The following is a 67,419-nucleotide window of genomic DNA, read 5'->3' as shown; positions in this document are numbered from 1 at the left end:
TTCAAACACACACACGCACGCACACACACACACACAGACAGACAGACAGACAGACAGACAGACAGACAGACAGACAGACAGACAGACAGACAGACAGACAGACAGACAGACAGACAGACAGACAGACAGACAGACAGACAGACAGACAGACAGACAGACAGACAGACAGACAGACAGACAGACAGACAGACAGACAGACAGACAGACAGACAGACAGTGTGTTTGATAGTCCTGCATTGTCCTGTTTACAAGAGAGTTGTAACAGACTCATAGGACCAGCTACTACAAGCTTTGTCCATTTGCAGGTACTACTTTGCACCAGCTGAGGTGAGAATAGAGGATGGATAGTCTGTTAGAGGAAGAGAAGAAAGGGATGATCAAAAAAGAGAGGGAGTCAGCAGAGACAGTGCAGCTCCCACTCTTGTCACATCATTCTCTCTCTCTCTCTCTCTCTCTCTCTCTCTCTCTCTTTAAGACCTCTGCAGTAACATGTATGCAGTTTGGGGGAAACATGCATCACGCACACAGGCTCATGCACACACACTATCGAATGGAACTGCAATGGGCGTGGCCACCTTTCCTAACCAAATCATATCAGCCCCTTTTTGTTAGATTTTAGTATGTCCTCTGGTTAAAAGTTGGACACTACAATGACAAGGCTTAATTATATTCTGTGTCATCTCATTTAATCATATCTTTCTTGTATTTTATTGTCTCCGATCAGTGCTACAGTTTTGCAGGGAAAGCAGCAGAGAATAGGATTTCTCCATCACCAGTATCAATTCTCAATGGGAAGATATAGGGCGGGTTCCATCATGTGGGTTTCAAACACACTACCCTCCCCCAACACACACACACACACACACACAATCACACACACACACACACACACCACACACACACACACACACACACACACACACATACACACACAAGACAGATAACATGAAAAAACTGCTTCAGACAGCAATGCTTTCATGAGGGGGTAGTAGACTACAAGCCATTTAGAGCAGATCTAGGACTGTACTGTTCTAGTACCTCACTGCATGGTGGTGGTGGTTTAGCATAGTGATAAATAGACACTGTTGTAGGTCATTACCTCTCTGATTTCGAAGGGTTTAGAGACACATTCTCTTTGGTTATTTTCTCCCAACCAGGGAAGAGGAACCAGTGTCTTGCCAAATGTGTTTGACCACCAATTGAAGAGAAAATGAAAGTCTGGTGAAAACAATATATTCTATACCGTTGAACAGGACTACAAACGACTTAAAGGTCCTTTGAAGGTGGTTCATCATTTTCCCACAGAAGCATTTGTCATAAAGTTTCCATTTTCATCACATGGAAGAGTTGTTCAAACATGAATGCAATGCCATTCATCTCTATAATCTTCAAACACACACACGCACGCACACAGACAGACAGACAGACAGACAGACAGACAGACAGACAGACAGACAGACAGACAGACAGACAGACAGACAGACAGACAGACAGACAGACAGACAGACAGACAGACAGACAGACAGACAGACAGACAGACAGACAGTGTGTTTGATAGTCCTGCATTGTCCTGTTTACAAGAGAGTTGTAACAGACTCATAGGACCAGCTACTACAAGCTTTGTCCATTTGCAGGTACTACTTTGCACCAGCTGAGGTGAGAATAGAGGATGGATAGTCTGTTAGAGGAAGAGAAGAAAGGGATGATCAAAAAAGAGAGGGAGTCAGCAGAGACAGTGCAGCTCCCACTCTTGTCACATCATTCTCTCTCTCTCTCTCTCTCTCTCTCTCTCTCTCTCTTTAAGACCTCTGCAGTAACATGTATGCAGTTTGGGGGAAACATGCATCACGCACACAGGCTCATGCACACACACTATCGAATGGAACTGCAATGGGCGTGGCCACCTTTCCTAACCAAATCATATCAGCCCCTTTTTGTTAGATTTTAGTATGTCCTCTGGTTAAAAGTTGGACACTACAATGACAAGGCTTAATTATATTCTGTGTCATCTCATTTAATCATATCTTTCTTGTATTTTATTGTCTCCGATCAGTGCTACAGTTTTGCAGGGAAAGCAGCAGAGAATAGGATTTCTCCATCACCAGTATCAATTCTCAATGGGAAGATATAGGGCGGGTTCCATCATGTGGGTTTCAAACACACTACCCTCCCCCAACACACACACACACACACACACACACACACACACACACACACACACACACACACACACACACACACACACACACATACATACACACACAAGACAGATAACATGAAAAAACTGCTTCAGACAGCAATGCTTTCATGAGGGGGTAGTAGACTACAAGCCATTTAGAGCAGATCTAGGACTGTACTGTTCTAGTACCTCACTGCATGGTGGTGGTGGTTTAGCATAGTGATAAATAGACACTGTTGTAGGTCATTACCTCTCTGATTTCGAAGGGTTTAGAGACACATTCTCTTTGGTTATTTTCTCCCAACCAGGGAAGAGGAACCAGTGTCTTGCCAAATGTGTTTGACCACCAATTGAAGAGAAAATGAAAGTCTGGTGAAAACAATATATTCTATACCGTTGAACAGGACTACAAACGACTTAAAGGTCCTTTGAAGGTGGTTCATCATTTTCCCACAGAAGCATTTGTCATAAAGTTTCCATTTTCATCACATGGAAGAGTTGTTCAAACATGAATGCAATGCCATTCATCTCTATAATCTTCAAACACACACACGCACGCACACAGACAGACAGACAGACAGACAGACAGACAGACAGACAGACAGACAGACAGACAGACAGACAGACAGACAGACAGACAGACAGACAGACAGACAGACAGACAGACAGACAGACAGACAGACAGACAGACAGACAGACAGACAGACAGACAGACAGACAGACAGACAGACAGACAGACAGACAGACAGACAGTGTGTTTGATAGTCCTGCATTGTCCTGTTTACAAGAGAGTTGTAACAGACTCATAGGACCAGCTACTACAAGCTTTGTCCATTTGCAGGTACTACTTTGCACCAGCTGAGGTGAGAATAGAGGATGGATAGTCTGTTAGAGGAAGAGAAGAAAGGGATGATCAAAAAGAGAGGGAGTCAGCAGAGACAGTGCAGCTCCCACTCTTGTCATCATCTTCTCTCTCTCTCTCTCTCTCTCTCTCTCTCTCTTTAAGACCTCTGCAGTAACATGTATGCAGTTTGGGGGAAACATGCATCACGCACACAGGCTCATGCACACACACTATCGAATGGAACTGCAATGGGCGTGGCCACCTTTCCTAACCAAATCATATCAGCCCCTTTTTGTTAGATTTTAGTATGTCCTCTGGTTAAAAGTTGGACACTACAATGACAAGGCTTAATTATATTCTGTGTCATCTCATTTAATCATATCTTTCTTGTATTTTATTGTCTCCGATCAGTGCTACAGTTTTGCAGGGAAAGCAGCAGAGAATAGGATTTCTCCATCACCAGTATCAATTCTCAATGGGAAGATATAGGGCGGGTTCCATCATGTGGGTTTCACACACACTACCCTCCCCAACACACACACACACACACACACACAAACACACACACACACACACACACACACACACACACACACACACACACACACACACACACACACACACACACACACACACACACACACACACACACACACACACACACATACACACACATGCGCACACACACACACACCCACTCACCCACGCAGTGTATGTGCACTGTGCCTAACAGATGCCCTAGGGTGGGACAACACAGTGCTCAGTCAGTGACATTTTGATACGAAAACAGATTTATCTCTCAATTAAACACACCTCTGGTGTAATCGTTATCTCTGCAGCACACCAACCTGCAGTGCAACTCCGTATGGGTGTGTCTCTATCTCTGCCATCACGCCAGCTAGAATCTGACTGTGTGCCATTTGTGGAATCAACACGGGTGTGCTGAAGACTGTAGAGTACAAATAATGTGATTGCTTGTACTGTATAAGGATTTGGAAGCAGGTTAGCTTTTTTTCAATGAATCTTGTTCCAGAGGCAGCTCTGCAGAGTGGTCAGTAGCTACCACAGCCACAAAGTGATAAAATCTGATTTGAAACCCAACCTTAACCTTAAACTAAGTCAAAAAGCAAATGTTTTGTTTTCATGAATTTTTTGCCAATTTTGACTTTGCAGCTGGCCTATCTAAGCAGAAATCGGTCAGTTCTGCCCCCAGGACATGACAATAAACGTCAACCTGCCATTTGGTTGCATGGAAAATAGTCGCTAGCTAGAATTTCAATGTGACAGAGCTACAGTTATTCCCTCCATCCAGTCGTTTAGCTTCATAGAATATACTGTGTGGAGACTAATCGTTCCCAGATTGTGAGGGGAAATGGTTGAATAAAGCATATTCCAAACGCAGGCGATGTTCTTATTCTCTATTTGTATCCTGATGCTCTAAGTGAAAAGCTCACAAACACGGCTTTGAAAAAAATCTCCTCTGATGGAGCAGTGCTATTAATAACCTGAGAGAACCTCTGAGAGCTGCGTGTCCTCTAGTTCAGATACAGCAAGTACTAGGAATGTGGTGCAGTGCCTTGGCACAAACACACATGCTCAAACACACACACACAACCCCCTCTCCAACCCCCTCTTCCCCCTCCCACTCACACCTTGGCTCATACACACACACGCCCTCTGAGAGAGGTCTGGAGAAGGGTAGGGTCCCCCTCCGTCTCCTTCACCTCCTCCACCCTTCCACCTGTTTAACAGCTGGACTACTATACCACTGAGGGGGTGACTGCCTAAGCCGGCCAAAAGTCAGCGGGGCTGATATCATTAAGCTATGAACCAGTTCATTGTAATTAAGACATGAAATGTTGTCGTTGCAGATGTAAGTGTTTTCTGTACATTGATAACTCCACATAGGCCTGCCTACTGAAACTTAGCCATTTTTACATGTAAATCAGCTTTCTTGCTATATTCAGTGCAATTTTTTTTAAGGTAGAAAAAAATTGTTTTGAGAAAATGAGGTTTCTCCTGACAGAGAAATGATAAATGAGATTCTATGAAGAGACAGGAAGTTCAAAATCCGTTCTATTGAGACAAATCATCAAAAAATGATATGAAACAAAAATCCTAAAGGCTTGGAGCTCTTTTGCCTCTTCATCATTAGTTATTCTGTCTGATACACCCACATATCAATCCGTTCCATCTCTGAGGTGTGAAATCAGCCTCCACCACAGTCGAGTCCCCCCCGGAAGTGTTACTGCACTCCACAGAACACCTTGTCACTTCGGGTTATCGTCACCTACTGTGGCGTTTATTTCCAAAGTGTTCTTTTCCCCTGACTGGTGCGGCTTGGTTAGGTCCGTTCATTTTGTAGCTTTTTTTCGTCCCTTCTCTCAAAGTGCCAAGTCACCCTAGGCGGTTGTAGGATTGCTGGAGTGCAACCTTGAGTCATTGTTGATTTAACCTGGCCAGTCGTCGTTGATTTATAATAAATGCTGTACCCTACTTGTAGCGTGATTAGTGAGTGAGATTTTATGGAATATTTAGCTGGGAGTATGAATGACTAGCTTGAGTGAGGTGGCGTAGTCACAACATTTATATTTATTGGAATTGGAGGCCATCCATATTATTGAGCACAAATATCAATATATTGTCAACCTTGAGTTATCAATAATTGTCAGTCACCACCGTTTTGCAATATCATGCTGTCTCTCTCCTCCCTTTAATGTTGGGTTGCCCTGATATTGATTGTACTCTACATTTTCAGCACTGCCATGCAACATAATCTCTCTGATGCCCAGGACTATTTTATGCTCCATTTTGCAATGTCACCGGCGTCAGGATACGTCCCATTGGACGGGGTTGTTTTTCCTGTGATGCGCCCTAAAAAAAAAAATAACGAGTCCCATCTGAATAGAGATTAAACATCTCTCTGTTTCTCCTCCCAGTTTACACTGGAAATCCTGAGCAGTAATTACAACTAGAGTCAAAGACATTTGCTGAGACAAAGAGGCCTAATCGTTAAAGGAAAGCTTTCAAACGTAACTGTTTTATTTGTATGCAGCTCAAGGTCTCTGTGTTGTAGTCTGAGAAGGTTCCTGGAGTTTTGTGGGAATATTCCAATGGTAGAATATAGCCAAACACTGGAGTGGAGGAGCGTTTGTATAGAGTTGTACATTCGAAGGGAGTCAATGGATTGGTTTGCCAAGTGTATTCAGAATGCACCCACAGGGATAGTTAGTATCCAAAAACGTATCCACATCCATATCAAGAGTCCTGCATCTCAAACTCATACTTTCATATGGGCAAAAAAACAGACTCTTAAAAAATGTCTAACTCCTCCGATTTCCTGGAAGGCAAACTGGCATTCGATCTGTTGAAAACTAGTGTTCCCCTTGAAGTGCATCTCAGGAGCATCCTAGAGGAACTAGAGGAACCCTGAAGAGCTCTATCTGCCTCCAGGACTCTGCTGCTGCAGATGGCTTAAAAAAGTTTCCTTGCTGATTGAGGTTGGAGTCCGTCTTTTAAGAGTTGAGTCTTAAAGTGTCTCTCTGTTAACGTCTCGTGAAAACGTTCTTCTGTTCTGCTGTGAGAGGCTGCTTGAGGTACAGTATTGGGAAATTATTCAAGAACATGATTGTTCTCAATTCTCTCTCTCTCTCTGCCAGGCCTGAGGGGAGTTGGGGGCGAAATCTCATTCTTTCACCGTTTCTTTGATCAGCAGCCTTTGAGTGAAGTGGTAGGGATTCTGGTTAAAAGTTTTCCCTGAATATCATTTTGCTCCCACATGAAAAAATACCTGCCGTATTCACTGTAGTGTTTCTGCGGACTGAAGTCTAAAGTCTGCAAAAACTCTACAGTGAATACCGTAGTACTTACTGTAGTGTACTGTTATATTTACAGTTAACTATAGTATAAATACTGCTGTAAAAGAAAAATGTGGTATATACTGTAGTATTTAATGTAGCGTTTTTGCGGATTGAAGTGGCGTAAAATCACTGAGGAAGCCAAAGCCAGTAAAACATCCATATTACAACCAATGTTGTGATAATTGTGTTGTTTGCTCTATAAACCCATTCGTTCATAAAGCACTGTGATATAAAATGGCCGAGACAACAAACAAGACAACAGTCACACAGTGGCGGAATAAATTCAACTACACTGTTTGTTTCATCACAGAACCGGAGCGCAACATCTGTCCGATGACGTCTACAAAGCAAATATTTCATGTAAATCAAATCAAATCAAATCAAATTTCTTTATATAGCCCTTCGTACATCAGCTGATATCTCAAAGTGCTGTACAGAAACCCAGCCTAAAACCCCAAACAGCAAGCAATGCAGGTGTAGAAGCACGGTGGCTAGGAAAAACTCCCTAGAAAGGCCAAAACCTAGGAAGAAACCTAGAGAGGAACCAGGCTATGTGGGGTGGCCAGTCCTCTTCTGGCTGTACCGGTTGGAGATTATAACAGAACATGGCCAAGATGTTCAAATGTTCATAAATGACCAGCATGGTCGTATAATAATAAGGCAGAACAGTTGAAACTGGAGCAGCAGCACGGTCAGATGGACTGGGGACAGCAAGGAGTCATCATGTCAGGTAGTCCTGGGGCATGGTCCTAGAGCTCAGGTCCTCCGAGAGAGAGAAAGAAAGAGAGAATTAGAGAGAGCATATGTGGGGTGGCCAGTCCTCTTCTGGCTGTGCCGGGTGGAGATTATAACAGAACATGGCCAAGATGTTCAAATGTTCATAAATGACCAGCATGGTCGAATAATAATAAGGCAGAACAGTTGAAACTGGAGCAGCAGCACGGCCAGGTGGACTGTGGACAGCAAGGAGTCATCATGTCAGGTAGTCCTGGGGCATGGTCCTAGGGCTCAGGTCCTCCGAGAGAGAGAAAGAAAGAGAGAAGGAGAGAATTAGAGAACGCACACTTAGATTCACACAGGACACCGAATAGGACAGGAGAAGTACTCCAGATATAACAAACTGACCCTATCCCCCGACACAAACTACTGCAGCATAAATACTGGAGGCTGAGACAGGAGGGGTCAGGAGACACTGTGGCCCCATCCGAGGACACCCCGGACAGGGCCAAACAGGAAGGATATAACCCCACCCACTTTGCCAAAGCACAGCCCCCACACCACTAGAGGGATAGCTTCAACCACCAACTTACCATCCTGAGACAAGGCTGAGTATAGCCCACAAAGATCTCCGCCATGGGACAACCCAAGGGGGCGCCAACCCAGACAGGATGACCACATCAGTGAATCAACCCACTCAGGTGACGCACCCCTTCCAGGGACGGCATGAGAGAGCCCCAGTAAGCCAGTGACTCAGCCCCTGTAATAGGGTTAGAGGCAGAGAATCCCAGTGGAAAGAGGGGAACCGGCCAGGCAGAGACAGCAAGGGCGGTTCGTTGCTCCAGAGCCTTTCCGTTCACCTTCCCACTCCTGGGCCAGACTACACTCAATCATATGACCCACTGAAGAGATAAAGTCTTCAGTAAGGACTTAAAGGTTGAGACCGAGTTTGCGTCTCTGACATGGGTAGGCAGACCGTTCCATAAAAATGGAGCTCTATAGGAGAAAGCCCTGCCTCCAGCTGTTTGCTCAGAAATTCTAGGGACAATTAGGAGGCCTGCGTCTTGTGACCGTAGCGTATGTGTAGGTATGTACGGCAGGACCAAATCAGAGAGATAGGTAGGAGCAAGCCCATGTAATGCTTTGTAGGTTAGCAGTAAAACCTTGAAATCAGCCCTTGCTTTGACAGGAAGCCAGTGTAGAGAGGCTAGCACTGGAGTAATATGATCAATTTTTTTGGTTCTAGTCAGGATTCTAGCAGCCGTATTTAGCACCAACTGAAGTTTATTTAGTGCTTTATCCGGGTAGCCGGAAAGTAGAGCATTGCAGTAGTCTAACCTAGAAGTGACAAAAGCATGGATTCATTTTTCTGCATCATTTTTGGACAGAAAGTTTCAGATTTTTGCAATGTTACGTAGATGGAAAAAAGCTGTCCTTGAAATGGTCTTGATATGTTCTTCAAAAGAGAGATCAGGGTCCAGAGTAACGCCGAGGTCCTTCACAGTTTTATTTGAGACGACTGTACAACCATTAAGATTAATTGTCAGATTCAACAGAAGATCTCTTTGTTTCTTGGGACCTAGAACAAGCATCTCTGTTTTGTCCGAGTTTAAAAGTAGAAAGTAACAAACATGTAACAAACAGTTATATGACCGGCAACATGGTAAAGCAAGTTAATGTTTGACAGTTTACTAAACAACTACTCATTTAGAAGCACAGTTACCGCAAATCATCACGAAGACAACAGGAGCATTGCCTCTGCTATTTCAGCACCATTTCAACTTAAACATTTAAACATCATCAAATCAACAAGGCTATATATGTTTAGTTTAATAGATACCAAAAACAACTTGGTCCAATCAATGTTGCTAAATATCATGTGGCTGTCTATGGTACTTATTTCTGTCTGTGCACGTGTCTATGTATGTGTGTGTGTGTGTGTGTGTGTGTGTGTCTATGTGTGTGTGTCTGTGTGCGTGTGCGTGTGTGTGTGTGTGTGTGTCTGTCTGTCTGTGTGTGTGTCTGTGTGTGTGTCTGTGTGTGTGTGTGTGTGTGTGTGTCTATGTGTGTGTCTGTGTGTGTGTGTGTGTCTCTGTCTGTGTGTGTGTCTGTGTGTGTGTCTGTGTGTGTGCACGCGTGCATGGGTGCGCAAGTAAAAACATGTTTTTGACTCTCCCTACTTACAAACTAGCTGAAAACCAATGCATTCCTCCTCTCTTTCATGTTGGCAAAACGGTCTATGGCTCTGTCATGCAGTACGCTTTTAGTTTTTGTTGTCATAGGCTAACAAGCGTTTTAGCTAGGTAGCCTAACTTCCACGCATGGGCAACAATGAACCAGCTAAGTTAGCAAGCTAGTTAACGGCTACATTTTGAATGTCAATTGTCTCAGGCCAGTGGCACAAAATACAACGCATTCGGAAAGAATTCAGACCGCTTGACTTTTTCCATATTTTGTTAAGTTACAGCCTGATTCTAAAATTGATGAAATAGTTTTTCCCCCTCATCAATCGACACACAATACCCCATAATGACAAAGCGAAAACAGGTTTGTAGATATTTTTTCAAATGTGTTTACATAAGTATTCAGACCCTTTGCTATGAGACTCGAAATTGAGCTCAGGTGCATCCTGTTTCTATTGATCATCCATGAGATGTTTCTTCAACTTAATTCAACTTAACTTAACTTAAAATTAAATTCTTTGGACATGATTTGGAAAGGCACACACCTGTCTATATCAGGTCCCACAGTTTACAGTGCATGTCAGAGCAAAAACCAAGCCATGAGGTCGAAGGAATTGTCCGTAGAGCTCCGGGATAGGATTGTGTCGAGGCACATATCTGGGGAAGGGTACCAGAACATTTCTGCAGTATTGAAAGTCCCCAAGAATACAGTGGCCTCCATCATTATTAAATGGAAGAAGTTTGGAACCACCAAGACTCTTCCTAGAGCTGGCCGCCCGGCCAAACTGAGCAATCGGGGGAGAAGGGCCTTGGTCAGGAAGGTGACCAAGAAACCTACGGTTACTCTGACAGAGCTTCAGAATTCCTCGGTGGAGATGGGAGAACCTTCCAGAAGGACAACCATCTCTGCAGCACTCCACCAATCAGGCCTTTATGGTAGAGTGGCCAGACGGAAGCCACTCCTCAGTAAAAGACACATGACGGCCCACTTGGAGTTTGCCAAATGGCACCTAAAGGACTCTCAGACCATGGGAGACTAGTCAGGATCGAGGGAAAGATGAACAGAGCAAGGTAGAGAGATCCTTGATGAAAACCTGCTCCAGAGCACTCAGGATCTCAGACTGGGACGAAGGTTCACCTTCCAATAGGAAGTGGCTTTGGGACAAGTCTCTAAATGTCCTTGAGTGGCCCAGCCAGAGCCTGGACTCAAACCCTATCTAACATCTCTGGAGAGACCTGAAAATAGCTGTCCAGCGATGCTCCCCATCCAACCTGACAGAGCTTGTGAGGATCTGCAGAGATGAATTGGGAGAAACTCCCCAAATACAGATGTGCCAAGCTTGTAGCGTCATACCCAATAACACTCAAGGCTGTAATTGCTGCCAAAGGTGCTTTAACAAAGTAATGAGTAAAGTGTCTGAATACTTGTGTAAATGTTATTTTTCAGTCATTATTTTTAATAAATTAGCAAAAATATTGTTTTTTTTCTGGTTTTGCTTTGTCATTCTGGGGTATTGTGTGTAGAGTGATGAGGGGAAAAAACAATGTAATCTATTTTAGAATAAGGCTGTAATGTAACAACATTTGGAAAAAGGGTCGGAATACCTTCAGAATGCACTGTATTTCCATAGTAAGTACTATAGTATTCCATAGTACAATGTAGTATTTATTTTATGTGGGCTGACTGCTTTTCTCTGCCATGTGATGTACAACAAGGAACATGTTGCTATGCAATTCTAAGATGAATGTGTTATACTGTAAGTCTGCAAAAACAATCACTTGTAATGTAAACTAATGCAAATGAAAACAACTGCTATCCTGCGTTTATGCTTTGATCTACCCACACGGTCTCTTTCCCATTCTCTCTCTGTGTGTGCCATCCTCTGCCGCAGTCAGAACGGCAGTGGCGTGACGTGGCGTTGGGCTCCCCAGGGACAGGAGGAGAAAACGCTTGGCTTTAAGAGGAGTTTTGCAGAGACACACTCCACATCAACACACTGACTCACAACACTAACTATAACATCCATCAATATAGGTATAGCAGTTATATACAGTGGGGAGAACAAGTATTTGATACACAGCCGATTTTGCAGGTTTTCCTACTTACAAAGCATGTAGAGGTCTGTCATTTTTATCATAGGTACACTTCAACTGTGAGAGATGGAATATAAAACAAAAATCCAGAAAATCACATTGTATGATTTTTAAATAATTCATTTGCATTTTATTGCATGACATAAGTATTTGATCACCTACAAACCAATAAGAATTCCGGCTCTCACAGACCTGATAGTTTTTCTTTAAGAAGCCCCCCTGTTCTCCACTCATTACCTGTATTAACTGCACCTGTTTGAACTCATTACCTGTATAAAAGACACCTGTCCACACACTCAATCAAACAGACTCCAACCTCTCTACAATGGCCAAGACCAGAGAGCTGTGTAAGGACATCGGGGATAAAAATGTAGACCTGCACAAGGCTGGGATGGGCTACAGGACAATAGGCAAGCAGCTTGGTGAGAAGCCAACAACTGTTGGCGCAATTATTAGAAAATGGAAGAAGTTCAAGATGACGGTGATTACCCTCGGTCTGGGGCTCCATGCAAGATCTCACCTCGTGGGGCATCAATGATCATGAGGAAGGTGAGGGATCAGCCCAGAACTACACAGCAGGACTATGTATTCCCATTCTAGCTTGCTGTATGCCAGACAGGGGAGAGCTCAGCTGGATTCTCATATTGCACACCAACCCAGTCAGCTGTATAAAGAGACAGAGAATAACAGTCTTCGTCCCCAGGCTGGTCTGTCTATCCATCTGAACAGTTAGGCTGATGGCGTGGGATGTGTGTGTGTGTGTGGGTGCATGTGTGTGTGTGTGTGTGTGTGTGTGTATGTATCTTGTTGAACCGTTACTGAGTCTCTAATGGGGTTAGATATTGTAGGTCTGTTCTGTTTCTTCTGCCTCTGCTGCTGGACCCCTCAGGGTTCAGGGTTCAGGGCTCATGGTTCGGGGGCTCAGGGTTCAGGGCTTAGGGCTCTGGGCTCAGTACAGATAATACCAGGGAATAGACTGTTCTATCTCCTCCAGGGGAGATTATATAAGACTACTGCACGGTGTCCATGGTGACAGCAGCAGCACAGCCAATCCCTTTGTTCAGGGTTTAACTGCTTCTGTCTGTCTCGCTCTGTTGAGTCGGTCTGATCTATAATTAGCACCAGCTGGGGGGAAAACACGCTGTTTTCATAGCAGGGAGAGTCCTGAGTCACTTATCCTTTTGGGTAATGTGACATAGTTTTTTTCTCATTCATGGGGAAGCACTGATTGTAGTAATTGGAGATGTGGTTTGGTGTAGCTGCTAGCTGTATTATAGTATGCTTGGACATACTCCTGGTTTCTGGATTATCCCACTGGGCACAGACGTCAATTCATCATCTATTCCATGTCGGTTCAACGTAATTCCATTCAAATGATGTGGGAACATCATTGATTCAACCAGGTTGTGCTCAGTGGGATTTTCTGTATCAATATGCTATTTTTAGTCCATGCAGTGCTTTTGATATGGTTTTGATGGTCACATGTTTTTGGGGGTTTTATTACCTTATCAATACTCTATTTTTAGGCCTTTATCATGTCAATATCCTGTGTTATTCTTTTAGGCCTTTACCATGTCAATATCCTGTGTTATTCTTTTAGGCCTTTACCATGTCAATATCCTGTGTTATTCTTTTAGGCCTTTACCATGTCAATATCCTGTGTTATTCTTTTAGGCCTTTACCATGTCAATATCCTGTGTTATTCTTTTAGGCCTTTACCATGTCAATATCCTGTGTTATTCTTTTAGGCCTTTACCATGTCAATATCCTGTGTTATTCTTTTAGGCCTTTACCATGTCAATATCCTGTGTTATTCTTTTAGGCCTTTACCATGTCAATATCCTGTGTTATTCTTTTAGGCCTTTACCATGTCAATATCCTGTGTTATTCTTTTAGGCCTTTACCATGTCAATATCCTGTGTTATTCTTTTAGGCCTTTACCATGTCAATATCCTGTGTTATTCTTTTAGGCCTTTACCATGTCAATATCCTGTGTTATTCTTTTAGGCCTTTACCATGTCAATATCCTGTGTTATTCTTTTAGGCCTTTACCATGTCAATATCCTGTGTTATTCTTTCCTTTACCATGTCAATATCCTGTGTTATTCTTTTAGGCCTTTACCATGTCAATATCCTGTGTTATTCTTTTAGGCCTGTGTTATTCTTTTAGGCCCATGTCAATATCCTGTGTTATTCTTTTAGGCCTTTACCATGTCAATATCCTGTGTTATTCTTTTAGGCCTTTACCATGTCAATATCCTGTGTTATTCTTTTAGGCCTTTACCATGTCAATATCCTGTGTTATTCTTTTAGGCCTTTACCATGTCAATATCCTGTGTTATTCTTTTAGGCCTTTACCATGTCAATATCCTGTGTTATTCTTTTAGGCCTTTACCATTATTCTGTGTTATTTTTAGGCCTTTACCATGTCAATATCCTGTGTTATTCTTTTAGGCCTTTACCATGTCAATATCCTGTGTTATTCTTTTAGGCCTTTACCATGTCAATATCCTGTGTTATTCTTTTAGGCCTTTACCATGTCAATATCCTGTGTTATTCTTTTAGGCCTTTACCATGTCAATATCCTTGTGTTATTCTTTTAGGCCTTTACCATGTCAATATCCTGTTTTATTCTTTTAGGCCTTTACCATGTCAATATCTTGTGTTATTCTTTTAGGCCTTTACCATGTCAATATCCTGTGTTATTCTTTTAGGCCTTTACCATGTCAATATCCTGTGTTATTCTTTTAGGCCTTTATACCATGTCAATATCCTGTTTTATTCTTTTAGGCCTTTACCATGTCAATATCCTGTGTTATTCTTTTAGGCCTTTACCATGTCAATATCCTGTGTTATTCTTTTAGGCCTTTACCATGTCAATATCCTGTGTTATTCTTTTAGGCCTTTACCATGTCAATATCCTGTGTTATTCTTTTAGGCCTTTACCATGTCAATAACCTATGTTATTCTTTTAGGCCTTTACCATGTCAATATCCTGTGTTATTCTTTTAGGCCTTTACCATGTCAATATCCTGTGTTATTCTTAGCCCCTGCAGCTCTTCTGTTGAAGACGCCTTTTGTTTTTGATGTTCCCTTTAATCTGCAGTAATAGTGATTGTTGGACTCTGGGCTCCCACATCATTTGACTTATGCTGTTTCTATGATTTCCCAGAGGGGCACCACATATACGCCTGTGTAATGGGCCGGGACATTGGAGACTGTCGGAGTACTGAGATAAAGCCACTGCTGGCAGCAGGCTACTAAAACAACGCTTGCCTATTATTTGCTGGATGTGGGACACTTTCCAATCACAGTAAACTGCCACGAACCTGTAGGCTTGGGATCCTACTGACTGAGAGGTTACTGGTCCCTGACTACTGAACCTGTAGGCTTGGGATCCTACTGACTGAGAGGTTACTGGTCCCTGACTACTGAACCTGTAGGCTTGGGATCCTATCGACTGAGAGGTTCCTGGTCCCTGAGTTTAAACTGTGATGTCTGATCTTCTTTGTCTTTTGGATGCAAGACCAAGCACTGACAGGACTGTGTGTGTAGGTGGGTGTGTTACTGGTCCCTGTGTGTGTGTGTGTGTGGTCCCTGTCTGGGTCTGAGAGGTTACTGGCTGACTCTGAACCTGTAGGCTTGGGATCCGCTAGTTAGCACAGTGGGACTTTGTTGACAGGACTGTGTGTGTGTGTGTGTGTGTGTGTGTGTGTGTGTGTGTGTCTGTGTCTGTGTGTCTGCAGACAGCAACAGTATCCAAGGCAACAGCAGCCGCTAGCGACCCCGAATTAACACTTTGTTTACTGGTAACAAGACCAAGCTATGCAAAGAAGTGTTTTCCTAATAATTGTTGTTTTTACACGTTGATTGTCTATTTCTGCCTAGAAAAAAAGGATTTTGAAACATTACAAAGATTGGATAAATAGATCATAGGTCCTGCACAGCATCTGCATATGCCATCTGCATATTCCAAATACAGTGTGTTTTAATACAACATGCCTATTTACATATTCATGTTCTGGTCAGTTAAGGCTGGTGGGAGGAGCTATTGGGGGATGGGCTCATTGTAATGGCTGGAATGGAATTATTTGGAATTATTTGGAACAATATCAAACACATCAAACCACATGTTAACGATAACCCTCAGGACGCCTACTGATGACATCAACAGCCCTGGACGGTGACCTCTGAAGATGCTCAATCACTTTCTAACGCGACCTTGAGATGGGAGACTGCAGCACGTCCACCATTTTACAACCAATAATTCCTCCCTCCTCCTGTCTGCCATTAGGTGATACATAACATGTGGGTTAAAGCTACAACGTCAGGAATTTTTCAGTAACAGTCGTATTCCTTGCCTTGATTCTGGAATGTGTTTTTTTAAATTTACGGCCCATTGAAGTAGTGGTGGGCGGGAGAGACTGTGTGTGTCTGCTCATCTATGGGTGTGTGTGTGTGTGTGTGTGCGCATCTGCTTATGTGTCCACATGAGTGTGTGTGTGTGTGCTGCGTTTATGGGTCTGTGGGTGGACTAAGTGACAGGTAAGCCTTTGAGAGAGTGTGATGAATGCGTCTACTCCCACCGGGGTAAGGAGCAGCAGAGGTCAGAGCTGTGGGTGATTTCATTTCATTAGAATAGGCTGCAGGCTGACATCATACTGTTGCTATAGGGAATATATATAGAATGCAATGGTAATGTATCGTAACTGTTGTTTTCAGTGGGCCCTTGGGTTCAGGGATTTTGACGTACTGTCCATACTTGTCACAGTAAGTAGTGACTGATGAAGTAATGAGATGATTTATGGAAGTGTGTGTGTGTGGGTGTGTGCGTGCGTGATGTGTGCGTATGTGCATATGTGTGTGTTACTCTGCATCTGTTCGTGCTGTGCTGCAAGCTCTCACAGTCTCACGTCAAAATTACACGTTCATCCATGTTTCTCAAACGTCAGATTTCAAGGCATTAATTCCGAATGGTTAAGATAAGGGTTAAGGTTTGGGATAGGCTTAAAACAAAAAAAACAAAAAATTATATCGCTAAATTCGAACATGCAACGTTTGGTGCCCATCCACCATCCCCATCCACAAAACTGAAACCTACTTTAAAGGTAACAGCGCTCACTGTTGCCCCTAGTGGCAGGTTTCCACATCCTCTCCCAACGTCCTCAGACATGGATGGACGTCAAATACTGACTTGTATCATGGGTGACCTGCCTGGTACCATGATGACTCACTCCTTCTCTTGTTCTCCCACAGAGGAGCATTGATCCGAGGCGCTGATGGCCAGATTCAGTTTATGGCCTCCCTCGTTCCCCCAGCCCCAGTCAACTGTGTGTGTGTGTGTGGTTTATGACGTCCTTCGCTCCGCAGCCACAGTCTCCGGCCTGATTGTCATTGCCCAGTCCCCCGCCAACAGAGAGGAGATTGAGACTCATTGCCATGACCCCGGAAAGATAAAACGGGTTCATTTTACAGAACATCCCTCACAGAGAGAGGGAGGACGAGGAGGGAGGGAGAGGGAGAGAGAGCGAGAGGGAAAAAGATAGAGAGAACAGGGGTGAAACAGGGAGAGCGAGACCCTGAGAGAGATATATAGAGATAGGAATGGAGAAAGAGAGAAGCCATTGCCTGACAAGCTGACTAGTCATGATTGCCTTAGTCATTCCTCTCTCTGTTCACGTAGTTCGTTGTAGAGGTATTTTTGAACATATGTCGCTCTCACGCTATGGAGCTACTGGGGTTATCCAGTGTTTGTCCCTACTGAAGCATATCCAATACACTCCAACTAAGTCATTTAAGTTCATCATTTACACTGTAAGGAAAACATTATGCGTGACACAGTGTGTTAACTGCATGTGCGCAACATCCTGACGCTAGCAGGAAATTAGCCATCATCACGCTACACTGACCTTGAGTGATTGATTGTTTCTTGCATTGGCCTCTGAGCCATCCACTCTTGACAGCATTTGCTTCACTCTCTAAAATACACATCTGGCAACTCTGAATGTTCTGAGCAGGGTTGTTAAGTTGGGACCTGCGTAACAAGGTAAGAAAGGGATAGCTCCGATGCAGGATGGTCTGATCTGGTGCAGGGTTGTTAAGTTGGGACCTGGGTAACAAGGTAAGAAAGGCATAGCTCCGATGCAAGACGGTCTGATCTGATGCAGGGCTGTTTCATAACAGGGCTTTTACATGGCGTGCCACTGTGTGAGCCTCTCGCTAGACCTTCCACTCGGCAGCATTGCAGTGGTATAAATCTTTGAAGGACTGCAGAGTGCGTCACACACACAGAACCGCCCAGCCCAATCCGGCCCGGCCCACAGGCACCGAGGCTGCAGGGAGAGAGGGGCTTACAGGGGGTCCATGGAGGCCCAAGGCCTGGGTGTTGGGAGGATTTTGTGCGGGAGTGTGTGTGTGTGTGCTTGTGTGTGTGTGTGTGTGTGCTTGTGTGTGTGCGCTTGTGTGTGTACACTTGTGTGTGTATATGAGGTAGGTAGAGGAAGAGATACAAAGGTCAACACAGCAGACAATCTATAAAGGTGTCTCTCTACCATGACACTGGAGAGCAGACTACAGCCATAACCAAACGGACAAGGTGGTTGTGCCCTTATTGTCTCAGCATCACTTATTGACACAGAGATGTTCAAACATCTACAACAACTGTCATTCATTTCCCACCTGACAGATGGAGGGGCGGGACATTCAAAATTAAATGAACATCTTTTGTTCTTTATTCATGAGTTTATTTGTGAGTTGTTCAATGATCATTCTTACATTCCTACATTCCTACCTACTCCTTTCATCATTAACAACATGAACAAAAGCGCTCTAACTGGAAAGTGAACTGTGAGAGTGAATGAACTACATTAGTAGGCCATCTATTGCACATTCAACTTCTAATGAACAACCTAGGCTTTGATAGAATCATTAACACATGTAACGCTAGATGAATCACAGAAGATGCTCACTTAAAGCTTTATTCATCTAAAGTGAGATCCTGCATATTTCTTAGATTCATTTACCTAGCATGACCAAGAGTGGAAAACCACTTTCCATCATACCACTGTTAATCTTGTCTGAATAAGATTAGAATCTCATTAGTAAATGGGATTACATGTTTTCTTCATAGATGTACTAAACCTCGCTTGATTGGTCCATTACCACCCTAATGACTGCATTACTGCTTAAAAATGACTACTTTATAGTAGGAGCCACCCATTCGTTGATGTATGATGTCATTTGGCTTGGTTGAGATCTCCCGTGACTGAGTGCACATGGGAAACATTACTGTTAAAGGTTTGAGTTTGGGTCTAATGTGTTTCAGCGCATCGGAAGTCAAATAGTTAGTGCAGTCCGCTGGGCACACACTGGCTGAATCAACGTTGTTTCCACGTCATTTCAATGAAATTACAATGAACCGACGTGGAATAGACGTGGAATTGACGCCTGTGCCCAGTTTGGTATGCTCGCTCACCCCACGAGGCAAGTCCTTTAAAAGCCCATCAGAAAGACACAACAAGCCCAGAGATACGGTCTTAATAACGTCTAGTCTTTATTGGTGTGCGCCATACATCAGCAGTAAGGTACAGAGTCAGAGTGTAGCCCATCAAACTACATTCAGATACTAAGCGTTGACATGTTTTCAGTTATTCAGTTCAGCATGGTAGCTGTTGCTCTTAACGCTAGAGGAAGATGGTTGAGAATAAAACATCCTAAACATAACCACACGTAGACGCACATGAATCCCGACTTCCACTTAAGTCCTATTTCCACTTGCGTTGATATCTATGGGAGGCTAAGTGGAGGTTTAACTTGAAGTGCAAGTCAGGACCCATTCAGTTAGAGAGCGGCTGGTGTTTTAAGGCATTTTGACAACACTCTAGCATTCATTCCATGTTTTGTTTTGTATTATTCTTGTCGGTTTTTGGTTTTGCGTGGCAACGGGTATTCAAAAACAGCTCTATTTTTGTACACGAAAAGTTGTTTTTGCCGCACATGCATTTTAGAAAAGTTTGGCAGTGCAGCAGTAGTAGTAGTGAGGTTTGTTGCAATGGTATTTAGACACCTGTGACCCTCTTGATTACGTTGAAGTCATAGCTATTCTAAACTTATAAATGTGGTTGTGTACAAGGCTACTTGTACTTGTACTCATATTTGTACTTTTACTTGTACTCATTTGTACTTGTACTTATATTTGTACTTGTCGATGTAGCTGTGCTTGTACTTGCAACCAGTTTTCCTTTGTAAATTTCCTTTACATTGGAGCTCAAGAATTAAGGAAACGGTAGGCCAAACTTTCTGATTTTCCCAACCTGATTCCCCACTATGAGTTACCCTAGGAAACTGTCCACATATACAAACACATACAACTCCAGACACTCAGACACTTAGTAACGCAAGCCTCGTGTAAAACAACGGCAACCACATCTCCACCAATCAACAGCTTTCTGTAGTTTGTTGTACAATCAGTGGTTTCCATTCGCAGGGTGAGTGAGAGCAGCCGGTCAGGGCTTAGAGGGCCGTGACAGACAGCCAGACAGACATAGATACAGAGGTAGCCTAGTTCCAGATTTGTTTGTGCTCTCTTGCCAACTCTCTGTCAATGAGAGTCAATGAGCTGGCAACATAGCAGAAATAGACTGGCACTCAAGCTAAGAAACAGAGGTAATAAGACAGAAGTAGTTGTGTTGAATCCTGGACAGTGCACAAGAAGGAAACAAAAGGGCTGCCTAGTGTCCTTACATACAGATTTCTATTGGTGAGATCATTCATGATCATTCACTACAGACATAATAATTCCATCACGGCTGTATTTTTCAGAGGTCATGGTGCTTCAAAAGCATCATGATCCGGTCCATTTTTCTGGACTTTTGGCTTGTTTTTGTTTACTTGTTTGCTTGGCTTGTTAGTTGTGGTGTTTCTAAGGCGTAGTGTTGTGATGTGGTACTGTTCGGAAGGCTGGACGTTGCTGTTAATTCAAACGAGCTTCAGGAGTCCGCAATGGAACGTGGGAAATGGGGTTTATGCATACCATTCTGTCCGTCACACCCTATTGGACCATGTAGAAGCCCATGCATTCGTGCTAAAACATCATTCTCTACCTACGTGTTCTCTATTTGATTGATTGAGCCTGTCGTGAGAAAGAGAATTTAAAGGTAGCTCATCTCCTCTCTCTCTCTCTCTCATTTCCTTTCTCCCTGTTTCTCAGAGTCCCACACCCCCTACTTTTCTTTCTACTTCTCCCATTGCCCCTTTTCTTGTAACCAGTCATGGCCTGCACAAACTGATCGTCATTACAAATGAAATCCCATCTAGATAGATATATAAGTGCCCTGAATATGACTCTGGTCATAACGGACATCCTCATCATTAGCATAATCATCACACAAGAACCAAGCAGCGTGGCTGAGGACAATGTCAGCAGCGTGTGCCAAAGTCACATCCTGTGTAAATGATGGCATTCATCTCAAGTCTAACCTACTGGCCAACGAAGCACGTACAACCTCATGTTCTAAAGCGAGTGTTGTGTACATGGCGATGTAAAGCACTGGCAATGAAGTGTGGAACCTAGCCTCCCATTGATTTCCGACTATACGTTATGAGTGTGTGAATATGAAGTATGGCCCTCTAACAATCTGTCACCATGCAAGCTTGAGATATGCTACATACATCATGCAAATAACAGTTTGACTATTAGCTAGTTTCACTTTCAGGCTGAAATGTCAGGCGGTCTATTCAAACAGCAATCAGCGCTTACACTAAAAGGTCATTATCATCATTTTCACAATTTCACTGAATTATTCCAACCGCGTAGTGTGTAAACATCTATAAAACACCGGAAAATCACGTTTCTGACTGGACTGGACCTTTGTAGAAGTTTGATTCATTGGCATCACGAGCAATCTTGGAGAGTAATTATGCGTTTGATGGAACCGTTGTTGGTTGAGTTCTGGTTCTGGAGCAGTCTAAACAGCTACGCGCTGTTGTCATACAGATTTGAGTGGACCACGATCATAAGGCAGATGCTATTGACAGTGACGAGGCCAGGGTACGAACAAGCCTTTTAGATATAGTCTGATTTTGTTACTCGTGATGTTTTGTCTGAAAAAAATAAAGAGAATTTTATCTGCATTGCGTTGAAACGCAAGAGTTCGCAATATTATCTGCGTTGTAGGTTAAGGCAAAAATGGCTCAGCAAGATCACAGATCTTGTTGGTTGTCTGCTGAGTTTGAATAACTGTGTGCTCCTTTAACAACTTGGTCGATCTCTAGCTCTCACCTCCGTACCATACAGGTGCTTCCCTTCATATTGTAGTATGTGGATGTAGTAGACGTGTTAACAACAGTTAACAAGCTGATATGTTTTGGATTTTTGTTTTCCGTGCACAAATTCAAACTCTCTCTCACACACACACACACCCCTCCCCCTATGGAATGTGTATAGAGAATATTATCATAGGCGGTGGCAGTAGCGCGTGATTATTTCTTGAACTGAATGACATCTATCACAGCTCGGTGCCAAGCTAGCCTGGCGTCCCAGACGGATTTAGCTGTGTTTCACTGTTTCTAGTGAGCGCAGCGTTCAGTCTGGTTGAAACCAGGCTAGTGCCATACAATAGTGCGAGCCCAAAGTGAGAGTAAACTGTTGGGAGTATTGTACTGAACTGTATGTTCCTATCACCACAATAACCTACGTGTCTCCTGATAGGGCCAGAAGTGTGCCTGTAACTACTTTGTTATTGTCATAGTAAGAGAGTAGAGTGGAGAGAAGTACAGTGATTGGTTGTTGGATAGTGGTAGGTTACACAGTAGTAGTAGAGTCTAAACTATAACAGATTCCTCTCTGAGAATACCCCTGTGGAGGGGGATGGGGAGTAGGAGGGAGGGGATGGAAGGTGTAAGGTTAAACCTAAGGGAAGGGGAGAGTCTAGTTTTTCTGGTTGGTGTCGCTGGACTCCTTCTGGTCTCCGTCGTTGGACCCCTTGCCAGACTTGCTCTGCCCATCCTCCTGGTCCTTTCCTTCGTCCTTCTTGGATCCTGCAGAGATGGTGGTGTACCTGGTGGTCTGGTTGTAGCTGCCCATGCTGGGCAAGTCCACGTCGCCGGAGGAGGTCATGTCGGAGGACCTCATGTTGGAGGACCTCATCCCGAAGGACCTCATCTCGGAGGACCTCATGTTCATGCTGGGGCTGGAGTAGGTGATGCCTGTGCCGATGCGAGTCTCTTCCCCTTCCAGGAGTTTCCTGAGGAGAGGGGGGGCGGGGTGTTAGGGAGGGAGTGTGACGGAGGGAGGGAGGGATGGGAGGAGAAGAAAGAAGGGGCAGAGGGAAGAGGGAGAGGGAAAGGAAGGAGAGATGTAGAGATAGCGGGCGGGGAGGAAGGGAGAGAGAGGGGGGTTGGTTAAATACAGGTTAAAATATAAACGAGTCAGGTGACCAGCCCATGCTACCCCAGGAGAGTACTGCTAGGTCACCTCAGGGCGTGTGGCTAATGACTTCTAAATCGATGTCATTGATTGATCAGGATCTTTAAAGTGATGCTGATCATGAGTAGGTCATGCAGGTATTTAGGCATGACATTTTCAAGTTTAATAAATCTACTGTAACTATATGAAAGCTAGGATATCAATTTGTATGTTACAGTAATACATCATTGTGATGTTGTGATTACAAGGATGAGTGTTATGAATACAAGCTATGTAAAATGTTTGCATGACTGTAAGTGTCTTTGGGTAAAAGCATCTGCTAAATTGCATATATTATATTATTATATATGATTATATTAAGTACCTGTACGCAGCAATTTCAATATCCAGCGCCATCTTGACATTCAGCAGGTCCTGGTACTCCCGCAGGTGACGAGCCATCTCGCTCTTAGTGGTTCTCAGGTCATTGTCCATCTCGGCCATGCTGTCCTGGTAACATATTGAAGTAGAAAACACATTTTGGAACAGTGGCAACACTAAAAGTGAATTGTGTTGATATAGGCTATGTTTTAATATAGCCTACCTTTCTTCTGAGTGTTGGTGATGCCTGACTCAAGAGAATAACGATAACAATAAGACGTATAAATTCGATTTTAAATAACCAGAACCGGCCGCTCTCCAAATTAATATTTCATCACTATGTACAGAGACGCACTAACGCCAAATAAAATACGGTTATAAGAGAGCAGTCAATTGGTTTCTCAGTATTTTAAAATTAGAACAATGGTTTTCAACTTCCAAACTCAAAAAGAGCTAAAAGACGCTTTCAACCGCAGCCCGATAACCGGTGACAGAGCGTCTTATCACGCCACCGGAATAGTTTCAGCACCATGGAGAGTGAACAGCTCCTGCTGTCATCTCAACACTTGTATTTTACAGCTCTCGTGTTGTGCATTTTAGTAAAACAATTTAATAGCTCTGAAATAATGTTATAAAGCTAAATTCCCCACTTTTATTAGAACAGAAATTGTGATTTTGTTTTAATCAGAATTATACATTTTTTTTGCACATGGTTAAATGCAACATCTTTCCAAACGAAACAGTTATTTATCTCTTGCTTTATCCTGGACATGTTTGTAAACAAACTGCAAGAAAGATAAGCTCACATTTGAGCTTTTAAGTGTAGTTAAAGTAAACAAATAATGTCTTACCTGGTACTGGCCAATCTCCTGGTTGTGCCTCTCCTCCATCTCGTTGAGCTGCCTTTCCAGGGACTCGTTGGTTCCCCTCAGGCTCTCAATCTCGATGGTCTTGGACTGGAGCTGCCTCCGGAACTCGTTGAGTTCCTCACGGCTGGCGCGCATCGCCTCCTGGCTACGGGTGGCCTGCTCATTGAGGTCAACGAACTTCGACTTGTACCACTCCTCGGCGGACTGGAGGTTCTTTGAGGCCATGGACTCGTACTGGCCTCGAATCTCCTTCAGGGCAGAGGTGAGGTCAGGTTTGGAGACCTCCATCTCCACGGACACCTGGGCGGCTTGGATCATGTTCATAAGCTCGGCCACCTCCTCCTCGTGCACCTTCCTCATGAAGTTGATCTCGTCGAGGAGCGATTCTACCTTCTTCTCCAGGTCTAAACGCACCATGGTGGCGTCGTCCACGTCCTTCTTGAACGCCTTGAGGGTCTGCTCGGCTTCCTCCCGCAGGCGGTACTCGTCATCGTATTTGCCGCGGAGCTTCTGCAGGTCCTCCTCGATGTTGTCACGCTCGATGAGGATCTGGGACTTCTCGCCGTTCACCTCATCGAGCTGGGAGCGCAGCTCGCGGATCTCCTGCTGGTACAGGTCCGCCAGGCGCGAGGGCTCCGTCTGCCTCTGACGCAGGGTCACCAGCTCGGTCTCGAGCACCTTGTTCTGCTGTTCCAAGTTGCGAACCTTGTCGATGAACATGGCAAAGCGGTCATTGAGCCCCATCATCTGCTCCTTCTCGTTGGTGCGGATGATTTTAAACTCATTGTTGAGCACCGTGCTCTGGGCGAAATCCAAGTTCTCCATCGGCATGGGCATCTGCGAGTAGGACCGGCCAGAGGACCTCTTCTGGTGGAAAGAGGAGCCCAGGTTAGAGCCCATGCTCCGGGACTGAGAGTGGGACCGGTAACCGCCGCTGCGTAAAGAGGCATTGCTCATCCGGGATGGAGAGCTGGAGTAACGGGGAGACTCCCCGAACATCTTTCGGTAGGAAGAAGCGGAATTGAAGTCAGATCCGTAGCTCATCTTGGCGAGTGATGAAAGGGAGCAGAGCAGGAGGCGCGTCTCCTTTTTATAGGGGGACCTCCCAAGGATCAATAATTAAAGCCGGCTGATGGCAACCTCTAGCCTGCCCAACTGGCCACTGCAGATTTACCAGGTAAAACAACCTCTCATCAAATACCTTAAATATACTGAGTCATTGATTATAAGCACTTTCAAATGGTTAATAACCACATTTATATTTGTGATTAAACTCACATCTAAGGAGCCGCACCTATTTTGGACGCTAGAGTCGGTAGATGGAACTGTCCGTTTTGGCGCAGTGCTGATTTCAGCAAGAAATACTGTATCTCGTTTTAGCCACTCACCTCTGAGGAGACTGGACACATTGCACTAAACTATATTTAATGTTGTTCTAAACCTATGCAGTTTTCATTCTCAATACTATTGGACTTAGGATACGTTTTAGGCTACCTAACACATGTATTCTGTAGCCTAAAACCGGTAGTGATGCTGGAATGTATATTATTTTAGAAGGTGAACCTGAAGTGTTACTGCCATTTGTGACCTACTCCTCCCATTACTGAAAGTAATACATGTCCTTCTACATAATTTGAAACTACAATTTTGAACCATGAACTATGAAGCGTCTTGTCTCTAAGTCAATAGGCCTACATCAGATATTGTCATGCAGAGAATCATGCACATTTCTGACATATGGCTAGATTTAGTTTGTAAATATCCCTGTATCATCCTTTGTCATCATGCAGCTTTCCAAAATCAGACCTCTCTCCACACCTCCCATGGAAACGGTTGTGTGACGCTGCCCTCTGTTGACGCAACTCATACTGCACGGCACCAGAGTTTGGGATGGGACAGATGCAGCACAATACAAGGCTAGGTGCATGTGGTTAGATGGATGGATGGATGTAGACAGTGTTGGGTTTATATAGCCTCGTATTACAAATAGCTTTAGCAGAAATTTATATCTTTAAATATGACATGAGATGGATGATAGACAGATTCTAATGCATAGTGGGCAGATTGGTGAATAATCTACTATTGGGTCAATCATACGCTATGGCATTGTTACTGTACATGGATGGTTTGGTAACCTGACGGTGTAGCTCACTGTTACATGGTTTGGTCACCTGACGGTGTAGTTCACTGTTACATGGTTTGGTAACCTGATGGTGCAGCTCACTGTTACATGGTTTGGTAACCTGACGGTGCAGCTCACTGTTACATGGTTTGGTAACCTGACGGTGCAACTCACTGTTACATGGTTTGGTCACCTGACGGTGTAGTTCACTGTTACATGGTTTGGTCACCTGATGGTGCAGCTCACTGTTACATGGTTTGCAGTCACCATGGTTTGTAACGGTGCAGCTCACTGTTACATGGTTTGGTCACCTGACGGTGCAGCTCAGCTCACTGTGCAGCTCACTGTTACATGGTTTGGCAACCTGACGGTGCAGCTCACTGTTACATGGTTTGGTAACCTGACGGGGCACCTCACTGTTACATAGTTTGGTAACCTGACGATGCAGCTCACTGTTACATGGTTTGGCAACCTGACGGTGCAGCTCACTGTTACATGGTTTGGTAACCTGACGGTGCAACTCACTGTTACATGGTTTGGTCACCTGACGGTGCAGCTCTGTTACATGGTTTGGTCACCTGACGGTGCAGCTCACTGTTACATGGTTTGGCAACCTGACGGTGCAGCTCACTGTTACATGGTTTGGTAACCTGACGGGGCACCTCACTGTTACATGGTTTGGTAACCTGACGGTGCAGCTCACTGTTACATGGTTTGGCAACCTGACGGTGCAGCTCACTGTTACATGGTTTGGTCACCTGACGGGGCACCTCACTGTTACATGGTTTGGTAACCTGACGGTGCAGCTCACTGTTACATGGTTTGGCAACCTGACGGTGTAGCTCACTGTTACATGGTTTGGTAACCTGACGGTGTAGCTCAAAGCCCAAATCTTGACACTGACTAAGAGAACAGGAAAGATTATAGGCATGACACTTCCCTCCTCTCTCCCGGACAGGGTCATATCGGACCCCACACATGCACTGAACACAGAGTTCCAGCTGATGCCACCAGGGAGGTGTTATAGGGTGCCTAGATGCAGGCTGAACAGATATAAACAGTACTTTGTCCCCCTGTCATTAAAACTGCTAACAGCAGTGGAGACACAGAGGTAGATTAGGGAGACAGCAATAACAGACTGGAGCCTGGCCCTTAGACCTTCATCATGTGGAACTGCCACCTAGTCACATCCTTGTTTGCAGTGAAACGTGTGAAATTACGAAATCACAATTGTATTTGTGTTCGAAATACATTTAGTGAATGAAAGGAATTGCAACAGTAGTCTCATTGATGGCCCATTGATGATATCAGAATTGTATTCAGCCTAAAAACATCACATTTCAATAATACAATTTGTGTCCCTCCCCCTTACAGCAGAAAAACACCGCCCACTGCCTCCGTAACAATCCACTGTCAGTAGAGAGCTTTTTCAAGAAATTGCGAAAGAATCATATCTCCACGGACTGTGTATGCATAACGTATCTACTTGTTCTTCTGCGAGTGCATTTCAGAGACTTTTTTCGATTTTGTTCCACGTTGATCGTGTATGAAGCGCATGTTCAGATTATCAAACGGTGCAGTTGTTGCTTTATCGAGGAATACAGAGGTGAGTGTATGGAAAATCGGTCACAGAACACTCGTTTTTGTTATATTCTACTATAGACAGTCTGCCACTTTGGCTTTTCCGTGAAGGGGGAGCAGATGTGAATGGTTGTTTTTGTAACCTGCTAGCTAGCTTAGCATAATGCTAATAAATGCGACAAAATAGTTCAATTGTGTCTTAGCTAACGTCCATTTTGTAAATTGCCTAACCTTAGTATTTAATGCTAAACTCCCTAATCAGCTGTTAGCTGACAAGGTAGCTATAACTAGCTACATTACTAGCTAACCCCCTTGGCGACCTGCAAGCAAAGAAAAGGTGATTCGACCGAGACCATTGTTTGTGCTGGCAAGATAAGCGCATAATGACAAGCCCTGCGCGAGCTGAGCCTATAATTAAAAGGTAACTACAGTATATATGCAGGCTAACAATTAGCTAAACCTAGTTATTAAATATGCAATATGTCACTTTTTTTTGGGCGACCCAACCAAATTCACATAGAAATACAGATTATAGATATTTCATTATTATTGAAAGCAAGTCTAAGAAGCGGCAGATCTGTTGTATGTGCGCGTTTTCTATGCTTCCCGTTCTTAAGTTTCGGTTTTGTATACCAGCTTCAAACAGCTGAAAATACAATATTTTTGTTTATGGAAAATATAGTAGATTGTACAATGATTCTCTACACAATGACTGGTTGTTTTGTCACAAACTGAACTCAGGCGAAATATTAGCAAGTGATTTATGCATATTGCACCTTTTAAAGCACATACCTAGCTGCTGAATTTAAAATGTGACCTCACTAACTTATCACTTTTCTTTTGGCCACAAAATTGCTGTTAGTTACCATGCTAGCTAGCGTAGCTCAGCTGATTATTGCTTGCTACTCAAATGGAGTAGTTACTGCTAGTTTACTTGACTTTTTATTTTATTTTTTTTACCTTGTGTTGATTTGCCCATTCTTTTAGCAAACGTAAAAATTAGTTAGCTGCTACATAACGTTAGCTATCTGTTCTTTTTCATCAAAAACATATCTGGCATGGTGCATCATCTGCCAATCCGGCATTGACTGGTCTGACAAGGCAAGTCCAGTGTTCCCTGTAGGACCTTGGAACAAGTCTGAACACTATAATTTTCTATAGAGAATAGAAATATTAACTTTGTCTTTGATTGTATAGCCCATTACAAAATGTTAAATAAAGCTATAACTCTGCATTTCTTCACTGGTTTGTCAAGGAGCATAAGGCTGGAACAGGCATACTTTTATCTATGCCAAAAATGCCAAGGGCTGTCCTTGGCCTCCTTAGAAAACTTACTCCATTGAGTAGTTCACACTGTGATGTCACTTTGCCTGAACCCAGTTTCAGAGCATCTCATCAACAGTCACTTTTCCCTAGCACAGCTGCGAGCGAGGAAACTCATGGTTGCCAGGGATGTCTTTCCCTCACCCTTAGCCAGCAGATCTGACCCCCTTGCTTGCAGCTGCACTAGGGTTGGACAGCATTCCTGTGTATATGAAGACACCGTGGAGCCGGCGCGAGGTATTACTCAGAAAACGTACCTCAATCCAAGGATGAGAAATGTGTTGTACTTCGAACTGTCCCGTTATCCCAACTGTTACACCGAGAAGATTGAACGAGGTGTTTGTTTTTTAGCACTCGTTCAATCTTCTCGGTGTAACAGTTGGGAAAAAGGGACAGTTCGAAGTACAACACATTTCTCATCCTTGGATTGAGGTACATTTCCCGAGCCTTATCTCACACCGGCACTGGGGAACCCTAGTGCTGTTGTAAGCAAGGTCAGATCTGCTGGCTACCTCGCCCTTTAGCCCCTCAAGGTTTTCTGGCTTGTTTGTGTATTGTGTCATTTGCGAGTTGTGTGACAAAGAAAAGCTGAACTCAGCTTTTTCTCCTGCCCCCTTCCCTAGTGTCCTGGGAGATAGAGAAGGCAGTTAATGTAAAACAAAAACTGGTCATTCTCTGGAGACAGCTAAAAACATAAATCTTTCCCCTGAGAATTTTACGCTGCTAAACACTGAATAGATGTGCCTGCTGGCACTGAAGGCTCTTTTCGTTTCTGTTTTTATCATAATAAAAATAAAATAATGTGTTACGCCTACCGTGCAACTCAATTTCCTTTCACGTGTGCTCGATTGAATCTAATCTAACCTGCCCTAGCTCTTTGTCCCTCAGACTGAGTAGCCCAGAAGAAGTGACTCCTTTGATTTCTCCCACCTCGGTGGCTGACCGTTTTTCATTAGTCAGGATGAGGACAGTAATTAGTCTTCCATTCATCCCCTTGTTCCTCTAACTCATTACCGAGTCTTGCATAGAAATGGCCTGCAAAGTGTGAACATTGACAACGCACGCTGTTCAATTTCTTTAGTCGTCAAGAGTGACTCAAACTAGAGATGTGTCCCAAGCGGCACCCTGTACACTATGTATGGAATAGGGTGCCATTTGGCACACCGACTTGGCAAAGTGTAGTTTAGGGATTTGATAAGATTATTGTGGTTCTTTTTGTTCTGCCATTGACATAACAAACAGCTGGTGTGACTGGAGGACTAGGTTCTCCCCGCCCGGCGGCTCACCCCGCCTTAGAACTACATAATTAGTCCAAATGCAGCTGTTTTTCAGGCAGGGGCTTGCAACTGTGGCTCGTTCATACAGGTTTCGCAGAGCGAGTGTAGTGAATTCTTTGAGAGTTCATACTCCTCCTGTTTGAAGATTTCAGAGATATTTGACGCTAAATAGATCATCCTATATAATGTTCAGTTAGGCCTATGCTCAAAGTGCAAGAAGAGGAAACTGGAGAATCATGTCAAGGTGAATTTCTCTTATTTTCTCCCTGTCTAGATTGACTTTCAGAGGATTTTAAAGGTATAAATATGACCACTTCATGGAGCGACAGACTGCAGAACTATGCAGACCTTCCAGCCAACATGGATGGGCTGGCCATGAAGAAGTACCGCAGAGAGGCTTACCATAGGTATGTATGGATGTACACTGTCAGTGACATATTAGTTACCCACAGTTATTGATACTGTCAGGGGTGACCTGTTCCCATAGGTATGTATGTACAGTACCAGTCAAAAGTTTGGACACCTACTCATTCAAGGGATTTTCTTTATTTTGACTATTTTCTACATTGTAGAATAATAGTGAAAACATCAAAACTATGAAATAACACATGGAATCATGTAGTAACCAAAAAAGTGTTAAACACTCTTGGCATTCTCTCAACCAGCATCACCTGGTTTGCTTTTCCAACAGTCTTGAAGGAGTTCCCACATATGCTGAGAACTTGTTTGCTGCTTTTCCTTCACTCTTCACATGTAGAAAATGCACTTAACCCTAATTGCGCCTGTAAGTCACTGTGGATAAGAGCGTCTGCTAAATGACTAACATGTAAATTATGTATAATAAGGTTAAGTTATATTAAGCTACTGTACTGTATGTAGCAGGTATTGTGTGTCACTGTTTTCTTTAGTCATTAGTCTACCACAGAAAATTACAGCAGCAACATATGACAGGACGCTATGATACTACTTGGCTGTAAATGTGTTGACCCAACCCTCTGTTTGTAAATGTCTTTCAACTTGGGGTAAACACATTTCCACTTTTCACATTTCCCAATTCTCAGTTCACACCGTCATAACCACTCAGTATGTCTTGTTAAATGGCTGTGGATTTGAATGTGGTGTAGTTGTAGGTTGTTCTTTGGTCAAATATCTTGTGACAACATGTCAGCCATGTAGCGTATATTACAGAGTCCGTGTGTACTAAGTTTGTTTTACACCCGTTCAGTTCTGAAGTCTCTGTGGTTTTAGTCTAACACTTCCTGTCTGAAGCGTCTTCCTCGGAACCTCATAACCGTTATACCAACATCCTGTTCGACTGAAACACGTGTATTTTCTCAATACTGACATGTCATTTGTGATGTGTGTGTTAGAGGTGGGCGATATGGAGAAGAAAAAAAATCCATATTGCGATAAATTGCCTGAATTTAGGCGAGAACGATAAGTTTACAACATGAATGTACACCACAGGTTTTTAAAATGATCCTTTAAACTACTAGTACCTGTTTGATGGTTGTAGCCATCAATTGTCATTAACAAACATCCATATTATATTAACAAACTTATTTCATTTCAAACATTTCACATTCCACTACTATAGGCTACTTATCGTAATGAAAGATATCAGCAAAATGTCTGTCGATCATTTTCGGTTCATCATCCCAGCTCTAGTGTGTGTGTGACTGTGTGTGTGTGATCCTACACTAGCTGTGTGCAGCGGTCAAATAACCTCTCTCTATGTCCTAACTCAATAAACTAGTCCTCTAATTCGTTAAATATAGGCTAAAGTGGTGCCCGGTTGTAAAATAGGTTACAATGGTTTGACAGTCACTTACTTTTATAACTGAAAATGGGGACCCTAAAATAGATGAGCCCTAAATGCATTTTATCTCATGACAGGAAAGAAGCCGTTGGCCGTGCATGCTGGTTAGCTGGCCTTAACGGTAGACAATGGCAGTGGGCAGGAATGCCGGCTCCACGTGAGTGAGATAAACAGCCGCTTGTGTAACGTTTAACTTCATCAAAGAGACGGTGTGTGTGCGCGTGCGGGTTAATTGCATTTATTTCATATGGTTACATAACCTATGGACATTACAGCGCCACTAAAGCTGTCACTTTTCTGTCACTGTCACTGTTGGGTCTATCTGCGTTCACTGGCACTCTGGCATCTGTAAGGAAGTCTGTAAGCGAAGCCCCTCACCACAACAGCATTGAACTGTTACTACCTGGTGGTTTTGAGAGGGGTTGATACATTTATGTACATCTAACAACACGTTTTTGTTGAAATGTCGGGCTTAGTTAAACAAGATTTGCAGATAAAAAAAAAACATCAGCAACCTTTACAGAAAGATTATATTTGCGGAGAGGTTGATGAAACCATACAATGAAACAATCCACTCTAACACCCTTTGCTAGTCTCACAGAGAAGAGTCTGTTAGACTTAGATAAACTCTTTCACGGTAGGTTCAATGTACTGTTTCCATAAGATAAGGCTACTGTTGGTACACAAATCTGCCTGATTGTCACACGCTGTGGTCTGCCTAAGCTAGGGATTCACTGTTAGACTACATAGAAATAGAATCACTGTGCTCTTGAGGGGATTTACCCGTTCTAGTAAATCTATTTCTACGCTGCCTGCACCTAAAAGTGAATCTCTCAGTCAGACCAAAGTGGTGACAATCAGGTAATGGTAGGCTAGTATGGGAGGTCGGCCCACACATTCAGTCTATTTGAGGCCCAGTCATCAGGTCAAAGTGGGCTGTCCCCCACCGTCACTCTTTGTCAATAGTAGGGAGAAGAGTACTCGCACACTTGGGCAACATTTATGACTCTCACTCACATTCACCTCAGTGCTAATAGCCCCAGAACACCTTGGTCTATTTGCAGAAGGAGGGCCTGAACTGTACACCTAGAGTTTGACCATTTAACCTGTTCATAGAGGGACTGTATAACAAAGAGAACTCTACCCATTACTTCAAGACTCCGCTTTGTACTCAATGCTGAGAATACAGTAGGTCCTTCTTAGGCCTACTCACATTCCAGACGATTGTTATCAGTTAGCCTAGAGAGACCTCGGTAGTAAGCTACAGCTTAGTGTCAGTAGTAGGTCTACCTCACATCCAGTGCACTGACATTGTAATCGTATCATCCATATTAGGTAATTGGCTATTTCTGATGAAATTCTTCTGAGTTAAAGCAGTGAATGGTGTTACGTTCTCCTTATTCCTGATAGAAAGCATAGCCTATTCACAAACCGTCTCAGAGTTAGGAGCGCAGATCTAGGATCAGGTCCATACAATCACATTCATTATCACCTAAAAGGCTAAACTGATCCTAGTACACTATGACTCTTTGCGAATACAGGCTTGTGCCTTAGTACTGTACAGTAGCCTAGCTCCAGTGGCTTAGGGCCTGGGAGGCACTGAGTTTGTTGCTGTTTCCACCTGATGGATTGTTCTGGATGTCTTTGAGGGCTAGAGCAAACAACTCCCTCCAACCAACAACACTAGTGACAAACGGGCACCACAAACAACAACGACAATAACAGAGAATGATGCAGAATGGCAACAATAATTTTTGCAACACGTCAGAAATTGAATGGCAAGGAAGCAAAGAGAGTGGGCTCTTTTTGTTTCTGGGCTGAAGTTGGAATAGCATTATGTAAGCGGGCTAGGCCAGAGCGCAGGCTAGTACACTTTTAGTCACGACACAGAATGCATCGTATGTCTGCCGCCGGGCTTAACTCGCAGTGGAAGCTGGTTCAGTATGGAGCTGCAGCAAGGTAATGGCAAAATATTGGATCATTTCTGAATGTATTATGGTCTATTTCCGAGGTCCGTGACGATAGCAGTATCATAATAGCTGTGTTCAAATACCCATATTAACATACTGTATACTATGTACTTAATGAGTGTATATACTACATACTATTAGTTATATATAGTATACTGTAAAAGAACTGTATCCTTTCAGTTGAGTGTACTAGTGCTTTGCCTGTCTACCGGAAGTTGATGCTGTTGCGATGCAATCTCTTGCTAGCTTGTTAGCATAACAAATGACTAGCTAGACCTTTTACGATTTCGGGTGTGTTCATAATTTCAATCTGGAGCGTTTCGCTCTTGGAGCATTCAGAGCGCACACACTGGACTCTCTGGTCGAGGAGTAGGTTTGATCTGAGCGTTCTGTCCTCACAACGGCAGTCAAGCACCCAAGCTAACTGGCTAACGTTAGCTAGCTTGTTAGTTAGCTTGTTAGTTACTTCCAGACACAAATGAAGTGTCATTTTACTCTAGGGTGACCAGATGTCCCCGTTCACCGGGGACAGTCCCCATTTTTGGTTGTCTGTCCTCGGCTAGAGCTGTCCCCGGAAATGTCCCCGTTATTTAACTGTGCGTTAAAAACAGACTGCAAAGTGAAATATTTTACTTGGCAAGAAAGACTGGTCAGCAGAGCCTACCGGTTAATGTCTCAATCGCGTTGTGCTTGTTTAGGCCAACAGGGGGGGCTGCTCGCTATAGCAGCTTCATTCACTCCTCTTCTTCTACTTAACTACTTGCTCGCGATAGTTTTAGAGAAAACTGCTGTGGAAAACTCGGCCAGAAGCTAGCAAGTATCAAGTGAATCCACAACATCCCCACAAACGTCTTTTCAAGCCAGGTAAGTTACACTCGTTTGAGATACTAGCTAGTGATTTATGTCACAATTTATTATATAGATAGATGATCTGCTCTACAATGTTTTATATAGGTTATGCTAGTTTACGTTAGCTATGTAGACTAAGTTAGCTAGCTATTGTTATGGTAGCTAGGTTAAAAAACGTTCACGTGTAAACATGCAGTGGATGGGCTATTTTGAAAATATGATTGTATTAAATGAATGCACAATTTTATTCAGAGAATATTTTTGTAGATTACAATTTTAGTGGTTTGGCATTATAATAAGTAGTGTGAAAATGTATTTAGAAATGTTCATGGATAGCATTAGCAGTGGGGGGGAAGGAGAGGAGGAAGACTGGATAGGAAGAAGAGTGAAGGAGATAGAGGTGGAAAGGTAAAGATATGATTACAGAGCCTGCGAACTTATTATTCCAAACAATGTTTTTCAGATCAAATACAAACATGAGGCAAGCAATGGGAATCTGTTAAAATACTTTGGTTATCTAATAGAATGCTATTTATTAATACAGATTGGAGAGGAAGGAGAAGGAAAAATGAAGGGAGTAAAAAGAGTGAAGCAAGGAGAGTGTAGAAGAGTGAGGTGGAAAGGAAGATGAGTGAAGAAAAGAGGGAGGAGAAAGATTGGAGGAGAATGAAAAAGTTAAGAGTAAGAGTGGCATAAGGAGAGTGAAGAAGAGGAGATACAATGACTCTTTCCAAGAAACGGAAATGCACTTTTATGATAAACATGATGAGAGAATTTCCATTTACTACGCTCAGGTCAAGACGACAGAATGGTTCACTGCATCCTCTCTTTCAATTGGCAGCTGGGGAAGAACGGCAGTGGTAGAACATCAGCAGACAAAAAAGCATAAAGCCTCTCTGATTGGCCGTGTTGGTTTGCCCTCTGTCACCACATTCTTCATGAAGGTAGAGCCTTCCCAAGAAGAATAGGATTTAGCTGTGCAGGAGGGTGTCTTTGCATACCACACTATGCAACACAATCATAGTTACAGATCTATGGACTGCACAGCACAACTCACACGGAAGCTTTATGAGCCAAAGTTTACATATGCTAGGACAAAATGTGACGCCATAGTGAGTAGCGTGTTAGCACCATGGGCAACTACTTTGGTAACACAGGACCTTGACCAGGTTGAATTTGTGTCGCTGTCCATTGATGCCTCCAATCATAGACATGTAAAGCTGCTGCCAATAGTAGTCAGATATTGTAAGATATATGGTGGCAACACATCTGTGGAAACAAAACTTCTTGATTTTGTTGAATTGAATAGAGAAACAGCAGAGGAAATTGCAACTGAGGTCCTGGTGATCATCCAAAAATGTAACCTGGAAAACATTCTCTGACGACTGAATAGTCTGGGGAGGGTCAATGTCCATACCAAAGTAAACAATGCTCTGCAGCGGGAGGTGATTGGCTTAGGTTTTCCTGCCCAAATCATTCACGGCCAGAACAGCTTTGGATATGATGTTGAGTTCCTGCTCACAAAGATATTTGAATATGTTCATATTTTTACAGTCAGAGTAGAAAGACTGAAGGGCTTTTGTGAGTTTGTTGGCCAGGAGTACCATAACATTTTAGGACACTGCTATGTTCGCTGGATGTCCCTGCTCCCTGCTCTAGAAAGAGTGCTGAAAATGTATGTGCCATTGAAATCCTTTTTTCTTTATTTCTGAAGACAAATGCCCTGTTGTCCTGCGAACAATGTTCGAAGATCCACTGACTGAACTTTGGCTGGACTTTGTCCATGGAAACTTGACCGTATTCAGTGACACGATCAAGATGCTTGGAGGCCAGGACCACTGTGCTGTGGAGTCAGCTGCAATTCTGAGAAACGTTGAGGCAAAATTGACTAAGTTGTTGGACTTCTGAGAGAGCTAGAGGAAAATGGAGCCATGTTTAAAGATCTTTCTCAAAACATCCCAATCATTCTTCACTATGGCTGTGAACTACTTGCAGGCATTGGGGAAAGCACACAGATAATCTAAAATATTTACATTGTCTCCTTTTAAAAAGGCAACCTCAGCGTGAAGAGATCCAGAAGGCAGCAGGCACACTGCAGGAAAAAATGCCCCAATGTGACCATCAATGAAGATACATTGTGTGACGAGGTTACTGGCCTGCAAGAGTTCCTAAAGGGGGGATCGCTTGAAGAATGGAACACCGCTCAGTCAGAGATGGAGCACGGTGGTTACCCACTTCAAAGAGAACGACATCCCACACACTAACCTAGCTAGATTAGCATCTGTTGTCATGTGCTTACCTGGAGGTAATGCACCAGTCGAGAGAGTTCTCCCAAATGAATGATCTATGGACAGCAGCAAGAAATAGATTCACTGTTCCTACCATCAAGGCCACGTTTATTGTGAAGACCAACTTTAACCTCCCCTGCCAGGAGTTCATGGAGAAGCTGGCCAAACACACAGCAATCCTGAATAAGATACATTCTTCTGAGAAATATACAGATTAGGTTGGTATAAGTATATTATGTAGTTATCAATCTCATCAGCATCTTATTTCTTTTATGATAAGTATTTCACACATACTATTGTCTGTTTTTTTTCTTCATTTTTGCTCATGTTCTTTTCTGCTCTTATTCTAGCAGGACCACAGAACAGCTGTTCAGATCGGACAGTTCTGTCTTGTCTGTAGTGTTTCTGTAATATAGTTGTTTTCTCTATCACATTGTGCCTGTTAGACTAAATACACGAAACCGGAATTGTCCCCCTTTTTTATTTAATAGATAATAACATTGGATATTTTAATTATTTATTAACCGCCGAACTGGAAATGTCCCCGGTTTTCATTTCAGAAATCTGGTCACCTTATTTTACTCGCCCTAGCAGAGCTGGTTATCCAGAGTGTTGGTGACTGTAACTGTGCTGCTGGCAACACTTTTTTTTTTTAGCCAACGTTTGACACTGGCCATATTCAATGGGTGTTGAGCGTTCATAAATTCATCAGTTATTCTGCGCTCTTGCACACTCAGACTAGAGTGCTCTGAAATTGGAGGAGATGGCCAGTGTGAATTTACAATGCGCCCTCTGACGAGACGCGAGTGCTCTGAAATCGGAGTAGATAGACAGAATTAGCAATGCCCGTTGAGAATGCACAATGACTAAACCACATAGCTAAGAATGAAGTGAATAATCATGTCAATAAACATTGAGTAGTTAGTTATATAGCATATAGTTAATATACTGCCTGGCAAATTCGATATGTTAGTAGCCAACTAACTTTAGGACGCTAGCTAGCTTACATACTGCTGTGATGATATGCTATGCGGTTCGTAAGGTTAGTTAACTGTCAGCCAACATAACGTGAAATGTAACTTATTTTAAAAGTCATTACTTTATTACATTGCTCAACATTTTCCTAACATTTGTCTTAATTAGTTAAATCAATGAATTTGTATCCTTTCTCGTTGTACTTTAGCTGCATATTTTCCACAATTTTTTTTCAAATCTGAAAACGTTGTGAAGCCACGCCCAATTTGTATTATGGGCCCTAAAAGCTCGGAAATAGTGTCCACTGCTTGTATACTTCGTATTTTGGCGATTTTTAGTATGACTTCCGGAACTTTTGGCATACTAACTATATCCATACTATTACCATACTACATACTCAAATTAAGTCACAAATAGAACATTAGTGTGGTTAGTATGAATATTCGATCATAGTGAATATGTTTTCCATGGTAAAAATGAAAACACAAAGACAATTCTTTGCTCCTTTTAAAAACCTTCTGTATTTAAAATATTGTGTTCTATAGCTTGGAAAATATATTAATGTGACAACATGTCTGTTACCAACAATAGGACTTTTTTTGTTGTAAAGAAGTTAAATCTGTTTATTTATTTATTTTGCCATAATACTAATGAGTATTGCGATACTGGTATCGTTCCAGACCTACTATTTCCCTGAGTAGGAAAAGGGTAGGAAAAGGGTAGTGTTAGGGTGTTGTGGAAATGAGGATTGTGTCATAGATGTTGATTTGACTGTTTCGGAGCAAAGAAAAACCGGTTTGTGGAATGCCTGTCAACATGTTTTCAATCTCATTAACAGATATGTAGTTGTTGAACTGGATTTACTAGTTAAATAAAACAAATGGCTAGATTAATTATGTTGATTTGTGTGTGAAAACATCTGGAGACCTTTTTTTGAATACCAACATATTGATAAAGAAATTGCGAAATTCTATGTGTAGCCTAATCTTTTTTTATATAAGTTGTTTTGTGGTAGCTGCCTGGCCTGCCACTGGAGCTGCCTGGCATGGCCTGCCACTGGAGATGGCTGGATCAGAAAGTGTCAGGCAGGATATGTCAACAATGCCGACCACTCCGGCCATGCAGACCCCCCTACCGTGCCTTCAGATTTAACACCGGGAACAGTTGAGCTAGTTGAGGTGCCACCGTAAACATGCTGTCTATGCAGAATGGGAGTCATGTTCATTAGGTACCAAACAGACTGAAACGGGGATGGAACGTGTCTAATAAACGCTCTTTTTTGTTGTCCATTGCTAAATGTTTTGCTTTAGTGTGCACTTGTGAACCTACCCTGTAGGAAGCAATGCACTGTCTAAAGGCTAATTTTAAAAGATTAAAAAGCTCAGACAGCGAGTCTACCTGTCAAATACTCAAATTCCTATGTTTTAAAGACATGCGGGAACGTGCCTTGTAAGGCTAGAGAAAATAGGAGCTTCCTGACTTCATTGTCTGTGCCAGATTGTTTCTATCTGTTTAGAGGCCATGCATATCAATTGTAGATGTTTGTTAGGCTATATTTCAAAACGAGAACCACGTTAGCCATCACTGGATGGCTAACGTATGATTTAATCCCCAAAATACCTCTGCTCATTTTTCTTCTGTGAGAGGCAATTTATCCTAATGTTCTCCTTGCACACAGAGGTAGAACTCTCTTGTACAGTGGGGGAAAAAGTATTTAGTCAAGCCACCAATTGTGCAAGTTCTCCCACTTAAAAAGATGAGAGGCCTGTAATTTTCATCATAGGTACACTTCAACTATGAAAGACAAAATGAGAAAAAAAAAATCCAGAAAATCCCACTGTAGGATTCTTAATGAATTTATTTGCAAATTATGTTGGAAAATAAGTATTTGGTCAATAACAAAAGTTTATCTCAATATTTTGTTATATACCCTTTGTTGGCAATGACAGAGGTCAAATGTTTTCTGTAAGTCTTCACAAGGTTTTCACACACTTGCTGGTATTTTGGCCCATTCCTCCATGCAGATCTCCTCTAGAGCAGTGATGTTTTGGGGCTGTTGCTGGGCAACACGGACTTTCAACTCCCTCCAAAGATTTTCTATGGGGTTGAGATCTGGAGACTGGCTAGGCCACTCCAGAACCTTAAAATGCTTTTTACGAAGCCACTCCTTCATTGCCCGGGTGGTGTGTTTGGGATCATTGTCATGCTGAAAGACCCAGCCATGTTTCATCTTCAATGCCCTTGCTGATGGAAGGAGGTTTTCACTCAAAATCTCACGATACATGGTCCCATTCATTCTTTCCTTTACACGGATCAGTCGTCCTGGTCCCTTTGCAGAAAAACAGCCCCAAAGCATGATGTTTCCACCCCCATGCTTCACAGTAGGTATGGTGTTCTTTGTCCTCCAAACACGACGAGTAGAGTTTACCAAAAAGTTATATTTTGGTTTCATCTGACCATATGACATTCTCCCAATCTTCTTCTGGATCATCCAAATGCTCTCTAGCAAACTTCACTGAACACTGCAGGATTTGAGTCCCTGGCGGTGTAGTGTGTTACTGATGGTAGGCTTTGTTACTTTGGTCCCAGCTCTCTGCAGGTCATTCACTAAGCCCCCCTGTGTAGTTCTGGGATTTTTGCTCACCGTTCTTGTGATCATTTTGACCCCACGGGGTGAGATCTTGCGTGGAGCCCCAGATCGAGGGAGATTATCAGTGGTCTTGTATGTCTTCCATTTCCTAATAATTGCTCCCACAGTTGATTTCTTCAAATCAAGCTGCTTACCTATTGCAGATTCAGTCTTCCCAGCCTGGTACAGGTCTACAATTTTGTTTCTGGTGTCCTTTGACAGCCCTTTGGTCTTGGCCATAGTGGAGTTTGGAGTGTGACTGTTTGAGGTTGGAGACAGGTGTCTTTTATACTGATAACAAGTTCAAACAGTTGCCATTAATACAGGTAACGAGTGGAGGACAGAGGAGCCTCTTAAAGAAGAAGTTACAGGTCTGTGAGAGCCAGAAATCTTGTTTGTAGGTGACAAAATACTTATTTTCCACCATAATTTGCAAAAAAATTCATTAAAAATCCTACAATGTGATTTTTGTGATTTTTTTATTTTTTTCTTCTCATTTTGTCTGTTATAGTTGAAGTGTACCTATGATGACAATTACAGGCCTCATCTTTTTAAGTGGGAGAACTTGCACAATTGGTGGCTGACTAAATACTTTTTTGCCCCACTGTATGTCTCTCAATCACTCTTCTGATTCTATCCTTCTGTTTCCTCCTTTTTAGAGTTTTTGTAAACAGAAGTTTGGCCATGGAGAAGATTAAATGTTTTGGCTTCGATATGGATTACACTCTAGCCGGTAAGTGCACTACAGTCGCTGCCCTGGCCGTCAACACTTCTTTACAGTGTGTGTGTGTGTGTGTGTGGGCGCCCTCAGCCCACCTTCACTACTTTACAATGTAGGCTCAACTCTAGTTTGGTTGGCATAGCAACTAGTTGTCGGCCATATTGATTTCTCTTTCAGTGTTTGTTGACAAAGTACACCGGGTCAGAACAGGGGCTCACGTGTCATTCGATAAGCCCAGACCAGACTCACTGGGGACTAGGGGTAGTGGGTAGAAGGGCAGGGGAGGTGTAGGTTTCTTGGGGTACAGCGATGATGGAAAAAGGTGATGAGTTCTTCAGAAGGATACTTTAACGGAGGAAAATGCGTTAACTGAATCTGTAATCTGATTTAGATGTATTGTTTTTCGTCTCTTCTGTCATTGGAATATGCAAACAACAAAACTCTTTGACCTCAAGTGAATGGCTAAGACTATCCTCACTTTCTAAATATTAACACAAGTACAGTTTCTCTGTATTTCAGTAAGTAATAGTAAAAAATATTTTTTTAAAGTAGCACTAATTCTCTAATAGTTTTCTAAGTGACAATAGGTTGTCTGTAACCTGACTGTCAACCACATGAATGCTAAAGTCAGTTAGGGGACATCATTTGACACAATGTCTAAATGATGGCGTTGACATGTGTCTGTGCCCGATTGTAACCGCAAGGCGCACCAGAACCCTAGATGAGGTTCTCCCCAGTGACCGGCAGGAGGCTGAGGTGTTGCTGTGTCGTGCTCTGACCAGGAAGGCCACAGCCCGTTCCTGCGGTCGCAACTCGAGCGTTGAGTGAAGCCATACGATAGCCCTGGCATCTTGTAAACATCATCACTTGTTTATGGGCCGTCCCATATAAAGAGGCCACATGTCAACAGTTGAGCGTCTGTAAAATCTGCCCTCAGATGATGGAAATGGGATATGGGCTGTGTGTTTGCGGGTACAAGCGATCCCCTTTCCCTAGGGATGACCCCCTCCTCAAAGTCTCACACACACACACTGTATTTATAGATGAATTACCAACCCTCCATTTAGCTGAGTCACTGAAGCACGTTTAGCTAGCTAGATAGCGTCTTGACCAATGGTGATAGGACTTGACGCCTGAGGAGTCAGACCCCTCACTGGGACGACTTCTCACGGCAGCAGGTAGGCTATACATTGGTTTCTGTTTCTAGTGAGGATTTAAAAAGGGGGCTGTTAGGAGTTGTCCACAATTTGTTTTCATACAACATGGTTACATGTACAACAAATCCTCTGACTGTAAATAGACCATAACCAGACGGTGGTCCTATACGTTCGTATTAGGACCGTGATCTCTGGTCAGTGTTGTACCATGTTCCTCTATGATATAGGCCTTCTGTCAATAGCTTTGTGTCACACAGAGGAGATCAAATGTCCTCCCGTCTATCCATGTCACTACGATACAGTATTTCCACATCAAGATTACGATGCCTGATAAAAGCAAAGGGCATTACATGAACCATGCCCTTCGATGATAGGTCATCCGTTATTACCTGTGGTTTATATCAAAGGTCGTGAAATCATCCACTGATGACAGCTCTATGTGGCCTAACACTCCCTGCCCACTCGCCTCTGGCACATTACCGTGGCAACTAGATGCCCCCGGCGACGCTGGCTGACACATCTGTCCTCGACGACTCGCTGTTCTGAAAACACAACATAGAGAGGCTTCACTGTACTGTAGTTCAAATGACACACACACACACACACACACACTGTACACACACACACTGTTCTGAAAACAACCTAGTGAGAGACTCCACTGTTCTGAGAAGCTCAAATGATACTGGAGCCACACTGTCGACCTGTTAGTTCTATGGGGCACGGGGTTATCTTTCACTGTTCTATTGTAGCCTGGTGATTAGCCTGAAAGCCATTCGTTTTGGAATAAGCTAGACTATGCTATGCTAACTCTTAGCCTTTGGCAGAGCGGAGCCCAAGCTACTAACAGTGCTCATGTTAATTTATGTTATTTTGACAAGGTGTTGCTGTCTAATAAAGATATTGCTGTCTGAGTGACAGCGATGTCTGGACCCACCTCCGATACGGCTATATAATTACTTAGGCCTATAATTAGCAACCAGGAAGTTGTACAGAAGACACGTCATATGTCATAAGCTATGGCTACGATCCATACGGCACACTATTCCCGACACAGTACACTTTTTTTGACCTGGTGCCGTAGGGCTCTGGTCAAGATTAGTGCACTTTATTGGGAATAGGGTGCCATTTGGGATGAAGGCTGTTTATGTATCTGTATATAGCACAGTCTAGTCCAATAGATTTACAGGTCTACAACCATGTTTTGGTTAGAGTTAAGTTGTTTACCCTTAGGTGAGGGGTATAGCTTACATAAATGCTACCCTACTCTCTCTCACTCACTCACTCACTCACTCACTCACTCACTCACTCACTCACTCACTCACTCACTCACACACACACACACACAATTTGTTTACTCATTGGTGAGGGGTATACCTTACATTTGGGATGAAAGTGACACTGGAAAGTAGTAAATTATAGCTTGGTAACATAAACACACACTAAGCTTGGGGATCCATTAAATCCTCCTCTCCTGATGCAGTCGTTGACTGATAATTATACCCCTTAAGGTGTGTGTGAGTGTGACCAGGCTAGAATTTACAGCCCTCCAGGATCACTTTCGTCCCAAATGTAAGGTATACCCCTCACCTATGAGTAAACAAATCAACTATTTCAACTTAAACATGGTCCCAGACCAGTAAATCTAATGGACTAGACCAGGGATGGGCCACCGGCGGGCCACGGAACAATTTCACCCCCCAAGAGTTAGAATAATAGAACACACAAGGTGCAGTTTTGAAATGTCAGGGATTTTTTTTTATAGATTGGTAAATTAGTCTAGCGTTCACCTATTTAAACTTGTAGTAACGATGACCAAATTAGCGACCGGGTTGGGGCCAGTTATCATATTAAAAACTGCAAACTTTTCTGTTCGCCCCATGGAAAAATGTGTAGAATTGCAGGAATTTAAAAAATGTATTTAAAAAAAAGCAGACTTAAAAAAAAAATTGCTGTCACGAGGGGGGGGCCGCTGAAATGTTTTGCTCGCAAGTTGGGGGTGTGGATGTAGGTACGCAGACCCACTGCAGCCCCTCATGAGTTCCGTAATTATTATTATAATATATATATTTTTTTGTGACCTCCACTTCCATCAACGTTTCCTATCCCTGGACTAGACTGTGCTATATATACAGACATAAATAGGCTGTGCGTGTGTTTCCACGCCTGTGTGTTTAAGCTAAAGCTGTCTGAAGGTCACAGCAGTGGACAGTGCAGAGAGAGAGAGAATTCTGCTCATCACCGGGCCAACCAAAGAGAGAGCTGATCGGGAAGGTGGCAGAGGGGAAAATACTCTTAAAATAGGTTTCTTTGTAACAGCCACAGAGCTTAGGGAAATGGAGGCAGGGATGAGGAGAGGAAAGGTGGGGGTATTTGTATGGAGGAGTCTGGCCCGGGACTGTGCGACTCTTTGAGGCTGCAGCACTGGGCATGATGCCCACCACTCCTCTGCTTCGCTAGCTAGCCAGGGATACTGGAACACCACAGGGGATTTGAACTCACCAGAGAGGGAGAGAGAAAACACACAATTGGGCAAATGTGCGCGCACACACATTACTCCAAGATGGGTATTCACACTCCTTTGTCTGTATCTCTCTCTCTGTCTGTCTCTCTGTCCTGTCTGTCCGTCTGTGTGTGGACGCGGGCTAACTCAGTAAGACACATTTGCCCAGGCCTATTCCTTCCACGTTTGGGGTCTCAGCGCTAGCTAGCCTATCCCCACATTGTCCTTCCTGCTCCCTCTAAGCATCAGCCAAGTCCTCCCCTCCTGCAGCCTGACTGGACCTAATGTGGAAAAGCACCCTTTATATGAATACCATCTGACAGAGCCTTCTTCCAATGTCAGTTAGCATTCTCATCGGCTGATAGGCCCCCCTGGCCCAGGCCTGGACATTGTATCCCTCTCTACTTTCCCCTTCACCCATGGCTTGGCTCGCCAGGCCTGGGGGTGTGTTCATTAGGCACCAAACAGACAAACAGGTGGGGACTAAATGGACCTGCCCAATAAGAAAGGCTTATTATCCTTTTCCGTTGCAAAACCGTGTTAACTGTTTTCTGTCACGTGCCCTAATGAACAGGGCCCTAGAGATGCCTGGTTGTTTGGTGTCTGAATGTCATCGTCTCCACGGGCCTCGTTAGTATCAGAGTCCAGAGTTGAGCGATGGATCCTGTTTCTCCACGGATTAGATCCTATGGTATTCAGGCTCCTGTGCTCGGTGTGTGTGTGCCCGAGCATGTGCGCGTGTGCACTTTCGGGGGAGTGGGGCTAGGCTATGTTATTACCAACAGTATCCCACATACCCTGACGGTTAGAGTTATTTTAAAAATACTTGTCTCACGTTGCATCACCATCATGTCACGTTGCGGTAGCTGACATGCTGTTATCTAGCGAGGTGAATGGGTCCACATTGGCTGGTTGAGGATAAATGGGAGGCTGCTATTTACAGAGTGGTCCGTTCGCAAACAGGCCATTAGACTTGACTTCCTCGTACGTCCTTCTCCTAAATGTATGGTGTCAGTGTAATTACGTGCCTGTATAGGCATCGGGGAGTGCTGCTGTGTGACTCTGTAGTCTACACCGGCTTGTGTTAAATACTAACGTCTGTCTGTCTGTGTTCCTATTCTCCAGTGTACAAATCTCCAGAGTATGAGTCCCTGGGCTTTGAGCTGACCGTGGAGCGCCTGGTCCACATCGGTTACCCCCAGGAGCTGCTCAGCTTCGTCTACGACCCTGCCTTCCCCACCAGGTGACCACCAATCACATCGTACCATTAATGTTGTTGCCATGGTGATATACGGCTGTATATATGCTATTTTCAAGGTTCTCTACTGTGCTATTTTTATACAAGGATGTGTGGGTTTCTAATTTGGTCCTGGTTGTAGCTAGGTAGATTGTCTGATGGGCTTTTAAAGATCATGTACAGTGCCTTGCGAAAGTATTCGGCCCCCTTGAACTTTGCGACCTTTTGCCACATTTCAGGCTTCAAACATAAAGATATAAAACTGTATTTTTTTGTGAAGAATCAACAACAAGTGGGACACAATCATGAAGTGGAACGACATTTATTGGATATTTCAAACTTTTTTAACAAATCAAAAACTGAAAAATTGGGCGTGCAAAATTATTCAGCCCCCTTAAGTTAATACTTTGTAGCGCCACCTTTTGCTGCGATTACAGCTGTAAGTCGCTTGGGGTATGTCTCTATCAGTTTTGCACATCGAGAGACTGAAATTTTTTCCCATTCCTCCTTGCAAAACAGCTCGAGCTCAGTGAGGTTGGATGGAGAGCATTTGTGAACAGCAGTTTTCAGTTCTTTCCACAGATTCTCGATTGGATTCAGGTCTGGACTTTGACTTGGCCATTCTAACACCTGGATATGTTTATTTTTGAACCATTCCATTGTAGATTCTGCTTTATGTTTTGGATCATTGTCTTGTTGGAAGACAAATCTCCGTCCCAGTCTCAGGTCTTTTGCAGACTCCATCAGGTTTTCTTCCAGAATGGTCCTGTATTTGGCTCCATCCATCTTCCCATCAATTTTAACCATCTTCCCTGTCCCTGCTGAAGAAAAGCAGGCCCAAACCATGATGCTGCCACCACCATGTTTGACAGTGGGGATGTTGTGTTCAGGGTGATGAGCTGTGTTGCTTTTACGCCAAACATAACGTTTTGCATTGTTGCCAAAAAGTTCAATTTTGGTTTCATCTGACCAGAGCACCTTCTTCCACATGTTTGGTGTGTCTCCCAGGTGGCTTGTGGCAAACTTTAAACGACACTTTTTATGGATATCTTTAAGTAATGGCTTTCTTCTTGCCACTCTTCCATAAAGGCCAGATTTGTGCAATATACGACTGATTGTTGTCCTATGGACAGAGTCTCCCACCTCAGCTGTAGATCTCTGCAGTTCATCCAGAGTGATCATGGGCCTCTTGGCTGCATCTCTGATCAGTCTTCCCCTTGTATGAGCTGAAAGTTTAGAGGGACGGCCAGGTCTTGGTAGATTTGCAGTGGTCTGATACTCCTTCCATTTCAATATTATCGCTTGCACAGTGCTCCTTGGGATGTTTAAAGCTTGGGAAATCTTTTTGTATCCAAATCTGGCTTTAAACTTATTCACAACAGTATCTCGGACATGCCTGGTGTGTTCCTTGTTCTTCATGATGCTCTCTGCGCTTTTAACGGACCTCTGAGACTATCACAGTGCAGGTGCATTTATACGGAGACTTGATTACACACAGGTGGATTGTATTTATCATCATTAGTCATTTAGGTCAACATTGGATCATTCAGAGATCCTCACTGAACTTCTGGAGAGAGTTTGCTGCACTGAAAATAAAGGGGCTGAATAATTTTTTGATTTGTTAAAAAAGTTTGAAATATCCAATAAATGTCCTTCCACTTCATGATTGTGTCCCACTTGCTGTTGATTCTTCACAAAAAAATACAGTTTTATATCTTTGTTTGAAGCCTGAAATGTGGCAAAAGGTCGCAAAGTTCAAGGGGGCCGAATACTTTCGCAAGGCACTGTATCAACCATTTCTAGATATTCTAACTGACTGAATGATGTTGTTTCTCTGTATTTCTTCAGAGGCCTGGTGTTTGACACCATGTATGGGAACCTGTTAAAGGTGGACGCCTACGGCAACATCCTGGTCTGTGTCCACGGCTTCAATTTCCTACGAGGGTAAATGGTGAACCCAACGCTCTCCTAACCTTCTCGCAATGTCCTCCCTTCGTCCCCTTGTCCCCAGATCATTGAGCGGGTTTTTAAAGGTTAGATCCCGGTCTACCTGCCAAGAAATTCTCCTGACGTTGCATTTTCTTTTTCTCTTATCTCCCCAGACCTGAAATACGGGAGCTATACCCGAACAAGTTCATCCAGCGTGACGATACTGAACGTTTCTATATCCTCAACACTCTCTTCAACTTGCCAGGTAGAAGGAGGAGAGATTCTGTCCATGCCAGAGCCATTCAATTGTTTAAAAATGTGTTTATCTCCATCTAGATTCAACTGTCAATCATAAGAGGGACAAGCTCAGACATGCCCTCCATTTTGTCTGAGCACAGTTTGAGGCAAGGCCATGGAGTTTCCACTCAACTTTATTGACACTCGATTGATTTTACAGTACAGTTTCCCTCTCTCTCCAGAGACCTACCTCTTTGCCTGCCTCGTGGACTTCTTCTCAAACTGTGACAGATATGCAAGGTAAGGAATCCCTAGTCACACTACCCACCTTATTTGTCTTGTGGGTTATATACAAGTAATTCCTGGATATGACATGGCAACATTTGATAAGCCAATTAGACAACATGACAACAGGGAAGGTCCATATCTCCAATAAAAATCCTCCAATAAGGAAGTACTTTAGCCCTAACCCTGTTAAGCCAGTGGTTGAGTAATAGGACCACCCTTTTATTGTGTCATAAACAAGATACTTTATTAGGATTACTCAGCTCTCTGAATGATTGTTGGTCTTCCATACTAATCATTCCACGAATGCATGCAGTAACTTAATTCCATATTTTCAGATTTCATTACTTTTAATATTTAAATGAATCCGTAATGACTAATCATCTGGCATGATGTAATATCATGTCTATCGTCTCGATATAATTATACAATAATTTGTTAGCGATAGTTTTAATGAGTTCTTTGTATGATGATGTGATCTGCAATGGAATGGCTGCATGTCTTCTCCTCTGAAACGAGTTGTTGGTCTTTTAGGGGGAGATTGCTTTCCTGTTTGGCTGGAAACCACCTCAAACAAGGGAAGACTATCCCATTTAAAAGCAAAACAAAAACAAAACAAAAAATGTAGTGAAAATGGCTACTAGCGTTTTAAAAGCAAAGCTCTCTGTCTGGCCTTGGCCTGTCCACTGGCTCTGTGTGTCCCTCTCCTCCCCCCTTACCTCAGCTGTGAGACTGGCTTTAAAGATGGCGACCTCTTCATGTCCTTCAAGAGCATGTTCCAGGACATCCGTGACGCCGTCGACTGGGTCCACTTCAAGGTAGCGCGATGAGGAAGTCTATCACAGTGCAATCATTTGTTCACTTCAATTCACTTTACTTCCATTTCAAGGTATTGAAGTGATTATCTTTATCTTGAAGCGATCATTTACTGTTTATCGTCGTGCTAATGGTATGTACCCTGAAAATGACATTGGTTTATACTGAGTGTCATTATAAAGAAGACATTTTATGTGATGTATAGATGTGAGCTTGTTATTTTTCTACATATTTCAACCCATTTACCTGTAGTCCTGTCTTCCAGGGCACCCTGAAGGAAAAGACAGTAGAGAACCTTGAAAAGTACGTAGTGAGAGACGTAAGTACACACATGAACATTTTACCAGCCCCTTTAGCGCTCGACTTGTCGTATTCCTGCGGGAACACACTGGCACGACGACTTCAAAACCTGACGAGAAGTCAACATTTACTTTACGTCTGTATGCCTGTACGAACGCACTGTATATGACAATGGCTTTGTAATATTTAGTGTTCTCTCTCTCTCATGAAGGCTAAGCTGCCTCTCCTGCTGAGTAGAATGAATGAAGTAGCCAAGGTGTTCCTGGCCACCAACAGTGACTACAAATACACACACGTGAGTACACAGTACTGACCACGCTAAGTGCCCAGGTCCACTGTTTACACACACACGCATACACACACACACACACAGAGGAATGGACGCTTCACATGCATAGTACACAGTAACAGACATCCTTCAGAGTCCAAAACGATAGGTATGTCCTCCCTTGTTAAACATCCATGCAGAACAACATTTAATATGCAAAGCAAACGTACACACAGCTTCACAAAACATATCCTGGCATACTGTCACGTTTGCATATGAAACTGGGGTGACGTGTTTGCGTACTGAACTGGGGCGTTTAGCTGCGGTATCTGTCCCAGTCACAAAGACATTTAAATGAGATGACTAATAGGCTTGTTATGTTACATTTTCTCACAGAAGATCATGACATACCTGTTTGACTTCCCCCACGGCCCAAAGGTAAGAGAATCATATTCAACATTCATACACGGCATTCTCCCGTAGACGTGAAATCTTGTTAACTTATGTAGATGCATGTAGTTAACTATAGTCGGTACGCATTGACCAGAATCTGTGTTGTGTTGCAGCACGGGACATCCCACCGGCCGTGGCAGTCCTACTTTGACCTGATTCTGGTGGACGCCAGGAAGCCTCTGTTCTTTGGAGAGGGAACGGTGCTCAGACAAGTCGACACAGTGAGTAATTACACCATCACACCTCTACACTCACGTAGACGGAGAACGGGTTCTGTCAGAACACAGTGCCAAGACTTGTTTGAGTGTGGTAGCCTGGTAGTGTGGTAGCCTGGTAGTGTGGTAGCCTGGTAGTGTGGTAGCCTGGTAGTGTGGTAGCCTGGTAGTGTGGTAGCCTGGTAGTGTGGTAGCCTGGTAGTGTGGTAGCCTGGTAGTGTGGTAGCCTGGTAGTGTGGTAGCCTGGTAGTGTGGTAGCCTGATAGCTAATCGGTCACACACTGTGAAGTACAACTTCTAAAGAATTATAATTTGAGCAAGTTGAGGAGACTAATCTGCTCAGAGTAACCCTGGATTGTAAACAGTCATGGTCAAAACATGTTGATACAACAGTAGCTAAGAGGAGAAGTCTGTCCATAATAAAGTGCTGCTCTGCATTCTTAACAACACTCAACAAGGCAGATCCTACAGGCCCTGGGTTTGACACACCTGGACTACTGTTCAGTCTTCTGTTCAGGTGCCACATAAAGGGACTTAGGAAAATTGCAATTGGCTCAGAACAGGGCAGCCCGGCTCGGCCTTGAATGTACACAGAGAGCTAATATTAATTATATGCATGTCAATCTCTCCTGGCTCAAAGTGGAGCAGAGATTGACCTCATCACTACTTGTACTTTGGCATGTAGCTCGGACACCCATGCATACCCCACAAGACATGACACCAGAGGTCTCTTCACAGTCCAGAACAGACTATGGGAGGCGCACAGTACTATATAAAGCCATGACTACATGGAACTCTATTCCACATCAAGTAACTGATGCAAGCAGTAAAATTAGATTTCAAAACTGATAAATACACCTTATGGAACAGCAGGGACATAGGCACAGACACATGCATACACACACACACATAACATATGCACTATACACACACACATACAGATTATGTACTGTAGATATGTGGTAGTGGTGGAGTAGGGGCCTGAGGGCACACAGTGTGTTGTGAAATCTGTGAATGTAATGTTTTTAAAATTATATAAACAGCCTTAATTTTGCTGGACCCCAGGAAGAGTAGCTGCTGCTTTGGCAGGAACTAATGTGGATCCATAATAAACCCCAGGAAGAGTAGCTGCTGCTTTGGCAGGAACTAATGAGGATCCATAATGAATACATATGCTTGACATTGTTCTGCGGTGAGGCTACTGTTCCATGTGTTCTCTGGTGTTCTAGACGACAGGGCGGCTGAAGATCGGGACCTACACCGGACCCCTGCACCATGGCATCGTCTACTCTGGAGGTAAGATACCTGGGGACATGCACTGACTCACAGCACAAACCGCCAGACAGCCAGACAGCACTGCCAACTTCACAAATCATCTAACTAGCAGAGTACTTCTAAACATGATGGATCCCAGTTAACCTTTATTTAGCCAGCATAGTCTTCTCAACACCGTTCACTGTTCTCCAGGGAGGTCTGGGTTCCCTAAAAACAAAACAATGGTATGAATCTGAAAAACAACGTGGTACAAATCTTTAATCAAACAATAACGTCCAGTAACATCTACATTTCAATCTCTCTCGCCCAGGTTCTTCTGACATCGTGTGTGACCTGCTGGGGGCCAAGGGGAAGGACATCGTCTACATCGGAGACCACATCTTCGGGGACATCCTCAAGTCCAAGAAACGCCAGGGCTGGAGGACCTTCCTCGTCATCCCCGAGCTGGCCCAGGAGTTGCATGTCTGGACTGACAAGAGCTGTGAGTCTCACACGCACGCGGTCTTTCTCTCTCACACACACACACACACACACAAAAGGACGGGTGGACATTCCCATGCAAGCAGCCAGACAGACGTGTGCAGACACACAGATACTCGTACATAAAAATGGCTGATGGACACACTGGAGAGCACTGGTCCTCTGTAGCTCAGTTGGTAGAGCATGGTGCTTGCAACGCCAGAATTATGGATTTGGTTCCCGGGACCACCAGTACGTAAAATGTATGCAGCATGACTGCTAAATGGCATACAGTGCCTACAGAAAGTATTCGTACTCCTTGACTTATACCACATTTTGTTGTTACAGACGGAATTCAACATGGATTCAATATTTTTTTTTTTCACCCATCTACACACAAAGCCCCATAATGAGAAAGTGAAAACATTTTTGTTTTATTTCAAATGAAACTCTGAAATATCTAATTTACATAAGTATTCACACCCCTGAGTCAATACATGTTAGAACCATATTAGGCAGCGATTACAGCTGTGAGTCTTTCTGGGTAAGTTTCTAAGAGCTTTGCACACCTGGGTTGTACAACATTTTCACATTATTCTTCAAAGAATTCTTTAAGCTCTTCATTTGGTTGTTGATCGTTGCTAGACAACCATTTTCAAGTCTTGTCATATATTTTCAAGCCAGTTGAAGTCAGAACTGTAACTTGGCCACTCAGGAACATTCAATGTCATCTTGTTAAGCAACTCCAGTGTATATTTGGTCTTGTGTTTTAGATTATTGTCCTGCTGAAAGGTGAATTCGTCTCCCAGTGTCTTTTGGAATCCAGACTGAACCAGGTTTTCCTCTAGGATTTTGCCTGTGCTTATCTCTATTTATTCTTATGCTAAAAACACTCTCTAGTCCTTGCTGATGACAAGCATACCCATAACAGGATGCAGCCACCACCATGCTTGAAAATATGAAGAGTGGTACTCAGTGACGTGTTGTTGGATTTGCCCCAAATGTAACACTTTGTATTCAGGACGTAAAGTTTATTTTTATTTTTGTGCCTTATTGCAAGCAAGATGCATATTTTTCAATATTTTTTTCTTCTGTACAGGCTTCCTTCTTTTCACTCTGTCATTTGTTAGTATTGTGGAGTAACTACAAAGCTGTTGATTCATCCTCCGGTTTCTCCTATCACAACCATTCAACTCTGTAACTGTTTTAAAGTCATGGTGAAATCCCTGTGCAGTTTCCTTCCTCGCTGGCAACTGAGTTAGGAAGGACGCCTGTATCTTTGTAGTGACTGTGTGTATTGATACACCATCCAACGTGTAATTAATAGTTTCACCATGCTCAAAGGGATATTCAATGTCTGCTTTTTCATTTTATAGGTGCCATTCTTTGCGAGGCATTGGAAATCCTCCTTGGTCTTTGTGGTTGAATCTGTGGTTGAAATTCACTGCCGACTGAGGGATCTTAACTTATTTAGGCTTGCCATAAGAAAGCGGTGGAGTTCTTATCGACTCAAGACAATTCAGCTTTTCATTTTTTAAATTAATTTGTAAAAATGTCATAACATAATTCCACTTTGAAATTATGTGTAGGCCAGTGACACCAAATCTCAATTTAATCCATTTTAAATTCAGGCTGTAACTCAACAAAATGTGGAAAAAGTCCAGGGGAATTAATTAGTCAAGGGGTGTATACTATAGCAATGACACACACACACATTCATGCACAGGCACACATACACAAATATATCTGTGACGTGTCATTGTAGCTGTAAAATGCCCTCGTACACCTCTCAACGGCCTGTGAGTGACAGCGTGCCAGGGAGAGGGGGAATGAGGAGGGAAGATAGAGGGGGAGAGTGAAAAAGCAACAGATGGAACAAGAGTGAGCCAACACCTGTGATTAAGGGCAGTGGTGTAAAGTACTGAAGTAAAAAAAAAAATACTTCAAAGTACTACTTACGTCGTTTTTTTGTGGTATCTGTACTTTCTCCACCGCTGATTTAAGGGAGGAGGGAAATATGTTGTGACTGAGACTGACCCTGGCCTCCTTTTTCCTCTTCTGTCTTACAGCGTTATTTGAGGAATTGCAGGGCCTGGACATTTTCTTGGCAGAGCTCTACAAGTGAGTACTGCACCGTCTACTCCCCTACAACGCCCCTCTGCTCGATCTCTAGGCTGCCTCTGCACCTGGCGTGTGCGTGAACGACTGTTTGAGTGCGTGCGTTGGTGTGTGTCACCGTCGGCTCCGTGTGTGTGTGTGTGTGTCTTGGGCCAAAGTCTGCAGGGTTTGCCCCATCGGTCTGATGATAACCGGCTTCACAGTCAGACTTCAGCCCATTTAGAAACAGTCATCTATCTATCTTGGCCTGTCCCCTTCCCTCTTGCTCTTTATAATAGTGACTAGCACTGTCTTCTCTCTCTCATGCTCTCTCACTTCCAATCCCCTTCTTCTCTCTACCTCTTTGCCCTCTACCCAATATCTCATCCATCTCTCCAGGCATCTGGACAGCAGTAGTAATGAGAGACCTGACATCAGTGCTCTCCAGAGAAGGGTCAAGGTACTGATTCTACACGTTTCCATAGCAACTACCGAAACATTATTCAATATGTCCACATGTGTTCCTGAATAGTTACAGGTTTCAGTTTTGTCTTTCAACCAAATCATTCCCAACCGTGGACTTATATGGTCTTACAACCCCTAAGTAAATCCTGAAAATACTATGATCCTCCTCCCGTCCCATCGAAATTTTAGATATACCGGAACACAAGTCGCTGAATATCCATTGTCCTCCTCGAGGAATTTAGCATTTTGTATTAGAAACCTATTTTTTTAGAAGGGGACCTGGCAAGAGGTCAGCAGGAAGTAGTCGGCATGTACACGTAACACAAGAGCACAATACCATCCATTTAAAAAATATTTGACAATTGTCATCACATTCTTCCACCAGAGCTTGAAATATTGTCAGAGTGTCTTTTCGGGCTGAGTATCTAAACCCAGTGTTCTTCTCCCCTCCCCAGAAAGTGACCCATGATATGGACATGTGCTACGGCATGATGGGTAGTCTGTTCAGGTCTGGCTCCAGACAGACTCTGTTTGCCTCTCAGGTGATGCGCTATGCTGACCTGTACGCTGCCTCCTTCATCAACCTCCTGTACTATCCCTTCAGCTACCTCTTCAGAGCTGCTCACGTACTGGTGAGTCACTGTATTGAATTCCTTCTGTTGATTCCTGTTAACAGTTTACAGTTAAAAATATAGATGCACATGAATCAACATTTCTGGCTAGTTTAATAAAAAATATATACAGTACTTGACTCTTAACTTAGACTGAACCCTTACATAGTCTGGCACCCATCTAGCTGAAACACTGACAGGCAGAGTGACATTTGCATTAGAGTTGGTACGTATGAGTTGGTACGTATGAGTTGGTACGTATGAGTTGGTATGTATGAGTAATCTTCTCATTTCAATTCAATACAAATGTCTTTACCAGACATGTTATCTGAAACATGCACATCACATACACACAGTGATCAATATTCTGTGTAACAAGTTCAACGCATGGTAATAACATTATTATATTACGTTTTGGTGAGCTGAAACTCTCTGTACTAGCTGCTAGCCAACTGGAAGTGCTCTGGTAGTAGCCTCTCTTCTCACCTTCTCTCTCACTCTCTCTCCTCCCAGATGCCCCACGAGTCAACGGTGGAGCACGCGCACATCGACACGGACACAGAGTCCCCCCTGGCCACGCGCAACCGCCACTGCACTGAGAGCAAGGACCTGGAGTGCTGTAGCAACAAGAACCGCAGCCAGCTGACCCGGTCCATCAGTGAGATCAAACCCCCCAACATGTTCCCCCAGACCCCCCAGGAGATCACCCACTGCCACGATGAAGATGACGATGAGGAGGAGGAAGAGTAGATGGGAGGAGGTGTGATGGCGTGACCCTAACTAGGCTTGATTCCTTCCTAGGAGGAGGAAGAGAGAGAGGAGTGAAAACCATCTTGATTCCTTTCTGAGGTTTCCCTGAGGATGTTTTAGAGTATAAATACTTCTAGGAAGATATAAACTATAATGTACTCTATAGTCCACAGTAAGAGTCAATGTAGGATACATTGGAATGAGGGGGGAGGGGATATGGACATTGTGGTGTATCTATAGGAGATTTATATAGAGAGAAATGAAGTTACTTTTTATACTAGAGATGTATCAGGATATTAAGCTTTTATGAATCCGATCAGACAACGGTATGTTACTACAGCACGTTGCCCCGTGCCCACCCCATTTCAAGTTTTATGTTTTCAATGGTTGTTTTTTTTCTATGGATTTTTATGATGAAATGGGAAAAGGTTGACTTGAAGTTGGCCAATTTTTTAAATTTTTAAAAAAAGTTGATGAAGCTAAAACAGTTTTTACGGCATAGGATGTTGTAGCAGACAAATATACATGAATACACACAAGAAGCAAATATTACGAACACTACTTTTCTCTGTACTGACCTTACACAGTGTCTGGTCATAGAGAATAATTCCCTGTGTGTGTTTACATAGTCTACCATAATGCAGGCACCATACCGTAGTTTCAATGTGAAGCACTAAGACGGAATAGCCTTTGCCAAACAGTATGTACAGGACTGTATATGAACTCTATGTACTGTTTTGCTGTTCTCCTTTTGAAATGAAAGTGTTCTAGCCTTTTTGCTGTACTGATGTTGCCGCGTATCGAGCAGCACAGCAATCCAAAAACATGGTCCAAAAAATGTATTTCTCGCTGGTTGTTATTTTGGTCATTTTTTTTGCAGTATAATTCCTCCCGTCATGACCCTGCATAACACAGCTTGTGTGTGTGTGTGTGTGTGTGTGTGTGTGTGTGTCCGGCCTTGGCCAATCAAAAGTCGAGTTTGTGTCGTCCTGAGCGACTGTAACCAAGGCATTCATAATTGTACTAAAGAACAGTGTGGTGTATGTTTTGGGTTACACAAAGCACAAGTCTGGTTGTGGGTAACTGATTGTCAATATTAGCTCGATATGCCATGAAACGTGCTGTCTATTTAAAGTATGGTGCACATCATGTAATCTGTGATTCTGTTCATTTCAACTGACGTTTCGAGATGCGTGAAATGTTGTTTCTAGGCAACCGTGCGTACAGGGTATCGATTATGCTGCCTCTGTACAGATGGGGTCTATGGCAACTGTGGACGGTCACATAGGCCTAATGCTATTGAGAGGCTGTGACCCAGTATTACTGTTCTCATACATGATACTGTAAAAAGCATTCATCATGCAAAATACAATTACATTTTCTTTGTTCTCCTGTAGGATGATATGAGATATCGAAACCTTCAACATTGTTACACTATGTGCAACTAACATGCAGTAGTAGTTTTACCTTGTTTTTTTTTTTACTAAGCTTGGACTTGTTCGTTAAGGTGTTCTCTTGAATATTACATTGTAACAGTTTTTATTTTTCATTGCATAGAACTGACATATTCACCCCTACCTAACCATACCCTCATATTCCACGTGTGATAATATGGTCTGGTGGTTCCTAGTAATTCTTTGCAGTTAACATAGAGAGTACAGTATGTTATAGGAACAGACCTGGGTTCAAATACTATTTGAAATGTTTCACAACTTTAGCCTGCTTGGAGCACCAGGTGGGCAGAGTTTAACATTTGTGAACATTTTTCTGGTTCCATTGCTCCAGGCAAGCTCAGTCAAGCCCCAATAAAGTATATGAAATGATTTTGAATTGTATTTGAACCCAGGTCTTCTCTACAGTAGGCCTTGATATTGAAAAAGGAAATCCAGGTTAGCCTGGGGTGCTGTGACGTGTGGCACTGTGTAGGCCTTGAGAACGCACGGGCACCAGACAAGGAACCAACGCCTCGGCGAGAGGGCGTTTGGGTCTGACCACCCCCAGAGAGGTGAGGGTGGGCCTGGGAAAAGGACAAGGGGTGCCCTCCTGACTGGTGGGAATAGGTTGTAGACTCACCCTAGCAGGCCTATGAAGTGTGGAAGATGAATAAAGGACTAGCTACAGTATTCAGGAGTTTTATTGGTCATTTAGGGGTAAGAAACACTGCATGATGCAAAGAAGCACCTGATTTTTATTTAAAGAGGCAAGTCAGTTAAGAACAAATTCTTATTTTCAATGACTGCCTAGGAAGAGTGGGTTAACTGCCTTGTTCAGGGGCAGAACGACAGATTTGTACCTTGTCAGCTCGGGGATTCAAACTTACTAGGTTACTAGCCCAACGCTCTAGCCACTAGGCTACCCTGCGCACCAATATTTCCCACAAGGGTTGCATTTGCTGTCTCCAAACATGTTCAAACCTTTTCATTTCAAAATGGAAATTGCAATCGTTGATTAGGCCCACAATTCCACTGAAACGTTGAGATACTTTAAAAAAAATGTGACTGGAAAATGTTACCGACTTGGTTAATGTTGAACTTTCCTGTTTAGCAACGGAAATGCTAAACATTTTCAGTTGTGTCCTAATGAACATGACCCAGATAGTATGGAGTACGGTTCTTTAAAAAAAAATTTTTTTTATAGGTTATCTGCAATATATGTGTATGCTATGTAAAACATGCGTATCACTTTATTTCTAAGGCATGTAGTTGTGTAGCTAGAGGTTTCGATTGGGCTGATGAAGGGAAGACCAATAGCGGGTCTGTTTGTAACTCGGTGTTTGCCGAGGCAAGTAGTAAAAAGGGGAATGTAGGTTCAACTGGGGATCTTTAAAACAGATTCTACTCTTACTAAAATTGTTACAGAGGAACTATATAGTGGTTCAATATTTTATTACTCTCTGAAAAAAAAAATATTTTTAAGTATTGATTTAACTGGAAATACCACAGAAACACCTGAGGCAGCTGTGTTCTTCACCTGGTTGGTTAGTCTTTTTTTTTTGGTCTCATTTACTGACGAATTCATAATAAAGCTTGGTCGTTGGGAGGAAAATTTGAAGTCCTTTTCTGTCATGTATTTCTATGCAAAGACGCAGGCCAGTGCATTATACGTGTAAAGTAACTTACTAAAAGGCTGGCCAGTGTAAGCAAATATCTTACGTCAAAGTTTGCTAACTGTATGGCTAGAACTAGGTTAGGGCTACAACTGATATGTGGAAGAAATGAAAACGTCCGTCTGTGAGAAAAAGCTCTGGACACACAAGTTCTACAAGGTCATCTGTGTGGTAACAATTGTACACTTAATAATAATAATAATAATAATATTAGCCTTGCAGACCGATATGCTGAAAAATAGGCGATGTTGAAGAGCATGTATTTACCGTGCATCAGACATGGCACCTTACTCAACAACACCTTGGTTTTGCTGTTTATTTGTTTTTTCTAACCAGTGTTTTCAGATTCTTAGTTTACAACGTTGTATATAATATATGCATTTCCATTTACATGTTGTTGAAGAAATGTTCCTTAAATTCTTTATTTTTTTTCTTGTTTTTGGCATTTTTCTGGTTTCAGACATGTTTTTTGTTACTATAACGGCTTCAGTGAGTATGTCTGAGCGAGCTAAACATGGCGAACAGGTTAATGCCACCATCCATTTATACAATTTGTCCATTTATACAAAATTTCAACAATTGCAGACGGAGCGTGACAACTATCACGCATTCACTTATTTTTTTGTTTCGTGCATTTTCTTGGATGTTCCTCAGAGCGTTTTGTTTCCAGACTTATTATATAATGTGTGCATTGGGGAAATGACATTTATATGTACAATAAAAGCTAATCTTCCATAATAAGTCACTGGGTGTGTGTACTGTCTCCTGTTGTTCTTGTTCTTCTTGCAAAACTATAGTTTTACAATTTTGAGTAAAATAAGTATTTGAATGTAAGAATTATACTTGCATATAATCATACATAAACATTATAGCATACCAAAAGGACTTAATATATCCAGTAACGTGTTAAATGAAATGTTCTACAATTAATTGTGAAAAATCTATTGCTTGCATAGCTTTTTATATCCAATGAACTTCAGGGCACTTAGAGTCTAGAATTCTCCTCTCCCATCCCTCTGGTGACAAAACATCAAGCACAGGGGGGGGGGGGGTGTTACATTTGTCATTTTACCTCCCCCTCACAGTTTAAAAGGGTTGACATTTGGGTGTCCAAAAGGTGACTCAAAACATGATTCAAGAATTGAAGTCCTGTCAAAGTTGGAAGATATAAACACCCCTCCCCCTTCTTTTTTTTTTTTACAATTCTATTTAACTACCAAATAAAATATATCCAGTAATCCCAAATCCATTTCTCTGAGCACCAAATCCCCATTCATGTTACACTATGTAATAAGATTTGAAAACATTTCTATTGCATACTGTGAGTACATTGAGACTTACTACAACGCAAACATTGTGTGGTTCCAGTTAACAGATGGACATAGGCTACACAACGGGAAATGTATACAGTATAGTGGAAAGAAGTCATGAATAGGTACACAAATAAATGTACATCTCCTAATGCTTTGATCCAAGGGTTAAATGTCCACAACCCCGTCAATGCGTTTGGCAGATCTGTGTACGTTAACATGCAAGGTCAAGGGGTAATATTTGCAGCAGCATCAGCTGCATTTTTTTTCACTCAGCAACTTTCACTTATAATGCCGCAATGCTCTGCCGCAATGGTTTTTTAACACAAATCAAGAATAGCAGGTAAATTAAAACATGGAAACATTTCAAACAGACATGGGCCATTTTTTTAAAAGACATTTTTCTGAGTATTTTTATTTATTTAAACAGTTACGTTTTTCCAGCTTAAATACTTTTCAGGAAGATTAAACAAGACAAACCAGCTACTGAAAATGTCATTTTAACAGAAGGGTAAATCATCTTTGCAATAGATCATTCTGTCCTTGAAATTGCCTCCATACAATGTTCTGAACTGCCTCTCTTTAATCTGAGCACCTTTGTGTTGAGGGGAAAAATAACATATTCCATCACTAATACACATTCTGTTAATAATTCACTTTTTATTGTACCACCAACACCAACCAGAGCAGAATATGGGACTGCTTTTACCGTGTTGAGGATCAAACATGTGGACAGGCACATATACATAGCAGCATGAGGATAAACATGGTCCGATATGACTCAGATAAGGATAGAATGGAGAGTAGCAAGTGAAGTATTTTTTCAGCGGATCTAAAAGTGTCTTGACATATACTGTAGTCGTTCATTGGTGATGTGTGTCTTATCTTTAGAGCGGAGAAAGTCCTCAGAGAAAGAGGGGGAAAAGAGAGAGAGCAATAGAAAGAGAGAGGGATGTCTTTTTTCTTTTCATGTGAGTGGTCAAGAAGCAGGGGTAAAGACCACATGGGTCAAGATATAGGTCACAACAAGGCTCCAAAACCAACACAAGACTACACTGGAAAGTCATATATGTTATTTTCAACATTCTGACATGAACATGTGAAAAACCCTCATCTGCATGTGAAGGACTTTTATTTTGAAGGAGATACTCTTTTTTTCATATAAGTGTATTAGATACAGCATTGATCAAAATATAGATGGTAAAGTACAAATACAATCGTCATCATCATCGCTTATTTCTGGAACGATTGTCCTTGCAGAGCAGAGTTCACCTGATGCATAGGAACACTCACAAGTAAAACAACAATATCTGATCAGTGTTATTAATCTCTTCCATAGTCTGGTCGTTTTGAAACGGAAGCCTCTTGGTGTATGTGGGAAGGTTGCCAACCCCATGTGTTTTTTTAAAGAAGTTGTTTATGCTCACAGTAATTTGGGAATACTGTGACACTAACAGAATGGCGACCACCAGTGGTCAAAAGTTGCAATTGCACTCCCATACTATTTGGAGCTACATTCTGCAATGAATATCTTTGCTTTAGCGAGCAGATATTACAACTGTCTAGGATGACTACAAACTACGTCAACGTGCGTTACGTTAAGATGCTGCGTCTACAGAGATTTAGGATAGAAGAGTTATTTTTGGACTTCTACTTTAAGTTCAACTTTGATTCATATAAAACCATTTATATACAAACGGATACAAAGAAAAAGTCAACTCAACATTACATTACCCTAGAAATAAGTTGACACTTGAAGTTAATATACTCAACAGAAGGCATACGCCTTGTACATACCCACCAACCCTGGCTTGGTTCTTCATACATATTTCCCAAGAGACAAATGATAACAAATTACGTAATGATCCATCGCAAAGAAAAACAGAGAATCATTTGTTTACAGGCTTATAGGAGAATTGTGATAAGAAATATACAACATATGTGTGGCTACAACATATTTGTGGCTAAGATACAGAAAACACATTAGTAGTTCTAATACTGTAATTGTGTACATTCAATACAGTACATCAATGGTGAGATTTCATATTTTCCTCAATTTCCCCCAAACTATGCATTGCTATGATTCAAGTCATCACAATTCAAAGAACTAGCATCTATAGTAACCAGCGAAGGGAATGTTTTGCTCTTACAATAAATAATAATAATAATAATAGTAAGCATTTGAATGTTAATGTTTTTAGCTTCAGTGGCACATGGTCATTCAATGAATTATTATTAGATTACAAAGATGAAAAAACTAGCATGTGAAAACAAGCACTTAAGTGTTAATTTGGCAATGTTTTCACTTTAAAGTGTTTTAAGTTGGTATGAACTTGAGCCTTACAAAAAAGATCAGTCAGTCACAGAAAAACAACCGTTTCTGTTCATCTCCAACAGTGACCAAGTGACCAAGTGAAAGAGTGTAAAACATCAACAAGCTTGGGCTGACAGGTAGTGGTTAGAGCATTGGGCCAGTAACTGAAAGGTTGCTGGATCGAATCCCCGAGCTGACAAGGTAAAAAAATCTGTCGTGCTGCCCCTGAACAAGGCACTGTTCCTCTGTAGGCCTTCATTGTAAATAAGAATTTGTTCTTAACCGACTTGCCTAGTTAAATAAATGTTCAATTATAAAAAGGTTTCAGTTCAAGCCCACACTATTTGATTAAACTTGCTAACCAGATGATTGAGGCATTGTTGGGAAAAAAAATCATTCTTCTTGCACTGAAAGAGCATGTTTGAAGCATTATTATTTTTGTTTCACACAGTAAACATTGTTTTTCATTACATTCTCACACTGCAAGAAGAATGGTACCTTAATCTCAAAGGTACACTCTGAAAAATGACATCATTAACAGCGGGCCGACATCCTGCTTACTGACAACAACAACGAGAACATTTGAATCTGCCAAGGCTCCCAACTATTGGCTCTTTCGACTTTGCACCCTCCCACAATGCAATAGTCAATTTCAGTTTTGTTGGTGTCAATTTATTTAAGCAGGAAGTTGCCACACTGTGTATGCTATACACAGAGTGGACAAAACATTAAGAACACCTGCTCTTTCCATCACAGACTGACCAGGTGATTCTAGGTGAAATCTATGATCCCTTATTGATGTCACTTGTTAAACCCACTTTCAATCAGTGTAGATGAAGGGGAAGATACAGGTTAAAGAAGGATTGTTAAGCCTTGAGAAAATTGAGACATGGATTGTGTTTGTGTCATTCAGAGGGTGAATGGGCAACTCAAAAGATTAAGTGCCTTCGAACGGGGTATGGTAGTAGGTGCCAGGCGCACCGGTTTGTGTCAAGAACTGCAACCCTGCTGGGTCTTTCACATTCAACAGTTTCTCATCTGTATCAACAATGGTCCACCACCCAAAGGACATCCAGCCAACTTGACACAACTGTGGGAAGCATTGGAGTCAACATGGGCCAACATCCCTGTGGAGCGCTTTCGACACATTGTAGAGTTCATGCCCCGACGAATTGAGGCTTTTCCGAGGGCAAAAGTGAAGGTGCAACTCAAAATGACTGGAAGGTGTTCCTAATGTTTTGTACACTCAGTGTATTTCATAATGCATAGTCTGCCTTTAACCCCAAAACCCAGTTCAAGAGTTTGATTGAATAAAGCTTCCACTCTAAGCTCAACATGAGCTGAAGGAGACTGAACATACTTTAACATGCCACACAACACACACACTGTGGAAAGGAGAGTGCTGTGCCATACAAGAGGGTCATTCATGGACAATAGTTTAATGTCGAGGTTGCTTTTGTGAAGTTCATGATGCTCAACATGTTAGATGAGGTCATTAATACTGGCCAATGATCACGTTTGATTATGAATAATAAAAGACACATGTGTTCATAAGTGCCAAGTTAGCACTTTTCAATGTCAATACATCCCGGGTCCCACTCCTAAACCACAGTCGTAAGACTTGTCTGGATTCTATTATTAAGTCTGTTTTAAGTCTGTTAACTAAAGTCTGGATAACCTCCATATCAAACAGCAATATAATGTGGTCAAAGGGCTTCTGATCGTACATCGGCCATAATAGGAAAAGAAACTGGCTTAGGGACGGGTTTTGCTTGTGGACGGTTGCAACTCAGCATCTTTGAACCAAAATATACACATACATACGGTGCATACAAACATACAAATATATCTGTCTCAATTTACAATAAAGTGAATTTTTTATTCATAATCATCTCTTAAATATACTGTTTTTTTCCCATTGCACTTTGTTAAAAAATAATTAAGATGATTTTTTAAAAAGGCAATAGTGTGATTTTAAGAAGGTGAAAAGATACGGTACCATTAGCCTGATTGAGAAGAAGAGTAAAAATAACAAGATCTGTAATATACATATCTTTAAAAGACCCTCACCAACTCATATACATGTATGTACAGTACCAGTCAAAAGTTGGAACACCTACTCATTCAAAAGTTTTTCTTTATTTTTTACTATTTTCTACATTGTAGAATAGTGAACAATAGGGAAGACATCAAAACTATGAAATAACACATATAGAATCATGTAGTAACCAAAAAAGTGTTAAACAAATCAAAATATATTTGATACAATAGTAAAAAATAAAGATAAACCCTTGAATGAATAGGTGTGTCCAAACTTTTGACTGGTACTGTATGAGTATATATATATAGCATGTATTTCAATATCACATATATACACACACAAACATCTACATGCCCATGCATGTTTGTGCAATGGTATATATCATATCTTCTCCACACATACATATATACTCATATATACAGTGGGGAGAACAAGTATTTGATACACTGCGTATTTTGCAGGTTGTCCTACTTACGAAGCATGTAGAGGTCTGTCATTTTTATCATAGGTACACTTCAACTCTGAGAGACGGAATCTAAAACAAAAATCAAGAAAATCACATTGTATGATTTTTAAGTAATTAATTAGCATTTTATTGCATGACATAAGTATTTGATAACCTACCAACCAGTAAGAATTCCGGCTCTCACAGACCTGTTAGTTTTTCTTTAAGAATCCCTCCTGTTCTCCACTCATTACCTGTATTAACTGCACCTGTTTGAACTCGCTACCTGTATAAAAGACACCTGTCCACACACTCAATCAAACAGACTCCAACCTCTCCACAATGGCCAAGACCAGCGAGCTGTGTAAGGACATCAGGGATAAAATTGTAGACCTGCACAAGGCTGGGATGGGCTACAGGACAATAGGCAAGCAGCTTGGTGAGAAGGCAACAACTGTTGGCGCAATTATTAGAAAATGGAAGAAGTTCAAGATGACGGTCAATCACCCTCGGTCTGGGGCTCCATGCAAGATCTCACCTCGTGGGGCATCAATGATCATGACGAAGGTGGGGGATCAGCCCAGAACAACACGGTAGGACCTGGTCAATGACCTGAAGAGAGCTTGGACCACAGTCTCAAAGAAAACCATTAGTAACACACTACGCCGTCATGGATTAAAATCCTGCAGCGCACGCAAGGTCCCCCTGCTCAAGCCAGCGCATGTCCAGGCCCGTCTGAAGTTTGCCAATGACCATCTGGATGATCCAGAGGAGGAATGGGAGAATGTCATGTGATCTGATGAGACAAAATAGAGCTTTTTGGTCTAAACTCCACTCGCCGTGTTTGGAGGAAGAAGAAGGATGAGTACAACCCCAAGAACACCATCCCAACCGTGAAGCATGGAGGTGGAAACATCATTCTTTGGGGATGCTTTTCTGCAAAGGGGACAGGATGACTGCACCGCATTGAGGGGAGGATGGATAGGGCCATGTATCGCGAGATCTTGGCCAACAACCTCCTTGGGTCTATCAGCATGACAACGACCCGAAACACACAGCCAGGG

General features: G+C 42.6%; 2 protein-coding genes across 8 annotated transcripts; one reads left to right on the top strand and one right to left on the bottom strand.

The window, feature by feature from the left end:
- Positions 1 to 19,405: 19,405 nt before the first annotated feature.
- Positions 19,406 to 25,668, bottom strand: LOC112230253 (alpha-internexin-like). The gene is made up of 3 exons (XM_024396471.2): positions 24,514 to 25,668; positions 23,667 to 23,791; positions 19,406 to 23,120 (listed from the first exon to the last, which is right to left on the bottom strand). Exons 1-3 carry the CDS (start codon positions 25,573 to 25,575, stop codon positions 22,805 to 22,807), a joined length of 1,503 nt encoding a protein of 500 aa, XP_024252239.2. The 5' UTR covers positions 25,576 to 25,668; the 3' UTR covers positions 19,406 to 22,804.
- A 2,375-nt stretch (positions 25,669 to 28,043) lies between these two features.
- LOC112230101 (cytosolic purine 5'-nucleotidase-like) lies at positions 28,044 to 60,990 on the top strand. 7 transcript variants are annotated; one of them, XM_042310605.1, is made up of 18 exons: positions 28,044 to 28,259; positions 31,109 to 31,241; positions 42,024 to 42,097; positions 46,868 to 46,985; positions 48,828 to 48,923; positions 49,082 to 49,173; positions 49,388 to 49,445; positions 50,155 to 50,248; positions 50,512 to 50,565; positions 50,758 to 50,841; positions 51,211 to 51,252; positions 51,381 to 51,488; positions 52,712 to 52,778; positions 53,068 to 53,238; positions 55,286 to 55,337; positions 55,713 to 55,773; positions 56,234 to 56,410; positions 56,903 to 60,990. In XM_042310605.1, exons 2-18 carry the CDS (start codon positions 31,141 to 31,143, stop codon positions 57,137 to 57,139), a joined length of 1,686 nt encoding a protein of 561 aa, XP_042166539.1. In that variant the 5' UTR covers positions 28,044 to 28,259; positions 31,109 to 31,140; the 3' UTR covers positions 57,140 to 60,990. The 7 variants fall into 7 exon arrangements, with proteins under 7 accessions (XP_042166539.1, XP_042166540.1, XP_042166544.1 ...); XM_042310606.1 differs by lacking the exon at positions 28,044 to 28,259 and adding an exon at positions 28,521 to 28,655; XM_042310607.1 differs by lacking the exons at positions 28,044 to 28,259; positions 31,109 to 31,241 and adding an exon at positions 32,767 to 32,810.
- Positions 60,991 to 67,419: the final 6,429 nt, after the last annotated feature.

Source organism: Oncorhynchus tshawytscha, linkage group LG32 (genome assembly GCF_018296145.1).
Source record: "Oncorhynchus tshawytscha isolate Ot180627B linkage group LG32, Otsh_v2.0, whole genome shotgun sequence".
Taxonomy (NCBI): Eukaryota; Metazoa; Chordata; class Actinopteri; order Salmoniformes; family Salmonidae; genus Oncorhynchus; species Oncorhynchus tshawytscha.
The sequence above is the reverse complement of the archived record's forward strand: the minus strand, read 5'-3'. Positions and strand labels throughout refer to the sequence as shown.

Bases quoted from the DNA above. Each gene is read 5' to 3' on its own strand.
- LOC112230253 (XM_024396471.2), bottom strand. From the start codon at position 25,575: ATGAGCTACGGATCTGACTTCAATTCCGCTTCTTCCTACCGAAAGATG. The intron at 23,792-24,513 runs GTAAGACATTAT...ATATGTTACCAG, and splicing joins AGGAGATTGGCCAGTACCAG to GACAGCATGGCCGAGATGGA. The intron at 23,121-23,666 runs GTACTTAATATA...CCCTCTCCTCAG, and splicing joins ATTGAAATTGCTGCGTACAG to GAAACTCCTGGAAGGGGAAG.
- LOC112230101 (XM_042310605.1), top strand. From the start codon at position 31,141: ATGACCACTTCATGGAGCGACAGACTGCAGAACTATGCAGACCTTCCA. The intron at 31,242-42,023 runs GTATGTATGGAT...CCTCCTTTTTAG, and splicing joins CGCAGAGAGGCTTACCATAG to AGTTTTTGTAAACAGAAGTT. The intron at 50,249-50,511 runs GTAGCGCGATGA...CCTGTCTTCCAG, and splicing joins TCGACTGGGTCCACTTCAAG to GGCACCCTGAAGGAAAAGAC.